A 71,546-nucleotide genomic window follows, 5' to 3' on the forward strand; every position below is an offset into this window, starting at 1 on the left:
GAATACGGCAGGTAGTAAAAGGGGTCCTATCACATGAACTCACTGTTGAAAAACACACCCTGTACATGCATGCATTCATTTTGTAGAATGTATATTGTGGTGGTGGTGTTCAGCCACTCAGTCGTGTCCGACTATTTGTGACCCCGTGGACTGCAGCACGTTCGGCTTCCCTGTCCTTCACTGTCTCCCGGAGTTTGCTCAAATTCATGTCCATCGAGTCAGTGATGCCATCCAACCATCTCATCCTCTGTCGTCCCCTTCTCCTCCTGCCCTCAGTCTCTCCCAGCATCAGGGTCTTTTCCAGTGAGTCAGTTCTTTGAATCAGGTGGCCAAAGTATTGGATCTTCAGCTTCAGCAGCCATCTATCCAATGAATATTCAGGACTGATTTCCTTTAGGAATGATTGGTTTGATCTTGCAGTCCAAGGGACTCTCGAGGGATTTCTCAGTATGTAGAATGATATATATGGTCCTTATCACATTACAGTGGGATTGGTCACTGCAAGGGGATTGCTCTTTTTTTTTTTACTCTTTTGTGTTTTTGTTTGTTTTAATGATAACCCATACATTATTTCTGTCAAATACATCTGAAAATAATGTTTAACCAAAAAACACAGTTAGGTGCTTGCTTCAGCACATACACTAAAATTAGAACTATACCGAGAAGAGTAACATGGCTCCTGCAGGAGGGTAACATGAAAATTCATGAAGCATTCCATATTTTTCAGACTTACAGTTATGGAAAACGAAATCATGGTTATCGGAGGGAAACATGGAGAGGGATAAGTCAGGAGCATGGGATGAACATACACACGCTACCACATGTAAGATAGATAACCGACAAGGACCTACTACATAGCACAGGGAGATCTACTCAACATTCTGTATAACCTGTATGAGAAAGAATGTGAAAAAAAATGTGCATGATAAGTCACTTCAGTCTTGGTGACCCCATGGACTGTAGCCTGCCAGTCCCCTCTGTCCATGGGATTCTCCCGGCAAGGATACTGGAGTGGGTTGCCATGCCCTGGTCCGGGGGGTCTTCCTGACCCAGGGATTGAACCCTAGCTTCCCTCGTCCCCTGCATCGGCAGGCAGACTCTTTACGAGGGAGCCACCGGGGAAGCCCCTACTGATGTGTCCTGCCAGGCATCTGTAAGCCTAAGAGATGGTTGCTTCATGGCGCTGAGTTTGGGGGGTACTTTGTGTTGCTGTCATGGCAACTGGAGCAGCCGGTAAGTGAGGGAGTCAGCGTCTGACCTTGGGAGTCCCACGCCTCCTCCTGTCTCCCTCCCCGCGTCTCCTGCTCCCGCTCTCGCTATCTACTGACCCGCCAGCCTTATCAGCAGCCAGCAGCCTCCTCTCTCCCAGCCTGGGGACCTCTGACTAATCTCAAGAGCAGTCCATCTTATTTGGAAAATAAAAATTAGAATTCAAAGACAATTGTTCACCGAATGTGTAAACACCTCTCCGGGTAACAGCTGTGGTTCTTTCCACAAAGGAGAGCCTCCAGCCCCCATCCCATGCAAGAAAACCACAGAGCCAGACATAAAGTAATGAGTCCGTCTGTTCACTCCTGCCGCCCAGGCTTTTGCTCAGATCACAAAAGCTCTTCCCCGTTCTCTTCTTTTTTTAAATAAAGTCTCCAAGGATCTGAGGGCCGGGCATTGTCTTTTCTGTGCCTACCTGCTTCCCTCCAAAACAGGGAGGCTCATGCTTTCCACATCATTTAGCATTAAAAAAAAAAAAAAATGTACTTAACTCCTTCTGGGCAGGTCTAGCAGCAAATCTATGAGCCCCCAGGCTGGAGAGCCAAGTTTGGCTGAATATGGTTCTGTGTTTTCTTCCTTCTGGGCATGGGGATCAATTAAGATTCACTACAAGGAGGCAAATGAAAAAACTCAAAAGCAAAAATCCAACAATCTCAACCTAAGTTGTTAAAAAATAAATAATCATTAAAATAATAATATTATATAATAGTAGTGGGCTCCTATGGTAGGTGGCTCCAACGGTAAAGAAGCTGCTTGCAATGCAGGAGATGTGGGTTCGATCCCTGGGTCTGGAAGATCCGCGCCGCCCCCCCCCCTACACCTGGAGAAAGGAATGGCACCTCACTCCAGTATTCTTGCCTGGAGGGTCCCATGGACAGAGGAGCCTTGTGGGCTACAATCCATGGGGTGGCAAAGAGTCAGACACGACTAAGTGACTTTGACTCCTACTACTAAGAAAAAGAAGGAGAAATTCATTCCCTTCCATCATGGGAAATTTCAGGCATGGCTTGACTTTGGATGAGGCTGGATCCAGAGACCCAGGTAATAATATCATCCAGACCCGGAATCTCTGCCATCCTTGGTTTTGCCTTCTTTGTGGTCTCCTCATTTTCTGGCTTGTCTTGGGGTTCCCTGGCAACTTCACATTCCCCATATTGCTGAACCAAATGCAGAGGGAGACAGAGTTTCTCTGTCCAAGTGCTGGAAAAGAAGTCAAGGAAGGTTGGAGCCTTGTTTTCTCTGGCTGGCCCTGCTGGGGACATGGACTCCGCCATGAACCAATCACCATGACCTGGGGATGGATCTGCTGGCTCCCCTCAGGTCAAAGGCTGTGAATTTGACCGTGCAGGAGATTGGTGAGAAGGGGACCACAGGGACTGTTAGCACAGGGGAAAGAGAGGATTTGGACGGCCAGGACATAAACGGCCACCGTAGGGCAGAGTTGAAGTGTGCCGAGAAAGCAGCGCGAAATATCCACAGCGAGATCAACTTTCTCAGGGCATTCACCGGAGGTAATACAGAGACGGTCATTACACACCTTTGAAGAGATGCTGAAAACATCTATAGATGTTCATACTATATAGCACAGGGAACTATATCCAATCTCCTGGGATAAACCATATGGAAAAGACTATAGATATGCTGCATGTGTACAAAGTCACTTCAGTCGTGTCTGACTCTTTGCGACCCTGTGGACTGAGGCACACCAGGCTCCTCTATCCATGGGATTCTCCAGGCCAGAAACTGGACTGGGTTGCCACTCCCTCCTCCAGGGGACTTTCCCAACCCAGGGATCCAACCTGTATCTCTTACGTCTCCTGCACTGGGAGGCGGGTCGTTTACCAGTAGCGCCACCTGGGAAGCCCACATATAGATCAAAAAAGAATGTATGTATGTGTGTAACTGAGTCACTTTTCTGTACAGCAGAAATTAGCACAACATTGTAAGTCAATTATACTTCGATCAAAAAAAAAAGAAGGGAAAGAAAGGACTTTCCCGGTGACTCAGTGGATAAGAGTCCACCTGCCAATGCAGGGGATGTGGATTCGAACCCTGGCCCAGAAAGACTCCACGTGCCTCGGCACAATGAAGCCCATGTGCCACAACTACTGAGTCCCTTCTCTGGAGCCCTTCACCTGCAACTACTGAAGCCTGGAGCCCGTGCTTCGCACCAAGAGAAGCCGCCGCAAGGAGAAGCCCGAGCACCGCAACGGGAGGGCAGCCCCCGCTCGCCCCAACTAGAGAAAGCCCCCTCGCACCAAGGAAAATCCAGCACACCAATAAATAAATAAGCAATTTCTTTTTCAAAGTCCTGTTCCATCCTCTTGCCCACACATGGAAACAGATAATGTTATTATCTCACTTTCCAGATGAGAAAATAGAAGAACTGAGTGGTCAAGTAAGGAACCCTAGGTCACACAGTTAATAAAAGGCAGATCTGGGCCTTCAGACCCATCTCTCTCTGAGGTTAAGGCTTTTTTTTCTCTTTTAAACATTAGACTAAAGGAGTGTTTTAGGTAAGTCAGGTATGGATGGGGTTATATAGCTGCTGTCCATTCAAGAAAACCTCAGAGCAGGAATGTCTTCAAGGTCTCACCACTGCCAGCATTCAGAGCTTGCCATAGGTGTGTGGTGGGCTTCCCAGGTGGTGTTAGTGGTAAAGAACCCGCCTGCCAATGCAGGAGACATGAGAGACACGGGTTTGATCCCTGAGTCGGGAAGATCCCCTGGAGGAGGGCATAGCAACCCACTCCAGTATTCTTGCCTGGAGAATCCCGTGGACAGAGGAGCCTGGCAGGCTGCAGTTGGTAGGACCACAAAGAGTTGGATATGACTTAGCACGGATGCATAGCTACATGGTCTGGGCCCACGCCTGTGGCTTCACCTGGGTCAGACAGTCCCGGCCGAGAAGGCAGAGGCAGGACGAGAATGGAGGCCCAAACTGCATGGAGCCCCTGGCCTCCTCCCCTCAAAGAGCTCAGGGAGGCCAAGAACTGGAGGTAGGAGCAAGGCAGCACCGAGGGGAGCGGAAATGGTGACTCAGCCCCCGGTCACGATTCCCGGCTCCTGGGCCTGAGAGGTGAGTCATCACCTTGATGCCTTCAATTTTCACACTTCTGACTCGCCCCAGCCTTGCCTGGGACGCTGACGACGGAAAGCTCCCTGCCCCCCGGGCCGTGCCCCCAGACGACCTTGGGTTCAAATTCAGTCTTTGCTACTTACCAGTCAAGGGACTTTGAAAGGACTTCCCTGGTGGGCCAGTGGTTCAGAATCCATCTGCCAATGCAGGGGACACGGTTTCAATCCCTGGTCGGGGAACTAAGGTTCCACATTGCTGTTGTCCAATCACCAAGTGGTGTCAGATTCTTCGCGACCCCATGGACTGCCGCATGCCGGGTTTCCCTGTCCATCACCAGCTCCCGGAGTTTGCCCAAGTTCATGTCCACAGACCTCGGGACAACTAAGCCTGAGTGCCACAACTACTGAATCCGAAAGCCCCAGAGCGCCTGCTCCACGAGAGAAACCTGCACACCGCAACTAGGGAAAGCCTGTGCTTAGAAACGAAGACCCAGAGCCGTCAAAACAAAAGCAAAACAAAACAAAATTCAGGCTCTGCTATTTGTCGGTTAAGTGTGGCTCAGTTGTGTCCCACTCTTTTCCACCCTATGGACCGTATCCTGCCAGGCTCCTCTGCCCATGGGATTCTCCAGGCAAGAATACTGGAGTCAGTTGCCACTTCCTCCTCCAGGGGAGCTTCCCAATCCAAGGCTCAAACCCAGGTCAAAGGAACGTTGACAAATCGCTGAGCACACATTTCCCATCTGTAAACTGGAGGTGATAATGTCTGTCTCGCTAGGCTCCTTTACTTGGTTGGTATTTATTGAGCACCTACTATGTGCCAGACACAGGAGATATGATAATAAACAAAACAGACAGATTTCCTGCCCTGGTGAAGCTTACATCGTTCTGGGATAAAAATAAGAAATTATGTATGTGTAATGTAAAATCAGTTGGTTATGAATACAACGAAGAAAAATCAAATGGATGAGGCAAGAGGGGGCAAGCGGGTTGAAGAAGACAGTTTCTAGTGTTCAGCACGGGGCTTCCACATAGTAGGGCCTCAGCGAAGAAATATGAATTCTCCCTCTTGTAGCTTCAGGAAGGAAGGACCAGATGGTTTCCAGCACGGAAGGGGCTTCCCCTCCCTGGAGGCAATGCCAGGTGACAATTCCCAAGCAGCGTCCCAGGACTGGGCTGAGGATTCCCAGTCCGTGCTCAGTGGATGCCTCTGTGTGTGTGTGTGTGTGTGTGTGTGCGCGTGCATTTAATGTATTTTTAAAAAATATTTATTTATTTGGCTGCATGGAGTCTTAGTTTCGGCCTGCGGGACTTTCAGTTGCGGCCTGTGGGATCTAGTTCCCTGACTAGGGGTTGAACCCCAGACCCCGGAACTGGGAGCACAGAGTCTTAGCCATTGGACCACAAGAGAAGCCCCTAGTGTGTTTTCTTTCAATTGAGGTGAAGTTCATACAACATAAAAGTAACATCAGTCATTTAAAAGTGAACGATTCAGTGACTTTTAATACATTCAGTGTGGTACAACCATCATCTCTACTTAGTTCCAAGACATTTTTCAGCACCCTGAAGAAACCTTGTATCCCCTAAGCACTCACCCTCCATTCCTCCTCCTCCCAAGCTCCAACAAACCACTAGATTTACCACTTCCGGACATTTCACGTAAATGGAAGCTTACCATGTCTGACCTTTCGTGTCTGGTTTCTCTCACTTGTGATGTTTCTGAGGTCCACCCACATTGTGGCATGCACCAGAACTTCATTGCTCTTTATGGCAGAATGTGGCTCAGACGGTAAAGAATCCGCCTGCAATGAGGGAGACCTGGATTCGCTCCCTGGGTTGGAACGATCCCCTGGAGGAGGAAATGGCAACCCACTCCAGTGTTCTTGCCTGGAGAATCCCACGGACAGAGGAGCCTGGTGGGCTGCAGTCCACGGGGTCACGAAGAGTCAGACATGACTGAGTGACTAAGCACAGCATAGCACATTACTCCATCACAGGGACAGACACACGTGTTTATCCCTTTATCAGTTTAAGTGCATCCTTACGTTTTACACTCTAGACACATCGTGTGCCCCATCCCAGCCCTGAGAGCTGATTCCAGGAAGCTCTAAGAGGGAGCGAAGTGAGACATGGAAGGGAGAAGAATGAGTCCAGGGTGCATTAATGGGCAGGGTACCATGTTGGACTATGGGGACTCTTTCCCTGGGGCTCCCTTGAGAGACTGCATGGGGTGGGCAACCAAGCGCGTTCACCACGACTACTGAGCCTGTGCCCCACAGAGGCTGCGCTCTGCAAAAGAAGCAGCCACCGAAATGAGAAGCCTGTGCTCCGCAATAAAGAGCGGCCCCTGCTCACTGCAGCAAGAGAAAGCCTTTGTGCAGCAACTAAGACCCAGAGCAGTCAAAAAATAAAATAAATACATAAATCTTAAAAAAAAAGTAGGTGCCTCCTGCTGCTATCCGTGGCAGAATTCTTTTAGCTTTCCTCATAGCACTTAACAGTTTGTGATGATTTTATTTATTGCTTCACTGATCTATCATCTGTCTCGATGAGACTCTCAGCTGCCTGAGGACAGGGGTTCATCCTTCTGGTTCACTACTGCACTCCTAGTTCCTACTTCAGGGCTTGGCTCAGAATAGGAGCTTAATAAATATTAAGTACCCCGGGAGCATAGCTGAGTAATTAAATAAATGAACCCACCATACAAAACATACTGATGTCATATTTCTACAGTCCCAACGTATACAAATTACCCTGTTTCCAAATATTAATTAACAAAGCCTTTGGAATTTCCCTGAGGGGTTGGCCGAGGGTGCTTCCAAGTGGATGATCCAAGACGCAAATAGAGCGAAATGATTTCTTCTGGGTCACTGATGACTCAATGTCTGGGAATAGAAACATACTCCAAAACCTTTGCTGTAATTAGTCAAGGTAATTATTAGGCACGATAATTAGGCCCGAGTGTCACCAGCCAGGCTGTTTTGTAACCTCCTGAATGTAAGACCAGCACTAATTTTGCTCTAACAAGAGGATCCGTTGTGGTTTGCCACCCCCAAACTAGTTTTGCTTTTGCTGGGTGATCAAAATGTTTCTTTCAAAATACAATCTTTTCAATAATAGATGCTTTGACTCACTCACTGTCACATTCTGGGATCGTCCCTCTATTTCCCTCTGATACAACTTTTGTTTTTCTGGGTTTCTTTTTACTTTTGGCTTGGGGGTTTAAATTTTTTTTTTCTAACGAATTTCTCAATATTTTTAATTTATTTATGGCTGTGCTAGATCTTTGTTGCTGAGGGCTTTCTCTAGTTGCGGGGTGAGAGCTTATTTCGGTGGCTTCTCTTGTTGCAGAGCATGGACTCAAGAGTGAGCGCTCAGTAGCTGTGGCTCTCGGACTTAGTTGCCCCAAGACAAATGGAATCTTCCCATACTAGGGATCGAACCTGTCTCCCCTGCATTGGAAGGCAGATTCTTAACCACTGGACCACCAGGGAAGTCCTAAAAAAAATTTTTTTTTAATTGAAATATAGTTTATTTGTCATGTTTCAGGTGTATAGCAAAGTGATTCAATTAAACACACACATATTTTTTTCAGATTATTCTTCATTAAAAGTTATTACAAGATATTAAATACAGTGCCATTCTGGGGGGGTTATTTTTAGAGGTCGGTTCTGATCTCTGTACAGACTCTTCTCCTGGCTCGTTTATTGACTGAATCAGTGGCGCTGGTGGTAGAAGGGCTGCCTCCCATTGCAGGAGACAGGAGACACAGGTTCCATCCCTGGCTGGGGAAGAGCCCCGGGAGGAGGGCATGCAACTCACTCCAGTGTTCCAGCCTGGAGAATCCCATGGACCGAGGCATCTGCTGGGCTACAGTCCATGGGCGTCGCAAAGAGTCGGACACGGCTGAAGCGACTTAGAGCTACCAGGAGCAGGGCTCTGTGACCACACCTGGGATGATTGGGAAAGGAAACACTGTTCCCACCCCAAAAGAAAAGCCTTCGTATTTCGGTCAGTGTGAGGAGGGATTGCAGCATTTAACTTATTACTTTATCTTCCTCTTGACCTGTTCTCATAGCCAACATTTCCTGAGGTCTTAACTCTCTGTGAAGTACAGCCTTGACATCGCTCAATTAATCCTCAAAACAGACTTCTGAGGAAAGTACTATTAGTAGGACTATTTTTTATCATCCCCATTTTACAGATGAGGAAACTGAGGCACAGGCCTTTAGTAATTGGTCCCATATCACAATGCTGGTGGGTAAGTGATGGTTGCCGGATCTGAACCCAGGGAGCTGATATCAGAATCTGTGCTCTTAACCCACCACCAGACTCAGTGTACTAGAATTTTCGATTGTCCAGAAAAACTTTCAAGTTCTCTGACATTGTATGTTCTACATATTCACTCGATAAACATTTCGCAGTGACTCTCTGTTGGCAAGGTCTGATGGAGATGATGAGCAGGGTGTCGAGATGAGCCAGAGCAGATTCTTGCCCTAGAAGCAGGATAGTCTGGGGGAAGGATCAGGATTTTGGAGCAAGATCCTGGACTCAAATCCTGGCTTGGTCAGTAGTTGAGGTTGCCAGATTTAGCAAATAAAAATATAGGTCACCCAGTTAAATTTCAGATAAACAGTGAATGATTTTTTTAGTGTCACTATGTTACATGCCAGGTTTTGTAGTATTTTATTTGACAACCTTACGGGTGATTGCTCTGTGACCATGGGTACATGACTCAACCTCTCTGATCTCAGATTGCCTGTGTTCAAAATGAAAATACTGATCCCCATTTCACACAGTGGCTTGGAGGAGTAAAAGCACATGTTTATATAAAGTACGCAGAATGCTTCTGCTTCTCATAACTGGTCCATTTTCACAGAAAGCCCACTCCAAACTGCTCCATGCAGTAGCTGGGGTCAAAGGACTTTTAAAATTGGCTCAGGCCAAGGTGTACTGAAGATCCTTTGAGGTTCCCATGGCTCCTAGACTAAAGCCCACAGGCATCTGGATGTTTCTAAAGTCCTTCAGGCTGTAGACGGTGTTCAGGGCAAAGACCCTTCTCAAGAACCCACCCCAGAGACTAACCCCATCCATATTGTTTTTCTCGAAACCCATCTTCCCTTCCCAAAGTCTAGGGCCCAGGACAGTAAGCTCTCGATGTGAAGGAGGAGGGAAAATGCATGGGATTTAGGGTGTGAGATGTTGCAGTAATCCAGTGCAATCCCACCAGATATGTTTTGAAAATCCAAATGCCTCTTCCCTCCTCTCCATAATGGCTCCCCTAGTCCAAGCACCACAACCTCTTCCCTGCATAATCTAAATAAACTTCTTTTTAAATTTTAATTTAATTAAAAAAATTTTTTTGGCTGCGCCACACAGCATATGGGATCTTAGTTCCCAGACCAGGGATCGAACCCATGCCTTCTGCAGTGGAAGCACCCAGTCTTAACTGCTGGACTGCCAGGGAAGTCTTTCCTCTTTTGCATTTTTAATTAATTGATTTTTTTTTTTGCCCTAAAAATTTTTACATTTATTTTGGTGTACAGTTGATTGAGAGTGTTGTGTCAGATTCAAGTGTTTCAGTAAACTTCTTACTGGTCTCCCTACTTCCACACTAAAAAGTCACAAGAACAAAATTTTTAATACAAAAAAATTTTTTTTAATAGGCAAAAGTAGAGGGGAAAAAAATGAACACAATTTCAACAACAATCGGCTCATCAGCTCATGACCAATCCAGTTTTATCCACTCCCTAGACCTCTGGGATTTTTAATTTCTCCTCCCCAGGATTTTTTTTTTTTTTTTTCAGCCTCAAGGACAGGAAAATGTGAGTTTTCATCAGTTCCCTTGCAAATGTATTGCTTATTATGGCACCAGCTTTATTCCAAAATTTCTTCAGGGATTTGCTTTTGAATCCAAAGTTTTGATACTCAACACCAAAGTTTAGAGATCTTTTTTTTAAAAAAAAGTCTCTCTTCTGCAAATCTTGCAAATCAAAATACTTGGCTTTCAAGTTTATTGTCTCCACCATGAATTTCAAAAGCCTACTTAGGAACTCATAAAAGCCAAGAATTTGGCTCTTTGGAGCTTTCTTTTTTAAAAAATTGGTTTGGGTCAAGCTTCTCCTCCAAGGAATGTATCCAGGATGATTCAGGACTCAGCCTCAATACTTGGTTTTGTGGAGAGTCACAGGATTGCTTTTAAAAAGGGAACAAACATAGCATTGCTGTCTGTGCAGAAAATGTTACCCAGGGCTATTTTTATTGTCGTTAAAATAATGATTTCAGTGAATTTAAATGATTTCTCAGAATACTCACAGATGTGAGGCCCATTACCCTGTTTTTCCAAATAGTTAAGCTCTTCGAGTACCATGTCTCCTACTAAAAACTTTCACAAGACCCTAACTTCCAAGCTTAGGGGTGGTCATTTTCTTTTTAATATGTCAATATCCTGGGTGTTTCTACAAGACAAGCTTGCTTCTCAGGACTTTGCACAGTGCCCCCTTGAAAACCAGTGTTCTGGGTATCGTCTAGCATCCCTTGTCTTTTGAAAATACTGTTTAGCTTTGCGTCATCTGATTTCCTTGGTCATAAGCATTGGCGTTAATGTTGAAGTTAGTCATATGTTTACACACACACAAAAAAAGTCAGAGTTTTCTTTTTAGGCAAATCTACTGAAGTCTCCCAATATTTTTCAAGCCAAAAATCGCCCAGAATCAGATCTTACCCCGAAAGGATAATTCAGGCCCGGACGTGATACAGGCAAACCAAAGGGGAAGGAAGGAGGGTTAGTGGTGAAAACCACTTACTGAGAATAGAATCACCGATGTTTATCCTGAGCTCAGCCAACAGCTTCCCTGGTGACCCGATATGCCAATGGTAGGTTCAGTTACCAAGTGGGCAGTTTTCCTAAAGACAAAATCAGAATGCACTGAGTCCTTAAAGCCAGAGGCAAGAACACTTGTGTTTTCTTAAAGTGGCCCAAATTATCACCATTGGGTATGCCTTGATCATTTTTTTCTTAGTAAAATTTTTGAAACTTTTTATTGTGTATTGGGGTATAGCTGATTAATGATGTTGTATAGTTTCAGGTGAACAATGAAGGGATTCAGCCATATATATATACATGTATCCATTCTCCCCTCTCATCCAGGCTGCCATATAACATTGAGCAGAGTCTCACGTGCTATACAGCAGGTCTTTGTGGTTATGAATTTTAAAAACAGCAGTGTGTACATGTCCATTCCCAAACTCCCCAACTTTTAATTTTGCAACTCTTAGATCTACAGCAAAGTTGCAAAGATAGTATAGATTCCCCATCTGCCCCCCACCCGCTTCCCCCTATGGTTTTCCTGTATTATAAACATCTCACAATGTTCCCATATATATGTTACAATGAATAAACCAACAGTGACATATTTTTCACTAACCGCGGTGTTCAGATTTCCTTGCTGCTGCTAAGTCACTTCAGTCGTGTCCGACTCTGTGTGACCCCATAGACGGCAGGCAGCCCACCAGGCTCCGCCGTCCCTGGGATTCTCCAGGCAAGAACACTGGAGTGGGTTGCCATTTATTTCTCCAATGCGTGAAAGTGAAGTTGCTCAGTTGTGTCCGACTCTTCGCGACCTCATGGACTGCAGCCCACCAGACTCCTCCATCCATAGGATTCTCCAGGCGAGAGTACTGGAGTGGGTTGCCATTGCCTTCTCCTAATTTTTACCAAATGCACTTTTCCTGGCCCAGAATCCCATCCAGGACACCACATGATCACATGGACTCACCATGACTTCCTAGACACCTCTTGGTTGTGACAGACTTTTTTGTTTTTGTTCTTTTCCAATTGAGTTGCAATTCACATACTACAATATCCATTCTTTCAAAGTGTACACTTCAGTTTTAACATTCAAAAATTGGGCAGTCATCCCTACTAATTACTGAATGTTTTCTTCACCTCTGTAAGAAACCACACACTCAGGGGACTTCCTTTATGGCCCAGTGGTTAAGACTTCGCATTTCTACCACAGAGGGTGCAGGTTGGATCCCTGGTCATGGAACTAAGATCCTACAAGCTGCACTGCGTGGCCAAAAAAAAAAAAAAGTAATGAGTAAATGAGGCTGTATTTGTGAAAAAAGAAATCATAAAGAAAAAAAGGTACTATATTTAAAAAAGAAACCACACACCCACGTAGCACTCATTCCCCACAACCACAACCCCCGGCTCCCAGCAACTGCTAATCTACTTTCTGTCTTTATGGTTTTGCCTATTCCGGAAATTTTGTATAAATAGAATCATACAACAGGTGGCCTTTTGTGTCTAACTTCTTTCACTGAGACAGTGTCTCCAAGGTTTATCCATGTTGCAGCAGGCATCAGCCCTTTGTTCATTTTTCATGACTGAATATTATTCCACTGAGTGGATATAGCTTATTTTGTTTGTCGATTTATCAGTGATGGACATACTCACTTACGGCTACTATGACTTCCCTTAATCATTTTAAGGAGTACTGCTTAGGTATTTTGTAGAATGTCCATGTGTTTCTCATGAGGATGCTACAGTTATGAGGAGGAAAATCATGAAGGAAAAGTACCTTCTCATGGCCCACATTGAAGGTATATGCTACCAGAAGGATTTTTCACTCATTTTTTAAAAAAATTTTTAAATTTTTTGGTTGCTCAGTTTGACATGTGGGGTGGTAGTTTCCTGACCAGGGATCAAACCCATGTCCCCTGCAGTGGAATCTGAGTCTTAACCACTGGACTGCCAGGGAAGTCCCTATGATTTTTCACTCTTGATGTGAATTTGCTCACCTGGTGGAGATAGTGACTGTCAGATTTCCACACTGTCAAGTGCTCTAATTTTAATAGACTGTTGCATTGCTTTCCTCTTCACTCTGGCTGTGTGGTTGTAATCCTAAGATTAATTTTTGCTGCATAGCTCTATTCAAAGAAAGGCTAGTTTTAATTTATTTGGTTTAAATTCATGCTTTAAAGACAGACCTTTTATTTTTTCACATCAAAGACATTGAATTACATTAAAACATCACACTGAAAAAATATAGATCACATTGAAGTGATTTGCAGAGATTTTCAAGCAAATATTTAATATCCAGTGTTGCAAGGGATGTAGAGAAGTAGACATTTCATAGGCTGTCCAGAGTAAGAGCAGAGATGGGGAAGAAATTTGGCATTTCATACCCACATAATTAAAATGTGCCTCCTGAATACATCAGTTCTATGTTTAGAAATTTACATGAAGAAAGTAAATATGTATGCAAAGATTTGACCAGCATAAGTGAAAAAATCTCAACTCAAGTATGGTGTTATTTGGAGGAACCAAAAATTGAAAATAACCTAAGTGCCCCAAATACGAAAGTGAAAGTTGCTCTTTGCGACCCCATGGACTATATAGTCCAGGGAATTCTCTAGGCCAGTATACTGGATTGGGTAACCTTTCCCTTCTCCAGGAGATCTTCCCAACCCAGGAATCAAACCCAGGTCTCCCGCATTGCAGGCGGATTCTTTACCAGCCGAGCCACCAGGGAAACCCAAGAATACTGGAGTGGGTAGCCTATCCCTTCTCCAGCGGATCTTCCTGACTCCGGAATCAAACTGGGGTCTCCTGCATTGCAGGTGGATTCTGGAAATTAGCTGTAAAACCAATGATGTAATGCCTCAATCCAACACCGACCAGGTGGTCCAGTGGTTAAAACTCTAAGCTTCCACTGCAGGGGACACAGGTTCAATCCCGGTCAGGAAACTAAGATCCCACACAGCAAATAGTGTGGCTAAAATAAATAAATACATATGTGCTTAAAATTTTTAAAAAGGACGTAAAAGTGTGAGAAGTTAATCACAATTTATTTTGAGTGGAAGAAGAGGTGAAAAACTGTGTGGATAAGAAAATTCTAATTTTGTAAAACCAATGTATATATGTATATGCCTAGAAAAAATACTGGAAGGATATATATGAAGATGTTACATTCGTTTTTTGAGTTGTGGGCCAAGAGTATGATTTTTCCCCATTTATTTGTATTTTTATATCTCCCACAATGAATATGTTTTATTTTTTAATAAGAAAAATTATAATTTTTAAAGTTATTTTTTATTTACTCCATTAAATGATGTAATTTCTGTGCATTTAGTCCTTGAAGCATGGCTTCCCTCATAGCTCAGTGGTAAAGAATCTGCCTGCAATGCAGGAGACACAGGGGACGTGGGTTCAATCCCTGGGTTGGGAAGATCCTCTGGAGAAGGAATTAGCGACCTGCTCCAGTATTCTTGCTTGAGACATCCTATGGACAGAAGGAGCCTGGCAGACTAGAATCTATAGGGTCGCAAAGAGGCAGACGAGACTGAGCAACTAAGCTCGACAGAGCCATTCAAGGGAATTTTAGAAAGACATCTGATACATAATCGTATCATCACACCAGACCAATCCCAGGCTGCTGCTTCTGTTCTGTATCAGCCAGGGTCCCTGCACCAGAGAGGTGACCTCTCAGATTGGATAGTTTGAGGAGACAGCAGCACCGGGAATCAGGTACTCTGGGGCCAAGGACAGCTAAGCTCTCCCTCCTGCGCTGGGAAGGCGAACAGAGGGAGTGGTTACCCGCAGTCAGACTGGGTAGCCTTAGGGAGAAAGCTGGGGTCCAGGCAGGCCAGGCTGCTGCAACCCCGCAGGTGAGGAGCTGGGAGACGAAGTACCGGGGTTCGTGTCCCACCCTCTGCTCTCTTCTTGGGCTCCCATTGGCTAAACTGTTGGAGATGCGCGGGCACCCATCAATGTGGGCATGAGCGCTCAACTTGTCCAACTTCCAGGAGCTGGGAGCTGAGAGACGCGGCAGAGTGGACCTGGAGGGGTGGCCAGAGGACAGCCACGTGAGCTTGGATGAGTTGTTTAACCTCTGCACAATGATACGAAAATATCTGGTCTTCATCCCTGCTTCCAAGCACAGAGCTTCTAAAACCCTTGGAATTTCCTCAGTGAAGGGGCGGAGGGGGCGGTCTTCTGCTCTTCACAAGAAAGTGTTAGCTGCTCAGCCGACTCCAGCTCTTTGTGATCCTATGCACTGTAGAGCCCTCCAGCCTCCTCTGTCCGTGGGATTTCCCAGGCAAGAATACTGGAGTGGGTTGTCATCCCCTCCCCCAGGGATCGAAGCTGCCTCTCCTGTATTGCAGGCCGATTCTTTACCGTCTGAGCCGGGGAATTCACAAGAAGCCCCTTTCAGTCATACCTGGGTTTATGTTCATGAGCAACATAAAGCGTTGCTTTAGTGAGGGGCCCCTTGGACAGCCTCGGTATGGGGCTGATCACCAGAAGATCACGTGACAGGAGGCTTAGCACTCAGCCTCAGCCACTGACCTCTAAAAAGGGTTGGGGGAAGGGACTGAAGACTTCAGCTCTATCAAAAGTCTTGAATGGTACCCTCTTTCCCTCCCTCCGCTGAAAGAAACCAGCTGCCAGTTTTTCAGCCACCCACGGAGAGTGGGGGGGGGGTGTTAATTAACATAATTATCACCCAAACTGCTTCCTTTCCCGAAGGGGATTACATTGGGATACTCTTTGTAATTCCTCCCTTCATATCCCTCCCCACCCTCCCCCACATTCCCAGCAACCTTTAATCTGTTTTCTGTGACTATAGATTAGCTGGCATTTTTTTTTAATAACTTTATGTCAAGGAAATGAATCATAAAACACGTACTCTCTGTGTCTGGTTTCTTTCACTCAGCACAATTATTCTGAGACTCATCTGCGTCATATTGTGCAACAATAGTCCACCCTTATCGCCGTGGACCACTGGGTCCACGGTATGAATGTATCCCAGTCCGTGTATCTTTCACCTGTTGATGGACATTCAGGTTGCCTCCAATTTTTGTCTGTTACACATAGACCTGGTATGAACTTTCGTGTATAAATGTGCACGCAGGCTTTCTTTTCTGATAAATATCTGGGAGTACCGTGGCTGAGTCTTAACCCTAAGCATATGCTGAATTTCAGAGGAAACTTTAAAAAATTGTTTTTTAAAAGGATTACACAGGTTTACATCCCCGTGCATGCCAAGTCACTTCAGTCGTGTCAGACTCTTTGTGACCCCATGGACTGTAGCCCTCCCTGCTCCTCTGTCCATGGGATTTCCCAGGCAAGAATACTGGACTGGGTCACCATGCCCTCCTCGGTTTATAGCCCCGTGAGCGCTCTAACAGAATGGTTAACAACCAGCGCACACGAATACACTCAATGCCAAAGGTCCCTATCGCTGTTAAAACGCAGCCACCAGCCCCCTTCACAAATGCCCCCTGGGATGGGGCAGTGCTGTCACCACGGAGACCCACTGGACCAGAGGCTCTTTGGTCCCAGGGGAAGGCAAGGATCTGCTGCCATTTAGGAGCCAGGAAAGGAAAGTCGTGAACCCCCATACTCCTGAGCTGAACTCGCGGTAGCTGAGGGCCAAGATGATAACAAGAGGGAGAGGTAATTGCCAGCAGCACATCTTGGCTTGGCCTCGCCTTCTGTGGTTCTTCAGTATCTGAAAAGACCGAGATGCTCTTTGTTTAAAGAACTAAGGTTGACACGCAGTGGAGAAGCCCAAGTGGTGATTAGAGCCTAGAGTCAGCTGACCCATTTGTTTTTTATTCTTAATTTTTGTCTTTGGCCCTGGAGCCTCTCAGAGCCTCCCTGGGGTAAAAATAAATGGTGTTTGGTAATCCTGAGCTGAAAGGTGGTATTTAAGTCAAAAGTATACCAGAACTCAGCTAATTTGCACTAATTGCCTACACCAGCCACGGATCAGCCAGAAGGGAAAAACATCAGATGATGCAACCACAAACACGCATTGCTCCCACCCCAAACACTATTTTCATTTCTGAAACCTTCACCCCTAGCCCCCCTACCACACTGGAGAGGGCCTCAGAATCCCCTGAAGGCTCATTAAGAGGTAGAACTGGCCTGGTCCCACCCCCTTGCAATTCTGATTTTTTATGTTGAAGAGGTGCCTGAGAGTTTTCATTTCTGACAAGTTCTCGGGTAGTGATGCTTCTGCTTCTGCTGCAGGGGTCACCCTCTGAGACCCACCTCCCGACTGAAACTCTTTTTTGTCAACAGGAAGTCCAACCATGGCAGTGATTTTCAACCAGAGTGATTCCCCACTCCCCCGCCCTCAGGAGACAAAACCCAGAGAGATTTTTGGTTGTCATAACTAACGGGTGCGGGGGGTGGGGTAGGGGTGGCACTGCTTGACATCTAGTGGCTAGAAGCCAGGGAAACTCAATTTCCTATAATGCATAGCACCGCCCTAAATTATTAGAAATCAATTACAAATAATGATTTGACCCCCGATGTTAATAGTGCCAAGGCTCAGAAACCCTGAACTGTATAGGAGAATGCTCAAATAAATTAGAAAATACCGACAAGGGATAAATATTATGCAGCCATTAAGAATCCTTCTACTAAGCCCCCATGCACCGCAACCATGGAATGGAATGTACTTGCGCGGTTGGTCGCTCAATCGTGTCCAACTCTTTGCAACCCCATGGACTCCTCTGTCCAGGCAAGAATACTGGAGTGAGTTGTCATGCCCTCCTCCAGGGGAACTTACCAACCCAGCCATCGAACTTACTTAGAATTGCTAAAAAAAAGTCATCTGAGGACACCCCCAGCAGTCCAGTGGTTAAGACTCCATGCTTCCACTTCAGGGGGCGTGGGTCCAATCCCTAGTCAGGGAACTAAGATCCCACATGCCACGTGGTGGCCACACAGGCACACCCCCCCCCCAAATAATTTAACATGAGACACTCAATAGAATTGAGACACTCAATGGAATTGAAATCATATGTTCACACAAAAACTTGTACGCAAATATTCATAGCAGCAGCATTATTCATAATAACCCCAAAGTGGAAACAATCCAAATATCCACCAATGGACGAAGGAATAAATAAAATGTGGTCTCTCCAGACAATGGAATATTATTCAGTCATAAAAATGTGAAGTAGTGATACATGTTATAACACGGATGAACCTTGGAAACATTGTGTGCTAAGTCGATTCAGTCATGTCTGACTCTTTGTGACCCCATGTACTATAGCCCGCCAGGCTCCTCTGTCCATGGGATTCTTCAGGCAAGAATACTGGAGTGGGTTGCCATGCCCTCCTCCGGGGCATCTTTCCGACCCAGGGATCGAACCCCAGTCTCCCGTGTCTCCTGCATTGGCAGGTGGGTTCTTTACCATAAGCGCTACCTGGGGAGCCACTGAAAACATTAAGGTAAAGAAAGAAACCAGGCACAAAAGGTCACATATTGTATGATGATCCTTCTTCTAGGAAATGTCCAGAATAGGCAAATCGAGAGACAGAAAGTAGATTGGTGGTTGCCAGGGGCTCGGGGGGAGGGAGTGAATTGGAAGTGAGTGCTCATGAGCACGTGGTTTCTTCTAAGGGTCATGAAAATGTTCTGGAATTAGATGGTGGTGACGGTTGTACAATATAGTGAATATACTAGAACCACTGAACTGTACACATTGGTGGAGTTAATGGTCTGTGAATTAGATCTCAATAAAAAGTTAATTTTCAGAAGGTGCCCTTTGTCCTAGTGTGCCAATAGGCTGGAAATGTTTGGGCTGGCTGAGGTCTGCAAAACAAGGCTTGTAGGGTTTCATCTTGGTGACCTGGAGTTGGGATGGGGGACAGGTGGTGCCTGGAAAAGACCAGAAGTTTCTATACAGGATACACACTCAGAGTGGCAGACCCCACTGCCACCTGCCTGTATCTCCTTGACTTACACTTTGCCCGTGACATCATCTCTCTGCTAGGACCCGTGATTCTCTGGTGAGCCCCTGTTCTCGTGCAAATGGGTTTGACCCAGTGGATGATATGACTGCTACCCACTCAACCTCAACCAACGTCAGGGACTCCAGCTTCCTCACTCCTGGAGGTCCCCAAGGGACTCACAGCAGTAACCCATTCATTAATGCACCCCAAATTGGCTCCTCCGTATCTCTTCCTTCCTTTCCTGTTGTGGGTTCACCTCCCAGATCAACTGCTTGCTCTCTCATTCTCATGTCAGTTTCTGCTTCTGGGAGAACGCAAAGGAGTAATTCTCTTCTCTTTTATTTTAAAAAATATTTTTCTAGAAGACAATATTTTCCTCATCAGAAAAAAAATAAGCATTTTAAAATTAATGTTTAATAAGTAAAGCATATTTTAAAATCAGCAGCAGCATCACCTGGGAGCATGTTAGAAATGCAGACTTGGACTTCCCTTGTGGTACAGTGGATAAGAATCCGCCTGCCAGCGTAGAGGACACAGGTTCATTCCCTGGTCCAGTAAGACCCCACTTGCCGCGGAGCAATTAAGCCTGGCACCACAACTACTGTAGCCCTTGCACCCTAGAGTCTGTGTTCCACGAGAAGAGAAGCCTCGGCAATGAGAAGCTCATCCACCGAAATGAAGAGTAGCCCCTGCTCACTACAACTAGAGAAGGCCCGAGGGCAGCAACAAAGACCCAGCACAACCAAAAATATAAATACATTAAAAAAAGAGAAAAGAAAGAAATGATGCAGGTTCTCAGTGCCCCCAGCCCCGCCCCAGCCCAGCTGCTCAAAACCGAACTCTGCATTTGAATGCGATTGCCAGGTGATGTGTGTGGAGTGCTGGATTGCATAAGAGGACGTTTCAGGATGCAAACTGTGGTCAGACAGTGCTCCTGATGCGTAAACATCTTGTCTCAGTGAGAAGCTGGTTTTCTGGTGAGACCCACATTGGCAAAGGGACCTAAGTTTTTGTTTCTGTTTTTAGAGAACAGTGTCACAGTTTTTGGGACAATCAAGGAATCCTTTAGTAGTCAGAAGCAAGAGACACCTGATCTGAGAAACACAGTCTATTAGGAGGCACGTTATAAGATATCACCATTGTGCTGAAGCGCGCCTCCAATGCAGGCCTGGCTACTGCCTGCAAAGTTGTGGCTAGTTGGGAAGGCCACAGGCTGGCTTTCTGAAAATTTGTTTAATTTCCTGTGATTCTCCCCTCAGATAGCAGTCAGAATGAGGATCACATTCTTAATCTGACTACTTACTATGTCATAACTGGCAGCAACTTGCAGCTACACATCTAGGCTGAAAAGTGTCCGACTCTTTGCAACCCCATGGACTGTAGCCCACCAGGCTCCTCCATCCATGGAATTTTCTAGGCAAGAGTACTGAAGTGGGTTGCCATTTCCTTCTCCAGGGGATCTTCCCAACCCAGGGATCGAATCCTGGTCTCCCGCACTTTGGGCAGATGATTTACCATCTGAGCCACCAGGGAATCTGAGCACTAGCCATGTTAGGGGAAGCATGCTGATTGAAACCGCCCACCCTGGCCAGGCACCATAGTAACTATTTGCATGATTTGTTTTAGACAGGAGGTCCTGGTAAGGAACACGGAACTAATAAGCCACCACCAACCTGAAGAGTTCAGCAAAGGTCAAAAGGAGACATCACATGTCTGACCACCTCCCAGAATCCTCCTCTCTGGCATCCATCTTGGCTGAACAAGGCGTGCACCACCAGGAAGGACTCTGAGTCAGAATGATTGGCTAAAGACAACCCGGAAACTAATCCCATCACCATAAAACCCGAGACTGTGAGCCATGTGGCAGAGGAGTCTTCCTGGGTTCCCTGACCCTCCTGCTCTCCGCCTGGGGTGCCCCTTCCCAGTAAAGTCTCTTGCTTTGTCAGCACATGTGTCTCCTCAGACAATTCATTTCTGAGTGTTTGACAAGAGCCCAGTTTTGGGCCCTGAAAGGGGTCCTCCTTCCTGAAACAGCTATAGAAGGAACACGACCCTGTAATGGGGAAAAGTGGTATAAACAGTGGCTAAAAGGAAAGCAAAGCAAAAACATCCTCAAATATCACTTATTTAGCACTATGCAAATTGCCATGAGCTTCACATACTGTAATGAGCTATGGAGTCTGTTTAACTGTTAGTACAGAGACCTGACTACAGTTGCTTATACCAACTACAGTGTTTTTTTTTGTTTGTTTGTTTTTTACTTAGATAAAAAGTCTAGTGGTAGCCCAGGGATGTCCACAAATTAATCAGTGACTTCCTCCTTTCTGCTCTACCATCCTTGGCATATAGCTTCCTTCCTTAAGATTACCTCATGGTCAAAGATGGCTGCTGCTACTCTTGCAATCTTGTTTGTGTTCCAGATAGAAGGAAGGAGGAAGTGGCAAGAGGGCAAGCTAAGTCAGTTCCCTCTAAATAGCTTTCCTGGAAGCCCCACCCAATGACTTCCTCTTATTTCATCATCCTCTTAGTTGCAAGGGATGCTGGGAAATGTAGTTCTTAAGATGGGCACATTGAGTTCCCAAAGCTGCCAACCTTTCTTTTCCTCAAGGCCAAGTGGGCACCTTCTGTTTCCCACTGGTATGATCATTTGGCTTCCATCTTTTTTCCCTCCATTGGCCTGGAGGACATGATAGTCCTTGCTATATTCACCCAAAAAGGCTTCAGTGATGGCCAATAAAGCCTGTTCTTCTTGAACACGATATGTCTCCAGTAAAAAAGCTCTCCTCTAAGATAAAATGGCCTTCAACATTGTTGTGCCTCAAAAGAAGCCATTTGAACCATTATCCCAATAAAACGTGTGTTCATATCTAAGGGGAAAAAAGGGGCACCTTGCCCACTTGAATAAAATTTAGGCTCTGTTAGCAAAGAATAACTGTGAAATGGTAATTGGGAAGAAAGCTAGCAGACTGTGTTATGTATGCATTATCCCATTTCATATTCAGTTTTGAGAGATCCTTAGTAAAACCCATCAGTTCCCCCATGAGGTCTGACAATGGTCCTAAACTTTATTCTGTATTAAAAGACAGAAAATCATTGCTTTTATTTAAATGTGCTTGCTGATTTGTATGCTGTTAAATGTTAAATAAAAGATAATTTATCTTGCTATTAGTATTCCCTTTTGTGCTTAGAATATTATTTGACTTTTCTTATGTCTTTTGACTCATGTCCTCGAGTCTAACTTTGACCTTTCTGGCAGTAATTGATCCATGAGACCACTTTTGCGGCTCACTGTGATGAATGCAGGCATTATATAGTGTAAGAAGCTATTAGTATCCTTTATTCTCTTGACATATCTGATTGTTCGGTAGTCAAAACAGGTGAGGAAAAAGATGGACTGCTATTGCAGTTTTAATTCAACCATGTTAACAATCTTGGAATGTAGAAAGCCTTATGCAAAGTACAGACGCTTTATTCTATTTTTAATTTTTTTGGCCATGCAGTGAGGCTTTGGGATCTTAGTTTCCCAACCAGGGATTGAACCCAAGTCCTTAGAGGCGAAAGCACAGAGTCCTAAACACTGGATTGCCAGGGAATTCCCAAAACTCAGAAGATTTAAAAGATTTGCCTATTTAAAAATATTTGCAACACATGAAAAGTAGAAAAGCATAGACAAAAAAAAAAAAAAAAGCCACTAACAAACTGGGAAACTGGGCTAAACAAAGTAGAACTACAAAGGGACACCTTTTTTCACTTATTTGATGAGCAAAGTGAAACTTTTTTTATAATACTATAGATAGTACTATCTATAATACTATAGATAGAAACAGCACAGATAAACTATGGAAGGCAGTGCCAACTACTCTGCTTTTTTAAAGGGCATTTTTGAAAAAAAAAAAAAAAAAGGCATTTTTGAAGTTTCTTATAAAGCTTTTAATTCATACACCTTTGACCCCAAAATGTTATTTCTGAAGATGCATATTTACACAGACATACATATACACACATGGAAGGATGTTTGCTGCAACATTGTTTACAATAGCTAAAGACTGTCACAATCTCAATCTCCAACATTAGGAAACCTGTTAAAAATCATAACTGTAATAACAAAACCAGTGAATACAGAAAAACACACTTGCTTTCACCAAGTGATTCTATTTTAGGAAATTTACACAAAGAAAGTAATTGAATGAGTGTGCTGAGTAAATGTTATTGTATGAAAACACCGAAAACTTAGATGTCCTTTACAGAGAACTGTTCTATGTATTACCATGTGATGCTATGTGAATGTCAATAAGAGGAATGAGGTGACTGTATTGATAGAAGAGGTCCAAGATACAAAATAGGAAACAAAGGATAGGTTTCACAAGTTGCAAAATATAACTTTGATATAAAAAAGTTTCTAAGCACATACTTCAAAGTTTGGATGTTAAAACTGAAAGTATACATTAATCCACATTTTCTTGAGCCATCCAGTTCTAAATACTTTTTTTGGTCCTCGCCATGTGCCTTGGGTGGGTCTTAGTTCCCCAAGGAGGGATGGAACCCAGGGCGCTGGCAGTGAAAGCGCCAAGTCTTAACTACTGAACCACCAGGGAATTCCTTGTAGGTATTAATACATTAAATGTATGTGAAGTTACCGGATCTTAGTTGAAAGATGTCACATTCTTTGTGGCTATACAGCCTCCTAATACCAAGGATTGAGGCTAATCCAGGAGCTTTCTCCCAGGCAGGCCCCTTGAGTGCTAGTTTTTGTTTAGTAATTTCGTGTGTTGGGATCATGAACTCAGTACTTTCTTCAATTATCCTTTAATCCTGAGATTTTACCTAACTCTTTTTTCTGAACCCTACGACTTTCTGAGATCATCGCCATTTATCATGCTCTGAGAGACTTAATTTGCCCAAGGATACTCAGCTAGGAAGTGTCTGTACAATTATTTAGAAATCCAAATGAGATGGCACCGTCTCACCATCATCAGACAGAGAAAGCGGTTCACGTTAAACCAGATCATTCCTGGTTCCTGGAGCCTTTTCCACCTCTGTGCCTCTGAAGCTGTGGGTCTCCTCCCCCTCCCCCCCCCCCCCCCCCCCACCAGGGGCCTCTCCCTTCCGAGCCTTGCCTGTGCTACATGGCTTAGATCAAAGTGTTCCACCCCTCAACCCCCGGAAGCCCTCCGATTCTCATCGTTGGCAAACAGCATTTGGCACATGCTGTTTTTCACAGTGGTGACTTCTGAGCTTCGCCCCACAGCTTTTGCAGATTGACTAGGAGCACCCACCAAATAGTGTGAGAATGCTCGGTTGGGTCTGACTCTTCAACTCCATGGAGCGTGTAGCCTGCCAGACTCCTCTGTCCATGTGATTATCCGGGCAAGAATACTGGAAAAGTTAGTGACACAGTCGTGTCCAACTCTTTGGGATCCTATGGACTGTAGCCCGACAGGCTCCTCTGTCCAAGGAAGTCTCCAGGCAAGAGTACTGGAGTGAGTTGCCATTTCCTTCTCCAGCATACTTCCCGACCCAGGGATCGAACCCTCCTCTCCTGCATTGCAGGCAGATTCTTGCCCAACCGAGCTACTCTGAAGTACAAGAATACCGGAATGAACTGCCATTTCCTACTCCAGGGGATCTTCCCTACCCAGGGATCTTACCAAGTCTCCTGCATCCGCAGGCAGATTCTTTACCATTGAACCACCTGGGAAGCCTGTACCCCAGGTGTTGATGCATAATTATGTTGCTTAGGTTTTTAAAAAGACAGTTTAGACTGAAAAGAATCATTTGCCAGTAGCCTGGTCTCCAGTGTTAGAGAGATACACCTAAGATCTTGGTAGGTCCCAGAAAAATCTCAATTATCACAAAAAACACTACAGTGCGTTCAGATGATAAAGACTATGATGATTTGCTGTAAAAATAACTGAAAGTTCTTCCTATTGCATTAAAAAAATTTTTTTAATACTATAGAATCAATAAATTGTTTTTGTAGTGCTTGTACAAAACAGACCCTAGGCTGTGTGCCTCTAATACTAAGGGGACAAAGTGCCCTAGCTGCTGCTCCCTCCCATTCTGGTTGGCCTAAAGAAACCTGGGATTTCTCTAGAATCCTTACTTTTGCCGGGCTTGTCCTTTCCGCCCTGACCTGCACCCCTCCCTCTTTCTGAATTCTACTTATCTTTTAAGATTCAATCAGGAACAAGACTGCCAAGATGCCTGCCCTCTAAGAACTTCACTTTTCGGTGAAAAGACACATACGTAAGTCATTTCAGATACTGATACAGGCTATGAAAAAACAAAACCAGGCCACAGGGGAGTGAAAGGGATGGTACTTTAACGAGGCCGGTCTGTCGAGGGTTCTCTGCTTCCAGGCCATCTGCGAGGAGTCTTGCGGAATGACGACAAGGAGGAAGAGATCCCAGAAAGACAGGGAACTGTGAGGGCAAAGGCAGTTTCCGAGGAAACGGAAAGAAGGTCAGTGTGGCTGGGCGGCCCAGGCCAAGCGGAGAGGAGGGCGGAGATGAACACAGGAGGCGGGGCCCGATCCTTCAGGGACTTGTGGCCCACAGTGAGGAGATTCCTCACTGATTTTATTCCCAAGGTGATGGCTTTACAGCCAAATATGCCTGTAGAAGGGCGTTCTGGCAGCTCGTGAGACTTCTCCAAGCCCCAGTGGCTCATGCTCCTGCGCCGCCAAGCGTGTGACGGCCAGCTTTGCCTCTGTGCCGTCATCGCCCCTTGATAGGGTTGCTTCTCCCCTAAGTCCTGAGCCCCCTGGGGACGCACCCGCCCCCACACCCCGGCTTGGTGACCGCAGCGCGCAGCCTCGCCGGTGGCGCGCGCAGCCCGGCTCGGCGGAGGGTGCCTGGGGCGATGGCGCACGGCTGAACCAGAAGTCTGCGCAGAACTTTCCCCCTGGAAGCGGGGCCTCCCACTCGGCGCGGGATGTGGATTCCGGCCGGAGGCGGCGGGGGGACTGGCGCGTGACGCAGGCGGCCGCACGTGGCCCAGGAGTGTGCCGCTCGGGACAGGTGCGGGGGCCGCCAGCTCGGCACCAAGGCTCCCGCCCGGGCTTCTTCTCGGCTTCGCGGCCGCTGCGGTCTGGTCTTGGGACAGTGGCCCCGGGGGTGGGGTGGGGGCTGGCGCCTTCGGGGAGGGGGGCGCGCTTTGGTTGGGGGCGGCCCGGAGGGTCCCCGAGGCGCTACGCAGAGCGAGCCGCAGGCCTCCTGGGCGCCCGGCAGGCCGGTGGGAGGGCCCGCGGGCCTCGCGACTCGAGAAGTTTCTCTTTTTTCTTTATTTGAACGCTGAGGCTCAGTTTGTCTATCTAAGAAATGGGTGTTTGAAATAAACAGCTGGCAAAGCACTCTGCAAATCTGGCCTCGAGCTGGGCGTCTAATTCACTTTCATTTACCTCCTCCGTCTGGAAGCCGAAGGGGCTGGAATAGCGGGCCACCACCTCACCACACCCCTCCATCCCAGCGGCGCGATCGCTAGACTTGATTTTGCGTCCCCCGGGGCGTGGAAGTGCCGGAAAAGCCCCCGCGGGGTGCGGTCGCGGAGCCGGGTCACGTGACTCCTGTCGGCTGGCTTTGGCAGCAGGCCTCTGCGCATGCGCACTTCTCCCCTCTTTTTTTTTTTTTTTTTTTTTGGTAGGCTCGGACGCAACCACTGTCAGCTCCTCCCCCTCCTTCATCCTTCCTGACATTCACTCCCTTCCTCCCGCCCTTTGGTTACGTCAGCGGACAGGCCGACTAACCAATCACGGCGCTGCATTCATAGGCTGGCACGCGGAACCGGTCGGATCGGACCAATGGGGGCCCTTGGAGCGGGCGCGCCCCAACCGGGCAGGGGAGCCGGGGGCCGAGGGGGCGGTGCTTCCCCCAGTCAGCATGTGGGCGGGGGAGGGCGGGGACCAGCAGCCGCAGAGGCGTCGACGGCGGCGACGACGACGACGTTCCTCAGTCTTCGGGGTGGGCTCGGCGGCGCAAGCCGGTCTGCGCGCAGGGCTAGGCGGTTTGCGGCGGCAGCGGCCCTAGGGAGGCCGCGGCGCCATGGCTGGGCGGTAGACGGGCTCGGGTCGGCGAGGCAAGGGGAAGCGGCGTTGATCGGTCCGCGGCGACCTTCGGCAGGGCCCGGGGGTGGGGAAGCCCGGGGAGGGGGTCGTCTCGGGCAGCGCGGGGCCACGGGGCGGGGCTCGTAGGCCGTCGGGGTGCAGGAGGCCTGGGCCGCCGCGAGGAGCCGCCGCCGCCGGTCGCTGGGTCCCGCCGCCGGGCCGCTCGACGACGACGCTCCCGCGGGGGCCCCGCCTGAGGAGGACGCGGCCGCGGCGGCGGCGAGGCCGCGGGAGGCCGCGGAGGATGGAGGAGCGGAAGGAGGAGGGCGAGGCCGAAATCCAGGAGCACGGGCCCGAGCACTGGTTCTCCAAGTGGGAGCGGCAGTGCCTGGCCGAGGCCGAGCAGGACGAGCAGCTGCCCCCCGAGCTGCAGGAGGAGGCGGCGGCCGCCGCGCAGCCCGAGCACAAGCAACAGAAGCTGTGGCACCTCTTCCAGAACTCGGCCACCGCCGTGGCCCAGCTCTACAAAGGTGAGGGCCGCCGCCGCCGCCATCTTGCGCCCCCGCCCCCGCGGGGCTGGCCGGCCGTCGGCTGGGAGACCGCCCCGGGGTCTGGGGCTCCGGCCGTCGCGCCGCGTCCCCGCCGCCCCCGCCCCGCAAGATGGCGCCGCGGGAGGCGGGCCTTCGGGAGGGGCTCGGGGCGGTGGGGGGGCAGCTGGGGCCGGGCTCGGGGCGGGGTTGGGGGGCGCCCCGGCTTGGGGGCCGCTTCCCCGGCGGGGCTCGGGAAAGCGGGTCCTCTGCCCGCTTCTGAGGCCGGGTCGCCGGCGCCCCCCGTCCCCGGGGCCGGGGAGGGCGAGGGAGGAGCCCCCGGTCACAAAATGGCGAAGGGAGGAGGCCCCGGGGCCCTATTGTGCCGCAGCCGGCCTCGGGGCGGGGACTGCGAGGGGCCGCCTCCCTCCGCCGCGCCTCGGCCCCGGGCTGCGCCCCCCTCGCCCTACGCCCCGAGCTCCGGCTGCTACCGCGGCCACCCCGCCGCCGAGCCCACCTTCTCGTCGGGCCCACCACCCCGCGCGGGATCCCGAAACTTGAACAAAATGGCGAAACCTAATATGGCCGTTCCCGAGTGATTGACGCCCAAGTTTCATCGTTTGTTCTCTTTCTCTCTCTGTCTTTGTGTGTTTTTTTGTGTGTCTTTTTTTTTTCCTCTTCCCTCTTCCTTTCGTCCTTTTTCAGACCGGGTGTGTCAGCAGCCAGGACTTTCTCTGTGGGTTCCCTTCCAAAACGCAGCTACCGCCGTCACGAACCTCTACAAAGGTAAAGAGAACCTGCGGCCTTGTCGCTGGCTGGGAAGGGGGCGGGGGGGAGGAGGGCAGCCTGCGTCCGGGTTTCAGTCGGGTGTTCTGAGTGCAAGGGCCGCCTTGATTTCTATCGCCGGAGTATTTCTTGCCCCTGAATCCAGCCACTTAAGTCTCAGCTTGCAACTGGAGGATTTCGCTGGTGTTATGTCATCTTCAGATAACGGGGTCTCATCTGGGGTCGTTTGGCTCCCTCGCCCGCATTTGGCGGTGTCTGGGATACTCTAGGTGGCTTCCCCGATGGCTCAGTGGTCAGATGAAGGAGACGTAGGAGACTCGGCTTCAATCCCTGGGTCAGGAAGATTTGGAGAAGGAAATGACAAGCCACTCCAGTATTCTTGCTTGGAAAATCCTCATGCACAGAAGACCCTGGCAGGAGCCATAGAGCCGCAGAGAGTCGGACACGACGAGCACGCCTGCAAGGGGCACGCTAATGTCATCACTGACAGGAGGCTTGCTGCGGCGTGAGACCGCCTACCAATCCCTACCCCAGATTCCAAATGGCAGTAGTGCCCAAGTTGAGAGGCCCAGCACTCCAGCTGTCCAGACGTGCTGTTTGGGCATCCGGGGAAGAAGAGTTTGTCTCAAGGACAGAGGTGGGAGGGACACTTGTTTCTGGAAAAGGATCTCGTGAAAGGCAGTTTCCTGCAGGCCTTGCATTTAGGTGCATTGGAAACTAGCTAGTTGGAATAATCTGTGCTCACGTGAACATGCTGTTATACCCTAGCAACTGCATCAAATATTTGCTTTCAGAGCTAACCTTCTATTTGACATCTCATTGTAGGTAGGAAATCTGATCAGTTTGAGTTGATTTGTGTTTTTTGGTAGTCCCTTTATGCAGTTAATCCCGCCCCCCCGTACGTGCCTGAATATTCTTGGCCATTGCACTCTCAGTAACAATGGGTTTAGATTTTGTGTGTTACTCGATTTTTGAAGATTTGGAAATTTGGGTTTGATTTTTGGAAAGGATTCTGTGGGAAAAGGAATTTGAGTGTTAATCTTAGTAAAAATGTAGTTAAGTGCTTTTAAACGGCTAGAAACAGCTGATAATTGGAATAGAGCTTTGTGCATTTCAGAATTCTCAAACTAGGTTGAAGCAGGCTGTGGAGCAGGCTTGATTCTCAGATTTTCATTCTTGTGTAAGAATGAGCAAATTAAGATAGTATTCTTTAGGGGAAAAAGTCCTTTATTTTGGATTTCCTGGGTAGATCTTGCAGTTTTTTGGGATGGTAATATGAGAATGTAAGATTAAACTGGTGAATGGAATGTTAATTTCAGGGAATGAGGAACTAATAGTCCAGGCTTACTGAGAAAAAAGGGAAACGATTAAATGGTGTCCTAGTGGTCAACTTTGATTTTATGTAGCTCATTTGCTTAAATTTTGACTTTTAGCATCCTTTACTATTGGAGAGTTTTGAACATTCTCTGGAATTGCACTAGGTTTCACCCAAACAGGAAATTTTGAAATATTACTTGAAGCTCATTTCTTGGAAAATTCCAGTTTCTGGGAGTATACTTTACATACAGTAAAGATCATTTAAGGTGTATAAGTTGAATTTGACACTTTGTTAGTAAATAAGATATATATATCCCCTCACCCTTGCCCCTGGCAAGTACTGATTTGATTTTTGTATGTATGGTTTTTTGTTTCTTTAATTTAGCAAATAGAGCCGTATAAGGTGGAGCCTTCTGTGACTGGCTTCTTCCACTTTCCCTGTTTTTGAGATGCTCCATTGAGTTCACGTTGCTGGTATTAACAAACAGTTCAGTGCTTTTTCCTCTTCCTGACTGGTGTTCTGTTGTGTGGGGGTGTCACAGTGTATCCACTCAGTTTTAGTGGTTATTTTTTAGTTTAAGTCCTTTTTATGTGCCAGGCTCTTTGACTAGGCCATACGCAGGTATGAATGTTCTATGATTTTGGTGCTGTTGGTGTGCTCCTGGAATGTATTTCCTTAGGACTATAGCTGGCAGTTTTCTTTAGTGTTAATTCTTTATATAAAATGGACTCAGAAACTGAACTCTGAATCCATAATTTACTTGATTTGAAAATGCCTCTTAGAGTGTACTAGTTTTTCTTTGTTGAGAAAACTTGATGAAAGACATTGAATTCCTTTTTAAACAGACATGAAATTCTTGCATTATTGCAAATACTAGATTGTCAGTGCAGCCTTAGTTTTATTTTTTATCCTATTTCTGTAAAATGAAACACATCCCCTGTTACCTGAGGAGTGGTTAATTGTGGTTTGTGGAATTTGGTTGTGTAGCAGCAATATTGTTTGTTTAGCTGATTCAAGGAAAGTGGATGAGCTCTGCAGATCCTCACATTCTTCCTCCTTTTTAGGGTGTGGTCTTCAGAGAACAGGAATGCAGCTGATTTAATAATTGAGCACTTTAAATAGAATCAATAAAATTAGCAAGGTAGTGTCACAGTACATGCAGCTGTAAGTAGTGGTAAATTTAGGCACAGTTCTGATTCAATATCTAAATGTAATTCCCAGGAGAGAGGTGGGTGGGGAGACGGTTTTGAGGGATCCCTGTAAATGGACAGTGCTCTTGTACTTTGTATGATTAAGCACTTATCTTACAAGCTAAAAATGGCTCATTTTGCCTCCCCCAGCCTAGGGAGAGGTTGGCACTTTTACTAGTTTCTTGGTAACAGCTACAGTGAGTGCTTAGGAAAGTCAGAATGAGGTAAAAGTCTAGCAGAGGGCCCCTTTTGATTGCCAGTGGGGTTTATGGAACGTTCAGTTGGTTTGGTTACATGTGGCTGGAGACTTGGAGGAGAGTGAGTTGCGGTGTCCTCGGTGTGGACAGAACTCAGCGAAATGGAGTGCATGCTTCCTCCCACTTCACATACTAAGTTGGGTCAGACATGGGCATCCTTGGAAGGATGAAAAGGGAAGAACATTCTGATGACTGGTGGTGGTTTTTACTTTGACTTGGTAAATTTAAAGGAAGTGCTGTTTGTTAAATATTCAGTGGGGTTGTGTCCCTGGCTTAGTACATTTTTTTGATACCTACAACTAAAAGGGAGTGAAGTTACTAACGTTTTTAACTTAGTCCAGGTTGATGCTTACCTGAGAACTGTTTGCCTCTTAAATCCACCTCCTGTTTCCTTGGCTGACTGGTTTCTCTCTCTCTCCTGACTCATTGCTTCTACTGTCAGCAGAGGCTGACACTGGTGGCTCTCTTCTCCAGAACAGCTGTGCTGTGGAGCCTCCTGGTCTTTGGAGGTGGGCGCTGGGCTCTGCTGGCTCTGCAGCAGCTGCCTGGGAGCTAGTGCTCGCCTGCACCGCTTCTCACCGCTTCTTTGTTACTGCTCTTAGATTTATCATGTCTTTTCTGATTTTTGTCTTACATTAAGCTCCTCCACATTTTAAAACTGTGTCTGAAACTTGAGTTGCATACTGACTTCTACCATATATATTGAGATATTATGATACATATATTAAAGACGTTTGTGGTTTTCTCCTTGCACAGCTTTTGTCCTCAAGGTGTGAATCTAGCAGTACTTGAAGAAGGCCAGGAGCATTATCATGGAGTCCTCTCCATGATGATTCTAGTTCAGATTTTAGACTGTTCTTTCTACTTAGTTGTATGACCGTGGGGGCAGATAATGGAACAAAAACTACTTCACTATAATTGCCTTCATTTTCTCAACTGTAAATAGGTTTAAGTACCCACAACTTAGCAACTAAGCTGTTAGTATAGCACATAGTGAGTGTTCAAGCGAGGACTGTGTCGGTGGTCACAGACTATGTGTTGGTCCTGTTTTTCAGATGATGTTTCTGGCTGTGGGCTGTGTTTACATGAAGGGAAGAAATTTTCTTCTGTTGGAATAACTTTTGTGGTGTGTCTTCATCTTTCCCTAAAAGGGTGAAATGTTAATAGAATTGACAGGGGGAAAAAACAGTAGGATGCCCTTTAAAGTCCTTGGTTTTGAGACATCTTGATGCCAGATCCTCTATAATATGTTGTTCTCACTTCAGTGTGATCCTCTTGGGTTTGTATGTGAACTAAAGTGAACAGAACATAGAAAATTTGTGGACGAAGGGTGTTTAAATAACTGGTCAGAGAAAGTATCATCTACCTGCAGGCAGATACTGAAGTTTGAGCTTATGTTTTGACTTTGGAGTTGGTTTGTAACTCTCCTGCTACAAAAAACCATTGAGTTTTGAGACTGTTGGGGATTCCCTTGGTGGCTCAGACGGTAAAGAGTGCCTGCAATGTGGGAGACCTGGGTTCGATTCCTAGGTCAGGAAGATCCCCTGGAGAAGGAAATGGCAACCCACTCCAGTATTCCGGCCTGAAAAAGCACACGTAGAATAGCCACAGTTTTGGGGTTGTACAGAGTTGAGATTAAACCAAACGTTTCATCATTTGAGCCAACGTGGAGGAAACTTTCCCCAGAGCTAGCCAAACAGACTTGGAATACCTTTAGGAGAGGGAGGACACAGACTGGATGGCAGGCAGTCAGGCCACTCTCATCCTCCTGGAGTCCTGTCATTCTTGCTAGGTGAGGATTTAAGTCAGTATGTAAGTTACCTAGAAGTTGGTGTTTATTTTGGATACTATGTTACTGAATATATAGAATTAATTCCTTAAAAAAGTTGAAAAACAGGTTTTTTTTTTTTGACATGATTCATAATTTATTTCTAATGAAACAGGCAGTATATATATATATTTTCCTAGAGCAAAGTAGTTGGTTAGTGCAGATTTAATTCTAAGTTCAAATGTTATGTAGTTGTTAGTGGAAATGTGCTTTGGTCTATCTGCTATTTTCTGGTTTGTAGGTCCTCTAAGGAAATGGAAGATGGCTTCTCTGTTGTTGAGGAAGAAATCTATTGTAGAAAGAACTTTTGCTGTCTCACTTTGGGTGAGGCCCTTTGAGCCTCAGTTCCAATTCCTTGTTTATGAAATTTGGCTATCTGCTTTGGTTAACTCATATGAAGTCTCATTATGTCTGTTTAATGTAACAAAGTTTTGTATTGGGTCTTCATCTCAGAAATCATTGATCCTTTGACTGCTATCCCTTGCTAGTGGTGGAAAAATGAGACTAATAAAAAGCACTTGAGTTCAATCAATGTCAGCTACTTTGTTGTTCAGTTGGTAAATCGTGTCCGACTCTATTCGACCCCATGGATGGTAGCATGGCAGGCTTCCTTGTCTTCCACTATCACTTTAGTTATTACTTCAGCTACTTAATATAAAAACTTTTTTTAATACGAAGCAAATATGTCTACTGTTTCTTGTATGAATCAGTTTGTTTCTTGAATATGGAAATGAATGTGTTGTGATTAAAGGTTAGATTGACATTCTGATGCCCTTGGGCTTTTCCTAACCTTCACACTATGGCTGTTTTCTACAGTGGCTTTGGCATTAGTGAAATAGTGTTGGACACAAGACTGTCCCACAGCTTTCTGTGCCCAGCACTTCTAGAATTTGGTGGTCTAGTTGACAAAGTTCAGATGTATTCAAAGCAGTCTTTGGCCGAGAGCTTTCTGAAGGCCATCTTTTGAGTGTTTATTATCCTACTAGACCCTAAAGTAACCTGTGATTAAAAATCTAGTTATTCGTAAGATTCTCCAGTAAGCATTTTATCTCTTCTGCTTAGTTCAGAATGTGATAAGGTTTCATTTTCAACCAAGTAACTCTTCAAAATTCTTCAGCATTTGTTCAGTTGCTAGGTCATGTCTAAATGTTCCATCCCATGGACTGCAACACTCCCGGCTCCTCTCTCCTCCTCCCACTATTCCTGGCATTTGTGCAGATTCATGTCCATTGAGTCAGTGATGCCATCCAACCATCTCATCTCTGCTGTCCTCTTCTCACCTTTTGCCTTCAGTCTTTCCCAGCATCAGGGTCTTTTCCAGTGAGTTGGCTCTTTGCATTAGGTGACCAAAGTACTGGAGCTTCAACATCAGTCCTTCCAATGAATATTCAGGGTTGATTTCCTTTAGTATTGACTGGTTTGATCTTGCAGTCCACGGGAGTCTCAAGTGTCTTCCCCGGCACCACAGTTGGAATTCTTTACCGCTCAGCCTTCTTTATGGTGTTAAAGAACTATAGTGTCAACATGATATTCTTGGTTTAAGAAAATGACTGCGATTGGATTAATTTATGTGGCAGTGTTTGGCTTTGCCTTTCAGGATATGCTGTAATGGTGTAAGACCAAATTTATGCTCAGACAGTGCAAAAGCATGTGCCTGAAGACATTAGTGTTCAGTCTGCTTTTCTCCTCCTGCACCTCTCAGTCTGTAAGAGTCTGTTTACAAAGTGCCCAGTGTGTTCTTGGGTGGTTCTGATGTTGAGACTTGTGCAGAACTTTTGGAGATGAAATGATTGGTCAGTATTTTAAGAGGTTCACAGCTTGTTACATAACTGCTTTTAAAACTATGAATATTGAGTTTTCCAACTTTGTTGAGCCCTGTGGTTAAAGCATCAGCCCTTTGCAGACCTGACTTTGGGATTTCCTCCTGTGTTCAATCAGAACAAATCACAGCCCTTTATTCCCAGGATTGTCAGGTGTGTGTTTTGTTTAAAGCCACCTCACGTGGTTCCTTCCTCTGGCTCTTGAGTTTTGTATCAAGTTCAGCCTTTCTTATTTGCTGTTCTGTCAGGTGTACGTTTACATGCCTGGTTCATCTTACTTTGTGTTGTCCGTGCTTGCTTCAGACTTGTTTCTTGTACCCCTTTCATGTTTTCAGCTTTTTCCCTTCGAGTTCTGGGCTTACCCCCATTTGGTTCTTGAAAAATAAAATTTCTTGGGTCATTCTTTGTGGAAACAAACTTCTCTGGTTAAGAGCTTGATTACAACGATGCTCTTAGGGCAGGTTTGTAGAAACCTGGTTCTTGTAGATGCATCACACTGGACAGCTGCCCTCGTTTTTGTGGTCGCATGGAGTGGGTTTAGTTTACTCCGTAACTTAATTTCTCTTAAAAGTGCTTCCAGCTCTTTCACAATCACTTAGCGTCTACATGCAGCCTTACAAGATCATCTTAGAGATTATCCATCCTTTATCTAAGGTTGGCTTCATCTGAGTCGTTAAGATTAAGAGAAGGGAAGGCACTTATCCTTGTAAATGGACTTTTAAATGGGGTTCACGCTTTGTTGATGATAAAATGAGAAAACAAGGCATTGATTCACACTGTAACTTGGGCATACTAGTAGTGAGACACTGCAGAAATCATTCAGGAGTAGCATCTATATCTGTAAAATTAGAAAGTTGTGATGGAATCTATTATTTTCTAGAGTACTCCCATGACCAACTTGTGCCATTTTTCTTTTTAGCAACAAGAACTGATCATCTGCTAAAGAATAGGCCTTATTATAAAGTTCTGTTTGTGCTACCCTGTTGCTTTTTTTTTTTAAAAATTATTTGACTGTGCAGGGTCTTAGTTGTGGCATGTGGGATCGATCTAGTTCTCCAACCAGGAAATGAACCCCAGGCCCCTTGCATTGGGAACCCAGAGGATTTACTCCCTGGACCACCAGGGAAGTCCCCATCTTTTTTAATAATGCAAATTCACACAGCTTGGGAGCCCCTGTGATGTTTGGATTGTTATCTTTCTGGGACACAGCTCTTTATTCACTGGTTTGCTTATCCTTTCAGCATCTACTTTAGATACAGCAGATAGAATTAAAATCAAAGCTAGGAAAAGTAATAGAGGAATGATTCTGTGTGTTAAGTGAGAATTCGTACTTGGGGAAAGGAACCATCTTCTCTAATGTTGTTAAAGATGTATTAGTGATTTTCCTGCTAATGTAACAGCTCAACTAAAAATAAATTACAGTAACTTAAATTACCAGGTATTTTTCTTTCAACTGTAAAGCCACTAAAGGGCAGGCATCATGATTTTTTTTCTTTTTTTTGTCTAGGGACAGGCCTCATTTTACTGAAAATTTGGGTTTAGTGTGTACACGGGGCAGTGTCTACAGGGAGGTGAGGAGACTAGTCTGAGAGGTTTTGGGACAGGGTCTTTTGGGCATGGTTAGAAGTTACAGAAAACTGTTGGGAACTGGAAGCAGAATGAACACATTCCTATGAAAATGAGCGTGGCTTGTTGTTTCCACAGTGCTATTGGGTTTTGGTGACTAGTCAGTCAGTATTATTTTTCTCTTAAATTCTTAAGATATTTGCTACGGCTTTTGTGTGTGTGTGTATTTGTGTGTGCAGTCATGTCCGGCTCTTTGTGACCCCTGTCCTATGTCACGTGGGATTTCCTCTGGCTCTATCCGTGGGATTTCCCAGGCAGGAATGCTGGAGTGGGTTGCCATTTCCTCCTCTAGGGGACCGTCTAACTCAGGGATTGAACCCACGTGGTTTGCGTCTCCTGCATTGGCGGGTGGGTTCTTGACCACTGCGCCACCCGGAAGCCCTGCTCCTGCTTCAGTGTTCCCAGTTCATGGTGCTGAACCTGTCACTAGGAGTGCACATCTGAAGTGACACACGACTCGCAAGAAGAGCACAAGCTGAGCGACGTGTGGCAGGGTTTAGTCATCTGTTGAAGGACGTGAACGCGCCTGTGTAGAATTTCTGAGAGTTGGTCTTTCTGAGAGATGACAGTGTGACTTGATGGTTAAGACACGCAGACCCTGGACAGAACATTTCAGCTCTTGAGTTCTGCGGTGGTCAGCCGGTGCCTGTTGCCGCGGTTGCAGTGAGGGCACAGTAGTGCGAGGTATTTGTGTACCTTTTTTCTCAGGTGAAGCTGGGCAGAGTACCAGTAACCGTTTAGTGAGTTACCCATTGTTAGCATCGTTAAATACGCTAGGTTGCTTAGATTAAGTAAGCTTTTTAAGGGAACACTGAAATGGTAATAATTTGGCTAATAATTAGTCCCGCTTTTTATCTGATTTTTTTTTTTTTTTTATTTTTTAAAGAACAAGACAGAAGTTCCAGGAATGTGTGATGTGTTTACTGAATTTAGGCCATTGTGATTAGGTGTCATGTATAACATTTTAAACATGAATGAAGTTCAATGGAATAGATCACTGATAGACTTAAAGAGCCTCCTACTTAATGATACTCATTTTGGTGAATTTGTAAAATGGTTTTCTGTAGGAGGGAAGGCACCTTGGCTCTACTGATGATCATGTATCTTTTTCTTCTTTTTTTCTAACAGAAAGCGTGGATACTCATCAGCGAAGTTTTGATATTGGAATTCAGATTGGCTATCAGCGACGCAATAAGGATGTGTTGGCTTGGGTTAAAAAGCGCAGAAGAACTATTCGTAGAGAAGATTTGATCAGCTTCCTGTGTGGAAAGGTTCCTCCACCACGAAACTCTAGAGCTCCCCCAAGACTGACTGTAGTGTCCCCTAACCGAGCTACTTCAACGGAAACTAGCTCATCTGTAGAGACTGATTTGCAACCCTTCCGGGAAGCCATAGCTCTGCATGGTAAAGCCGTTTAAACATATTTCTTTGGAAAAATGGTTAAGAGTGTGTCTGTGGACCCAATTTCACATTTAGGTTTAGATCCAGATATACCGTCTGTTTTTTGTCTATCTATAATAGTAACTACTTGCTCTAGAAATGTTTAAATAGAATGTAAGCTAAGAACTTACATGGGCAGTTTTTGAATGTTAGCCAGCCTATCCTAAAAACTGTTTTTAGAAAGTTAGTTTGAGCTGATTGGTGTTATAACTACTGCATCTTTTGCAACATTAATTAGAATTTATTGCTTTATACTTCTGTTGTACATACTCTCTTACTCTTGTGAGTCAGAGGAAGTTCTTGTGTCTTAAGAATTCTGTCGCATTTATAATGGCCTGGAGAGCCTAGTCAGTGACAGGCAAGTAAGGCAGGTAACTGTCGGGGAAGTTCTCACGGGAACTCCCTTTGTTAGCTTAGGTTATTGAGTGTGCCTGCAGAGGGTGAGTGTTGATGGACCCGAGAAGGAGAGGACAGATGTGAGAATAGTTGGGTTGACTTTCCTTACGTCTGTTGTCCTGAGGACCTTGCTTGATAGTCAGGACCGTCAGAGGACAAGTCCATCTCCATCTCCCCAGGCCAGACCTGCTGTCAGATGGCCTTCTTGGCTGAAGGGTTTAAGTCCTACTGGAGAAGCCTGGGGAATGTACTCAGTAAGTCTGTTGTTGCTTGTTCTCTAATACAAGCTTCCAGATAGAAGTGGGAGAGGTATTCTATAGGTCATTCAATACTGTTGTAAAAGTACAATCACAGAATAACAAGACTTGGTGTTGAAGCCAAGATGAAAACATGGATTGTGCAAGGGATACGCAGATAGCAGTCATTAGTGAGTTAGGTCATGAGCCTTGTTAAAAGTTAACATTTCTGGGCCACGGGGTAGGTCATCTAAAATAAAGTAACCTGGTAATAAGAAGTGGGATATATACAAAGAGCTTCTGTATCATCGAAGTTTTAATGCTTACAGAGATTCGTTTTCTCTTTGGCAAGCATTGCTTCTTTATACCTAAAACCCCATTCAGAACATGGACTTGGGAAAAGTGTTGTTATTCTTCCCTGTCCTGATTGTGAGTTTATGATGAGTTAAAAACACAAAAACATTTTATTGCAAAAAAGTCCATGATGTATGGATGCAGTACTTAAGACAGCTTGCTGTTTCTAACATAGTGGAGTTTTTGAAACTCAGGCAAAATAGAGATTGATCTGTTCTATTGAATTAAGAGTTTCACATCTTTTACCATTAAGTTTGGAAAAAATTACTAGACGTGTACAATTTGTCAGATTAATTGTAGTGCATGTTAGTATTTGATGTAGTTGGGTTTCCTTAAGCATTTTGATTTTCTTTGTCATCCAGTGGATTTATGATTCATTCCATACTTCTAAGAGTCTTTTTTTTTTTCCTGTATTATACTGTTATAGAAGACAGTTCTGAGAAACATAAATGCCACTCTTGCTATAAAATCTTTACTGCAGTTGTCCACATTGTAAAAAGGACAAGCCAGCAGCCCACCTCCCACAACTACTATGTTCTCCAACTCCCAGTACGTTTTCTTAAATTGAGTTTGTTAAACTTTGTGATTTATTATTTTACTGAACTTTGGGAGTTTTAGTGTAAATTTAGGAAGGTACTATTTATAATTTTGATATGTGCTTAAATTGTGATGGTTTTAAAAAGTTTAATTTTAAAGCTATCTAAAAAATAACCTTCCACTTTGATAGATTTATGAAGTAGTGCCAATACAGAATACATTGGATTCCCAGCGTTCATGCACTGAATTCACATAGTTAAAAGGTGAAGTTGCAGTGCAGTAATAGAGCAACTTGTAAAGAGTATACAGAAACAAGTTAGGGAGTTTTGTGCTCTTTTGGTTTTAAAGGACATCCATGAATTGAGAATGCTAGCCTGAATTGAGTATTTTGAGTAAATGATTTCTAATAATAGGGCATTGTTAACTAAATTGTAATTTGGATTAATGGCTAACTTTGTAACCTGGTGTCCTAATCTAATTTATTGAATAGTTTGTAAATTGAAGTCAAAATTATTCAGATATTTTGAAATATATTTGGAAAAATCCTAATTAGGGTGCATGCTTGTCAAAATTTGGTTTTGCATATAATTTTCATCGCCAGATCTACAAAATGTGAGGTCAGATTGAAGTTCTTGGGGTTCTTTGGAGGGAGAGGCTACGTTTATGAAGTTTTGGGGCCTCAGGGGGAAGTAGGAAAAGAATTGTCTGACTTTTAAGTTTCTAATCAAAGCAAACATTCGTGTAGGAGGTCATGTTTGTTTATCTTTATCCACAGAGGACCTCATGTCCTCACAAGAGAGTATTTTTTTTTTAATCAGCTTCTAAATTCTCATTTCCACCAATGCTTCCATAGATGCTTAAAATACGTTCTTTATTTGAAGAAAAATGGCCAAGACATAATTGTAGAGTATTTCATGTTAAGACAGTGAGGGTCTAATGATAAGGTCCTTTGATAAATACCCCTCATGACCTTAGACTCAAATATGCAATTGCAATTAAAAGTATTGGGTTGGCCACAGGTTCTTTAAATGAAACTTTTGGCCAACCCAGTACATCAGTTAATAGTTATCAAACAATTTCAATCAAAACTGTCAGCTAATGGTTACTGAGGTTTAAGGAATATAATCTAGTGCTTTATTTTGGCACTTGTTTGCAGCATATGTTGTTCATTTTCTGTGTACATGATATGTCCTCATTTGGATACTAAACTCACAAAAATCAGAGAAATGCATTTGCTATGTTGATTTCTCCTCTTCTTAATTATCCTTGTCTTAAAGAATATTATCTAAAATTTACTGGGAACTGGATTCATAGCTGGCACTTTGTTTTTATGTAAACAGATCACAGATAGATCAAAGATCATCTGGACCATTTTGTGGTTCCCGCCTGTCTTCTGATTAGCTCTCCCTTAGCCATCCTTTCTCTTCTAGAAATTTTCCTTTTCTGGTCTTCTCATCAGGCTACTCTGATCTCTGACCTTTCAGTGACTTAGGGGAAGAGGTTACATTCCCCTGGATTTAGCTGTTAGCTACCTCCTGCAGTACCTTTAAGGGATTTTTGAGTCTTAATTTCTAAAATCTGTCCTTACAGTTCAGATCCTCCCTCCAGACTGCTTCAGACCCTGTTGTGCCCTGGCCTGCATCTCCACCAGGGTGTCCCCAACTACAGCAGAAACATGTTTTTCCCTCATTTCTGCACTCAGCAGATGTGTATGTGGCAGATACTGTGCAGTCTGTAGGGAATATGCGATTGACTTAGGGTGCTTCCTTTTCTGTTGAGGCCGGTGCACACTTGGATAATTCATTTTAATGTCATATGTAAGGTGTTCTGGGGTCAGAAAAGAATGTTCCACAGTGTGCCGTAGCGATAAGTTCAGAGAAGGCTTTTCTGGAGAAGGGGAGCCCTGGGCTCTTGGAATCATCTCCTGCCTGTTCTTGCCTCCCAGTCCTGAGTTGACCTATTCTCCAGTCCACCTGTCCTGTGACCACTGGAGTGATCTCTCTGCTCTTGTTGCTTCACTGAAAAGTAATGTTCACTCCCCTGTAGTGTGTAGGGTAAAGTTAGAACTCAGCCTGACATTGTAAGGCCCTTGTCAGTTGATCTGACCTTGGGTCAGGTTTCTTGGCAGTATTGTGTGTCATCATCTGAATACCTTCATAAGCTTTCTCTTCTACCTGTTGATCCCTTCAGACTCATGGAATGTCTCCTCTGGGACGAAGCTTGCCTTCGGTCTCCCTGTGTTCTGGTCTTTCCTGAGCGGGGCATCTGCTTTCCTTGCCCATAGACTGGGGGTGTGGTGGGGCAGGGCTGTCTCTGAGCTGCTGGCTGTGACAGAACCTGAACTAGGTATGTTCTGAGCCTAACACAGGGTTCAGAGGTCTGTTAAGTCAACAGAGCAGAGAACTTTCACAGAGAGTTGAGGCTTACAGATGCCCTGGGTGAGTGCAGTATGAGGGTGAGGAGAAGGGAGGACAGAGCAGGTGTATCTTAGGACTGTTGCACAGTGAGCTCTCTTCACCCCGAGCAGCTGAGACGTGGAGCCGGGCCTGAGGAGGGTGAGGTACCATTAGAGCGGCCCTTCAGGGTTGGGTCAGTACGGCGTCCTTTTTTTTTTTTTTTTTTTTTGGGCCCCGCCTGCGGCTGCTGTTGCTGCTGCTGCTGCTAAGTCGCTTCAGGCCGAGTCCGACTCTCTGCGACCCCATAGACGGCAGCCCACCAGGCTCCTCCGTCCCTGGGGTTCTCCAGGCAAGAATACTGGAGTGGATTGCCATTTCCTTCTCCAACGCATGCATGCATGCTAAATTGCTTCAGTCCTGTCCGACTCTATGCAACCCTATGGACAGCAGCCCACCAGGCTCCTTTGTCCACAGGATTCTCTAGGCAAGAATACTGGAGTGGGTTGCCATTTCCTTCTCCAAGTACGGCGTCCTTCTGTGGGGTCGGGGCGGGGGGAGCTGTCCACATTTACCCAGGGTTATTGCCATCTTATTGATGAAGAAAGGCTTATTTGACTAAAATAGACCAGGTCAGTAAATGTTTGAATAGATAATCCAGATCTGTCTGGCTCCCAAATTCAGTTACCTCTATTTGTACATTTAGGGTTCCTCATACCTCGCCCCCACCCCCCCACACACCCCCAGCAGGTCTCTAAGCTTATTTTTCTTTGCTAAAGGCATTAGAATATACATGAGTTTGGCATTTCTTCCTGGGGGTTTTCCCCGTAAGTCAATCTGGGTACATAGGCTTGATGATGAATGGCTGGTGACCTGTATTTCTGGTTTGTTACAGCAGGAGGAGTACTCAGGCTTTGTACCTAGGTTGCCTTCCCAGTATGACCTTGGACAGGGTGGCCAGCCTCTCCAGGGCACTCACCTCTGAGAAGGTGTGACGTGTGTTGTTTGTAAGGCGATACGTAGAGTGAGAAGCCAAGCCCAGCACCTAGCCTTTACACAGGTAAAGTGTTCTTTCCCTTGAGAGGAGAGGACTTCTGGTTAGTTCCAAGTCCTGTGAGCCCCTGATGGTGATACTCCAAAAACAGGCCTGGAGCTCAGGTGGCCTTTGAGGGTACTTTGCCTTTCCTTTTAGTAAGGGTGGCCTTTTAAATGTGCAGTTACTCAAAAGGAAGGGATAATTTAAAGTTAGTGTTAAATATCTATTTATATTATTACTTACTACTAAGATCTTGAGGTTGTTTCATGTTGGTATAAACTGGGGAGGTTGGTGGTGGAAAGATTCTAAGCTGATTTGACTTGCCCAAGCTTCTGTTGTGTCTAGAAAGCCTTAGATTGAAGTATAGTCTCCTCAGAGGAGTTCTGTTTGTCATCATGGGGATTGGATGAAAAAGATCCAGAGTTAGAATGGGGCCAGGAGTGGAAGAGACCTGGATGGGAGACCCGGATGGGAGAGGGTGCTGCAAGTCAGACCTCACTCATTTGCTAACTGCGTTAAAACCTTGCTCTCGCTCAGATCATCTCAGAGGGTCTTCGCACGTTTCTAGCCCTGGTTCAGACTGTTCCATAGAAATCGAAGACACTTGGGTTTAGTTCCAAAAATCATTTTGGTGGCATTCTTAACTGCAGTACAGGGAGCTAACCCCATTGGGCCTGGATTTGACTCTGTAAAAAGTTCCTCAGTTCACACTGGGTGTGGTGTTAAAGAGGAGGTGCTGGTGGGGGAACCATTGCTGTCACTGGCATTTGGCTTTAAGATGCCTCCTTGCTCAGGTTCCTTCATGTTGTTTAAACAACATCAGTTTAAAAAAGACAGCGGGCTACTACCCTTTGTAAGTACTGAAAGGGTCTTAGGCAAGTGCAGGCTCTCTGGCCTTTGATATGATACTGGAGAATTCCCCCCCTTGCCAAAAGGGAAAGGTGTTTTTTAATTTGATGGTTTGTTTGTTTGTTTGTTTTGTTCTGAGATAATGAGTTGTGCGTTTAAGAAGACACAGTATTTTAGTGAGGGTTGAAGTCAAGCAGTTTTAGTCTGGAAACCCTTGTGTGCGTGTGCATGTGTCTGTGTGTGTGTGGCTGGCTGACTGGTGTTATGCAATTAAAATCCTTCTGTGAAAGGTGTGGTCGTTTAAAAATGTGTATTGTCATTCTGTAGTCTTTCCTATTGCTCAGCATTTACTGAGCACAGTAAACAGCCAGGCATTCTGATTTTCAGACTAGTGAGAGGAGCAGATGATACAAAGATGAATCACATAATCTCTCAAGGAGTTTTTAGCCTAATAGAATTGTATTATTAGTCAGTTTGAGGCATGTAATCCCAGGCAATCAGATTGAGGCACAGTTCCGTCACTTTTAGGAGTTAATAGGCTCCATATCTGGCTTCTCTCTTACGTCTGACAAAGTCTTTCTTTTGTATGTGGTGATCCTTAGTCTTTAAATCATTAAGGTGCTTGACAAGATTCTTGGATCTGGAGAGACTGAGTGTAGGGCCTTAGAAGAAAAAGGCATTCATTTGAGATCATTCAGGGATATAAGGTTAGGTCTATATCTTTACCTAGAAAAAAAAATGTAAGGCAGATTCCTAGTTTGTCATAAAATGGCTCCCTGCTTCCTCTGGTGTTTTTGGAAAGCTGTGCTTTTAGTCAGCATGGACCAGTAGGATTTTCTCTCTCCTCTGAGCACAGGTTCTGTTGCTTTTGTTATGTTTGTCACAACATTTGGCCTGTGTCTTCCTGGTAGCGTTGAGATCTCCACATTTAAGAAGAAATTTGAGTATTGATGCTTGGTTTGTGTCTCTTCTATCACTTTTTATTTCTTCCATTGATAAATACATAGAAACAAATGTTGACAGTCACACAAATACTTAGGTTAAGTTCTTTTAAATTGATGGTACAGTATGAAAGAAGCTTCCTGGCAGGTTTCAGTTGCAGAGAATAGATTAGAGCTGGCTTGTGGGGGATTTACATCTCGTCTTTGAGAATCCCTTCTCCACCTCTTGCCCACACTCCTAGCTCAATGTGTGGAACACAGTAGGTTCTTAATAAATGCTTGTTGAATGTTACATTCTGCATCTTCCTGAAATAACAGAGCTGTCAAGTTATTTCACAGTAAATGTTTGCAAAACTTATTTGGGAATTAAGATGTAAGAGATTAATGCACCAAAAGCAAATCTCATCTCTTAATTGCTTTAAATTGATTATTTAAAATAATCATTGAAACTCTTCTGAAGGCTGGAATTTTTTAATTATTGCCTTTGTTCAGACCAGCCTCTGAGAGGAAAAACAATCAAGGCAATTAAGATAGCATTAAATTTTTGATGAAAAGTTGGCATTTTCTGTTTATTAAGATTTAGATATTAGCTACTGAAGTTTCTTGGAGATAGGGCTTAACTAAAGCTTCCAGCATTAATGATACAAAACTTAAGAATTTGCAGTAAAATTTTCTTGGACACTTTTTTCATTGAGGTGAAAAAGGAGTCCATGTAGCCATGCCTTAAAGCCATTTTACTCACCTAGTATTTCCTTAATAATCCATTGGTAGTTGTGAAATAGTTTTATCTTTTTTTTCCACTAGTTTTCTGATTTAATACTGATTTCTTGGAAGATTTGAAAATTTCCAAAAAGTGAAAAATTCAGTATCTTGCTGTCCCAGTTTACAGAGATAACTGCAGTTAAATGTTTGGTGCATTTTCTTCCAGTCTTTTTTTTTCAATGTATAAATATTAAAATTATTTCATAGCTGAGATCATACTGCATATATGGTACTGTATCTTGCTTTTTTCATTTTAACGTCGTGAGCATTTTTCCCGTGGCATTAAAACTGTCTGAAAAATTGAAAGCATTTTGGGCTGTCAGCATAACTGAAAATGTTTTCTTGGTGTGACACATGTATCTTTGTAATTGGTTTGATTTAGTGTGCTTTACTTCAATAAAAGTTCAGAATTACAATTCACAGATTGGGGTGGGGAGTGGTATCTACTTCAAATTACCTCAGTCTTCCTAGTAGAATGCACTTTTCCTTGCTTGAACTTCTCCCCCCTGTGCACTTGAAACACGACATTTACACACATTGCTTACCTAAAACCTCAGAATACCACTTTGTGCAAAGGGAGTGTTTCCATTTGAATAGTGCAAGTCCTTCCAAATGCAAGGATGCCAGCTTCTTAGGGCCCCCAGGCAGGATGCTAATCAGTTGGTCCAAGTCGTGGGGATTTCACATCCCCCTTCTGCCCGAGATGAGAGCACTGGTGGCGCGCTGACCTGCCCGAGGGTCCTGGAGCTGCGCTGAGTGGATCCGCGGTAAACCGTGAACGGTCGGCCTTGTCTCCTCCGGGGCGGGGCGCGCAGGTGCTGCAGGAGGCTGGGCGGCCAGCGGAAGGGTAGAGGCGCCTCGAGGCCACTTCCAGGGCTGCGGGGTGGAGGAAGGGAAGCTGGCTGGGTTCTGCGTTTGCTCTTTGTGCCTCTGTGTGACCTAACTATGTGCTGATAAACTGGAATTACATGTAATTAATTCTGAAAACAGGATTTTCTTACGACCCTGAGCATGACGTTGGTATGAAAATTATAGTTATGTGCTTTTAACAATTTGCCATGTAACCTAGATTCCTATAACCTGGACTGTAACTTTTGTTTTCCCTCCCATGGGAGCTTTCAGAGTATGATTAAATCCTCCTAATTGTTTTTTTTTTTTTTACCCCCACTCCTGCACTAATCATTTAAAAGGAATGCAGACAAACTTTTTAAAACGATGAAGTTTATCTTGTATTAAGCAATGGAGACTTTTCTGTCTAATCATACTGCTTGTTCTACTGCTTTTTGTCAATTGATATTCCCATAGCCCTTTTGAAAAAGTGTGTTTTGGTAGAAATTAAGTCGTATGCCCTTGGGCCATACAACTTAGTTTTTAGTTCTGAAGCATGTTTAGATTCTCTGTACTTGTATAGGCCTGTGATTGTTTATGTGGCTTAGCTAAGGTTTCCTAAAGCATCTCCTAGTAGCTGTCATTGGTTTATAAAATAAAATTTGGGTTGTTTAAAATACATATATTTTTGGTTGTTAATCTTAATTTTTTTGTTTGACCCTTGTGATGAAATGTCTTCTTTTGGGGAAGATTAGTTAAACCGTGAAAAGAATTTTCACTGCTGAGAGTAGAAAATGAAATAGCTAATGTTGCACATTGTGACTTACGCTTTAGCTGTCAAACTAAGCCCAGGGTCATACACCCAACAGAAAAAGATTGTGGTTTTCTGGAAGTTACTGGGGGAATTTTCAAAAGGACCAAATTGATGTTTTAAAATCTCTCTTCTTTTTTCATGGAGGATAGCAGTTGAAGCATTTGCTTGAGGTGACTCTTCACTTCTGATGGAGCGTTTTTTGAGCCTTGAATGTTAAACATACAGCCACGTGGCTCCTACATTAACAGGAAGGTCATTGGAGCGGAGTTTGTTCTTTCTGGGGTCTCAAATGCTCAGGGGATTCCGAGTTTAATTACTGAAATAGCCCAGTTTATTGCTGAGGGCCTATGTTTTGCAGCATAATTACCTTAGAACCTCCTGTATTATGAAACAGGTATGAAAAGGTGATCTCAATATGTGGACACTTTTCAGTAATAATACGTTATAGGCTGCGAGATTAGGAAAAAAGAAGGCACAGCTGTCCCCCTCAAGGGGTTTAGTCTTGATGGAGAACTTAAAAACAGAAAGACAAAAGACCAAACCCAGCAAGTTGGAAATAATTGAGTGTTATCTTCATGACAAAAACATATAAGAGCCACGTGGGTGTGTTTCCTGACATTGGAGAGGTGAATAAACATCTACAGCTTTGGATTTCAGAGTGAGGGGTAAGGCCTTGAAGCATTCTGTAATGTGCCAGACACTGTTCCGTTCATGAGATACAGATGCAAAGACACTGTCTATGGGAAGAGCTGAGCAGTGGTGCTGTGCTGGGACACCAGCCCAGGGTGTTCCTTTCCTGTCTGTCTTTATTTTAATAAAGTTGTGTGAGCTAGGGAAGAAGCAGTGTGGGTTTTTTCCCCAAAGGTGTTATGTTTGAGAGGGCCAACAGTTAGAAATACAGATGGGCCCTTGAGTTCAGGAAAAAGGTCTGTTCCTGTGGCACTGATGTGGGAAATGACTCCTGTAGGTAAGCTTCAGGGGCTAAGGCTCTTCGCTGGCCGACGTCAGCCAGACGGACCGAAGAGAAGGCCACTGAGGAAGGAGCGGGCAGGCTGAGAACAGGAAAGAGTGTTTCAGAGGAGAGGTAGGAGAACCTGGCAAGTTGCCCAGGATGGGAGGCGGAGGTGGGAGGGACCTGGGCTGCAGGCAGTGGGGAGCAGACTTTGGAAGGCAGGTGCAGACCAGGCCGTTTTTAGGAACTGCAGATGAGTTGATGCTGGGAGTGAAGGATTGAGGGTTAGGATGGGATTGAAGAGCGCAGAAGGGAGTGGAGCCACAGAGACGGACTACGAGGTAGGCTGGGACCCTGAGTTCCTGAGGCTACTTCCGTGCTGAAAGAATTGAGACTTGAAGAGGTGGATAGAGTTAGGAATTTAGATTCTGCTTGCGTCTTGGGTCCCGGCTCTTGCTTGCTAGCTGTGTGACCGCCAGTGGCTTACTTATTAACCTTGGTTTTTCATCTGCAACAGGGAGAGGATACAGATCTTACAGGGTTATTCCAAGGATGAAGCGAAAAAGTGTTCACTCAATACAGTGCCTGACCCAGGAAGTACTCCAGTATTAGTGCATTTATTTATTTTTAACAGGCACTGGCCTTGGAAAGGCTTAGAGCCGATGAGAGATGAGGTCAGATTTCCCCCCTGGCCACCAGCGGAAGGGCGACAGGGTGCCGCTTCTGCCCAGAGGGCAGTGAGAGGACTGGTTGATTCCTGCAGGAGGGAGTTAAGAGCAGTTTAGAAAAGGAGGTGTGGGCTGCAAAGGGCACCTGGGAGGTGTTGGGGCCTACCAAAGATTGGAGGATGTTCACGGGCTATCTGTAGAGTGAGAACGGTGTCAAAGGGAATTTAAACGCTTTGGTATGGTAAGTGGAAAAAGGATTCTCTGCTCCCTAATGATCAAATTTAAAGTACATTTACAGAGTAAATTAGAATGGGTCCCTAGGAAGTCAACCTTTAAGCTGACTTGTTAAGATAGGAGCCCTGTTCTTCTTCGCAGGAGTGTTGATTATACTAGATTGTATCAGTTCAGTCAAGCAAGGAAGAAATTAATTATGAGACTCAGATAGCCTGAGAGGGAGTTCATAAGAAGGAAAATCCAGTGAAGTCAGGTTATTGAATTCAATGCTGTGGCATGTCTTCTGGCCCCTCATGCCTTTCACAGGTGTATCCCGAACATTTAGAAACAGAACATACAGTTTGCCTCCTTTAACTGTTCAGGGGTCTAAGGAATGAGTGACCATGCATGCTGGAATGCTCTGGATTTAGTAACTTTTAACCTTGTAAGCAAGGCAGCAGGAATTTTTATACCACCCTTGCTCTCCGCCCTTCTGTGAAGATTAGAGACGATGTTGAGTTAGGCTGTCCTGAGTACAGTCCAGACCTTGGGGTGAGCATGTAGGTTGATTTGTCCAGGGCAGAATCACTTTGTATCTGATGTCTAAGGATCATTTTTAATAGGGACCACCTTTAAGGTTCAATGGTGTATTGTTGTAGATGCTAAATTACAAAGTCACTTTATAGAGATGTCAGGGTTGAGTTCACTCAGGCCTGGAAATGACTGCATGCTCTCCTGTGCGCGCACACAGTGCGGGGATCTGTTGGCACAGAGAGAGGACAGCGAAAATGTTCTGTTTAAAGCCAGCTCCTCCTCCCTCAGCTCTTAAGTTACCGATGGCGATTACCTTGTAGAGGAGCTGGCGGGATTTCCTGATGGATTTGTACACCCAGCAGGCTGCCTGCCATATATCATAAGCTTCCAATAGTTGGTAGTTACCTGGATTGTAAATACTGGTTAGTATTACCAATGAACATTTCCTGTGTCAGAGCCAGACGATTCGTTCCTTCAGGAAAAAAAAACTGCTCCCCTGTTGAACCCCTTTGCAAGGAAAATAGGCAGACTTCCTTTGACGCGATGACGACGTTGAAAGTAAAAGTGGGTTGCTTTCAAGAGGGTGGAATAATCGAGCAACTCTTAAAACCTTTTTTCTTCTTCCTAGGTCTTAGTGGTGCAATGGCTAGTATAAGCGTGCGTTCGAGTACCCCAGGCTCTCCTACACATGTAAGCAGTGGATCGAATGCTAGTCGAAGGAGAAATGGACTCCATGATGTCGATTTGAACACTTTCATATCAGAAGAAATGGCACTCCACTTGGACAATGGTGGAACTAGAAAGCGTACCTCAGCCCAGTGTGGGGATGTCATTACAGACTCACCAACCCATAAACGCAACAGAATGATCTAAACTGCAGACATTTTCCACACCCACCATGCTGCTTGAAAGCCACTTGATCCTCAACATATTACTATTATTGCAAAGGAAACATATGAGGCCATCTTCCATTGTTCACTGTTTAAGACAAGTGAATCCTATAGTGGTTGCCATAAAAAGAAAGTTCTAGGTATTTATATTAGATGCCTCTTGTAACTATGGCTTTCTTAAAACTATAATCCTAGCAGAGGACATCAGATACCGTGTTGTAGGGTCCTCATAGGCAAACATATATCCGTTTCAAGGCTAAAAGTGACCTTAACTGTATTTATTCTCAAAGGGAAAGGAAATATCAGATGTTTATTTGGTTATAGAATGGTTTTTTGGGGGTGGGGGGGAGGGTCCGTTTCCTGCTGTGTTGAGTATTTTGCTTCAACAGTATTGCCAGGTTCCTAAAATTGTCTAAAACACACGATTTGGCTTCCTCGTCAAATCTCCAGGCTTCCATTTTTGCAGCAGCACTGTACCACGCACCTGGTTTCTCTCTAGTAACAGCGTGCAACTTTGAATTATTATTGAACTGTGCCCTATTTTTTAGTTTTTGAAGCAGTCTATAATTCTGGTGATTGTGTGATGTAAAGAGGTGCTATGATGGTCATGCAATTAATACTTAATACTGAATCAATACACAACTTTATTGGATTCACTTTGTGTGTGTTAGTGCTCTAAAAGTAGCAATATTAAATTGCCCCACTCCCCCAATTAACCCTATAGGCTTAAAATAATTCATTTTTAAGACAAGTACTACTTCCCAAGCAGGGTACTATCCTTACGGTAAATGTAAACATGGTGACTGCATTCATGGTGACCTGAAGTAGAGAGGTCACGAACTCTTGAGAACGGGCTTCCTTTTTGGTTCAGTATTAGTGAGAGGGAGATGGGTGGTGGGGGAGGCTCGGCATTGTAGTCTTTCATATTCTGTTTTATGTTTTTCATGAATGTTCTGCTTTGTGCAGTTTCCGTTGGAATGGGTGAAAGAGAAAGGTCTTTTGTCTGCTAATAATGTGATCCCAATTTAAATAGCAAAACCCAACTCTCCAAATCCCTCTCCTAGAAAGTGCAGTTTCGAATCTCATTCTGGGAAAAGATGGAATCGCATGGAAGTCCTCTAGATGTTAGGTTAGACCTAAGTAAAAGTTCTCAATAGATTCCTCTTTTGAGTAAATATAAGACCTCTTGTAGCTACAGAGTTTTAGAGCATGCTTCATCTTCATTTTTAATATCTTGAACTGAGTGGTAGTCTTTTTATAGATGAAGAACTGATGTCAGCCTGCCAGGTACTGTAATTTATTCTATCATACTATTTTATATATATATATATATATATATATATATCTCAAGTAGGACAGTGAAAATGTTTCCTTGCAAACTTACAGTTCAGTATCAGTTACTTCCTGTTTTTTATCCTTTAAAGACTATTGCAAATCAGTGTAAGGGTTTTTCCAGTAATTACTCACAGCACTTTGTTAACGTTTGCAATTTTCTCCAGCCATTTAATAATCTTTGAAGAAATTTTGCTAAGTTCACCATAATATTCATTGATGGGTGGGATGTGAATGGAAATGTGTGAACTGGAGTTCTGTATTCACTATAGATACAGCCCTTATTTAAAGAAAGTCAATTCCATGCTAAACTTAGGAATGAAAGTGAGGCATTTCCAAATTTTTGCAAAAGTGGGTTTTTTTTAATATGATGGGAAGAATTGTAACAGTTTATCATTATACCGGAAATGGGCAAGCCTATGTATTCTCAATACTTTACACTTCCCTTTGGAATATACCAAGAAATGCATTTGGAGTTATCTTTGTTTTTCTATCTTTGTAAATTTAGATTCTGGAATTGGGTTTGATGGTGTGAAGCGTTGCTCACAAGAGGTCAGAACTCCTTCCTAAAGGTTTTTGAGGCTGAGGAACACATATTTAATCTCCCCTTTATGCCTTGGTTGTAGTTCCTCTCTCCAGGTTAGTGACAAAAATTTTTTTTGGTGGTTTTTGTTTTAGTTGGTGCTCTGAATCTCAGTACCCTTTACTCTGGATTGTCAAATTTTGATAAAATATGTGCCATTTTCTTTGGTAAGAGAAAGCAGGTCTTCACGTCTGCCAGAACACAATTTATATATTGGCTCCATTAAACTTTTGAAAAACTTCAAAATTTGTTACTTTTTTCCATTGCATTCAATTCTAAATGCGCTTTGTCACCGACTGGTTAACTCCTTCCCCATCTCCACCCCATTGCCAAAGACCCAGGAGGTTGAAAGGGAGGTGATTTCTCTTAGGAAAACTTAGTTCTGACTGCTAGATTTTTTTGCAGCGTTTCTTTGTGCCATTTCAGATGCAGAACAAATCATGGAAGATTGCATATTTGTGTGATACTTTTTAAATAACGTTGAATTTCTTTTTTTCTCCTCCAGTCTCTTTGAGAACAGTGTAGGCAGAATTTTAAAACTTTACGTTGGGGGAACAGAACCTCTTTTCATCTTAAGCTAGATTCTCGGATTCTTTTAGACGTCACAGCTCATGAGTTGTGTTCCCGTCACCTTAACTTGGCATGAGTGGGTTGAGTTATCCTTCTGCAGTGTTTGAGCATGGCTGAAGCATTAAAAACTTATATATAATGTTTAGTATTTTATAGAGCAAAGTTAATGGAAAGCATTTGGCTGAACCTAAAGACCTGCAGTCAAATTCTTCAATGTGGTTTACCCTACTGGATTAGTGGTACACACCTTAAATCATTCAATGAATAAATAATTTAAAAAAACAAAAAAACCACGGGGCTTGTCTGCAGTTTTGTTTTTGGTCATCACACCTGAGTAACTTTGACATAAAATGGAAGTTCAGGCTTACAAAATAACTAGCTGAAATATTTTTCCCAGGGGCTCTCAGAACTCATTAAACTTGGGTCCCTTTGGCTTTTGGTCTTAAAGATTGCCATGCAACATTGAAACTGGGCTAAGTTTCCGATCTTGTTGAATATTAAGGGGGTCACCAAGACCCAGCCGAGAGGGTGAGCCAGCCTCAATGCGGTGAAGGTGCAAGACGCCAAAGAGGTGGTTTGGAAATGGGCCTTCATCTGGGGGCACAGCCAGCACAGTTAATTTCAGAAAAGTATTGTGAGTGAATCATTAAGTTTTGGGCACCTTTACTTACTACCGGAATGTTCTGAGAAGTGTAGTGACTATTAGCAGATGAGTCTTATTGCACTTTATTTTGTATAGCCTGCCGCTTCATCCACTAGATTATCTGGGTGTATTTCAAAGTGAAAAGAAACTTAAGATTTCATATGTTTAGTTAAATTTAGGAGGTTATTCTGAGCAGATGTTTTCGTGGTCCCTGCACCCTTCTCGGAAGCCATTACAACTTTGATCAGTTCAGGTGACCTTACATTGCTTTTGTCTAGCTTACAAACCCCACACTGGAGTGTGGGTGAGGTATGTGATGTTTTAGTGGGGGTTGCTCTGTGTGTTACATTAATTCATCTGACAGGGTTTTACTTCCTGTGACGGGACCTGCATGTTCTCTGTGGAGTCCAGCACACACCAGCCCATGATGCAGGAGGGTTTTGAAAGTCAAACAAGTTTTGTGACCCTCAGTAAGACTGGCTTTTCACTGATTTTACTCCAAATTTCTGATGGCCTCTCATTTTATTTGTATTGTGTAATTTTTTTAAAAAGCTGCAAAAATCCAGCCATACAATAGCAGGTCTTTCTGCATAAGATTACATGTGGTGATATTTTATGACTAAACAATTTCTTACACATCTGGGACGTTACGGGGATCCCATGTTTTATTGTAGTTAACAGTGGTTCCTCTGGGATACATTTCTGCAGGTAAAATTGCTGGTTCAAAGGAATTTGTACATAAAATGTTGATAGGTTCTACCAAAGTAGGAACGGTTAATAACTTCCATCAACAGGGTCGTAGGAGTGCCTTTTTCCTTGTATCTTAGCTGCTGGATATTTGTACAACTCGCAGACGGAAATGATCTCACAATTTTCATTTGCCTTTTGCCCCTTTGTGTGAAGGAAGAATCTTTGCTTGAAATCGCGTGGATTTGAAAGCCGGCTTCGCCACTTAGGTGTGGGAGCCTGGGTAAGTTCGCCAGCCTGGGCTTTGTTTCACCGTTTGTGACGTGGGATGAAAAAAAAGGATGCGAAACTTAGTGACTTGAATTCCGTGGATAACCATTTACATCTACACTTAGAATCTGCCTCCTATCCCTGGAGTCCTTAACTCTGGAATGTGGCTGTTTGGTTTTTTTTTTAAATGTGCATTTTTGTAAAGAAAATTAAAATGTCAGACAGCATAAAGGCCCTTTCAACTTACCTTCTCCTTCACGCTTCAAAGGTAAAAGCTGAACTGTTCTGGAGAGTAACCTGCCACATGATTTTCTGTAGGTTTCTGAGTCCCTTCATGTGTGTGGCCTCTTAACTATGCTGCTTGACTTTTGGCGGTATAGCAGTAAGTACTGAGCCACGCACGAGTCAGACACTTGAGGGATGTGGGAGATGAACTTGGAAGCTCCAGGCTTGAACATGGGTCTCACTGTATCCTGGGATAGTCTGAAACCAGAGGCATAGGTACCCAGAACAGGGTGAAGCCTGCGGTCTGTGAAGTAAGAGTTTTAGGGCAAAAGCTAATCCACATGTTTGTGAGGGGCTTATTTTCCAGACTGAAGTAGAATGCCTGCTGGGATGCCACAGTCCAGCAAGTCCAAGTGACCTTCCTTTATGAGTTCTTAATCCTCGCGTTGGGGAGCCAGGCCTTCAGAACCCGGGGGAGGGGTGCTGGTAGGCGTGAGGTCTGCATCCAGGTGCCGCCCTGGTGCCCGCGCCGCACTCGGGAGAACTGAGACAGCCCCTGCTGCCGGTGTGGTGCGTGTGTGCTCAGAGCTGCCATGGAAAACTCGAGAGCCCTGGGCTTCCTGCAGCCACGAGGTGGGCTACACAGATGTGCAGCCTGACTGAGGGGTTTGGGGGCGCTGGGGCCGCTTGCCACCACTGCCTTCTCTGGGCTGCTCTCATCCCCTTTTGGGGCCTGGTGGACTCAGGATCCAGACATTCTCCGTAAGTCCACCAAGGTAGGTGCCTCCATATCTTTGGCATTTGAGGAACCACTGGCGTCTCGGGCCATTGGTATTTATGTAGGGGTGGCAGTGGTGCTGGGCTGAAGTTTCTGGGGGTGTGGGGGGTGGGCAGGGGAGAACGTGTACCAAACCATGGGGGAGGCTGATGGCTTTTCTCACCTGTCTCCTTTGGTGAGCCTCACGGCCACAAAAGCAGTGTTGGTTTCCGGGTGTATCTGTAGACATTTGTAACTACCGTGAAGTTCTGAGGGGCAGTTTGGGGCTTCTTAAGTGTTTCTCAGGCATTTTAGACCATGATCAATGGTAAGAAATGACCTTCCCATGGAGACTTAGTGTGGACACACACACGTGTATTTCCCTGAACAGGATCCTGTATGTGAACTACCACGTTGATTTCACAGCCAGTTTGAAAACCCGGGCTGTCTGGATGTCAGTGCCTGGCACAAAGTGTAGGAACTTGAACACGTTCTTGAATGAACGAGTAAATAAAAGGTGACTTGAAGGTTTCCATGTTTTCATGAAAAGTCCCTCTCTTTCTTGCTGGGCCTTCACAGTCCGACAGGAACCAGTGTGTGGTGGTGGTGAGGGCGGCTTGGTCAGGGAGCTGAGCCCTATCTCAAAGGCTGGGTGAGGTGGAGAGGCCCGGGCCACAGCTGGCATGCGGGAAGCGACCCAGGTGCTGTTTGCGTGAGGCGACGTGGCTGGATAAAAATCCGTCTGCAGCGTGGGAGAAGGATCTCCTGGGTTCTGCCGTGGTTCCAGCTGCTCTCCCTGTTTCTTCTCTCTCCAGCCCCGTGGTTCTCACCCAGCCTGCACATTAGAAGCAGCGTGTTCAGGCGGACCCCAGACAGACCAGATGGGACTCCTTACGGTGGGACCCAGGCACTGGAAATTTTGAAGCTCCTCAAGTGAGAAGCACCGCCCTGGGACCTCCGGTGTGTGCTGAGGAGAATGCAGAGAGGTGTTGCTTGGCCCCTTTCCAGATTTGTTAATTGAACCGGTGGCTCCGGGCTTCTCAGCCCCAAGGCTGAGGTCAGCTGGTGCCGTCAGAGGAGCCTGCCCCTCCCCTTGGCTGCTTGCCCAGCCGCCTTTGGTCCCTGTGCTTTCAGGAAGTCTGGACATGACGAGTGCCTTCCTCTGGGGCAGGCTGTTTCACTGGGCTTGACAGGAGGAAGTTTGCACCCACAACATCCCAGGGCCCTGTGAATCAGAGCTCACCAGAAGCTCTGCCCTGGGAGACAGCCTCCTGGCAGGGCTGTGTCACCTTGGGAGAGGTTTAAAAATACAGATTCCTGGACTCCCCACCCATATACATTGATTCCAAAGGTCTGGGGGGGAGGACAGGGTTTCTGCCTTTAAAAGGCAAAATAAAAAAAATCCCAAGTCCTACTACCTATTATCCCTGTTTACTTTAAAAGTTTTTCATTGATGATACATGCATGTGAGAAAATGGTACAGAAAGGCTCAGATGACAAGTCCTCCTGAGCTGTCTCCTCTTGGATGTCGTCTTGTGTGGAGTTGAGCCTGGTGGTCTCTGGCTTCTTGCAACTGTGAGGGAAGATGGGCCAAGACAGGGGCCGATGGACACGGCAGGAACTGAAGGACCTTGGTCCTGGGACACGCCAGCCATTGAATTCACTCAGCTTGGAATCCTGTTACAAGGAGCAGAAGATAAGGCTGGCGTGGTACATTTGTTGTTAAATTGCTAAGTCGTGTCCAGCTCTGTGACCCCTTGGACTGCAGCACACCAGGCTTCCCTGTCTATCACCGTCTTCTGGAGTTTGCCCAAAACTCATGTCCATTGAGTCCGTGATGCCACCCAACCATCTCATCCTCTGTCACCCCCTTTTCCTCCTGTCTTCAGTCTTGGCCAGCATCAGGGTCTTTTCCAGTGAGTCGACTCTGCAATCAGGTGGCCAAAGGATCGGAGCTTCCGCATCAGTCCTTGCAATAAATACTCAGGTTTGATTTCCTTGAGAACTGAACTGGTTTGATCTCCTTGATAAATGTATTCCTGAAAAACTATACAAAAAGGGTTACATACACTCTCAACTGCTCTATTTGTTTTCAGATGAAATAATGGGGCTCTTCCCTTGCTAGCTTGTCCAGATGTGTACCTTGTATTTAGTAATGAACATTGTCATGAAAAGGGTGAGAATACCTGGCGAGCTGGTGGGGCAGGTCCGTCAACTCCATTTTCCGGATGAGGAGAGTGAGGCTTGGGTGTCTGACTTTGTGACTGCCCGCTGCTGTGCTGAGAGGGCATGGAGCCCCGTGTGGACAGTCATCCCCCCACAGGGCAAGTGTTGACCACCCTGCCTCCCTCTCACCATCTGTAAAGAAGTGTTCGCAAGGATGAGAGAGGTGATGTCTCCCACCGAAGGGTACCCGCTCTGGGTGAGCACCGAGTTCTTCATCCTAGCCCTGGGGCCTCAAGAAAGACTGGCTCCGTTTCTCCAGAGGAGCGGAGGCCTGTTAAGTCCTGAGGGTGTTAAGGGATTAAAGGGGAGCACTGAGACTCCCCAGGCCGCAGGGGGGCTCTCTGGGGGAGCTGGTGGTCTCAGGTCGGCGGCGAGCGGTCCCGGTGCCCGCCGCGAAGGGGAAGGGCCGGCTGTGCCCGGGGGCTCGTGCCCTCGGCTTCAGCCCACAAGGAGCACAGAGCGCGGCTGGTGGGCCCAGCGGGGCCGCCGGAGATGCCTCTCGTCATGGGACCCCGACGTCGGAAGACAAAGCCGCTGAATGAAACCCGGGTTAAATTGGCTCGCCTGGTGGCTGCCAGTGACCCCACACCGTGGGCTTCCTCCCAGATGTCCCGGCTCTGGTAGGCGGTCAGCGCGGGCACAGGCTCCCGGCCGGAAGGGGGTCGGGGGGCTTGGGGGCCGTGAGGGTTACTTCCAGGTCCTGTGTGCGGGGCTGGTCCTAAGAGGCTGGGGAGGACCAGGGCCTGGGGCTGGTCTGCTGTCCACCCCCGCACCACTCTGGGTTCTCAGCAGGTGCTGGTGCTGAGGGGATCGCCCCCTCTTTGAGAAGGCTCTCCTGTTATTCTTTGGTTCGTCTTCCATGTCCTCTCATGGACCTCCCCCTTCCCCAGTCATGCTCTCTGTCCCTTGTCCCTCAGCCTACCGTGATTTTGTTTACGGCCTTACTTTTGCGTGGAAACTCCTGCGTTTCCTAGAGGCCACTTGTAGTCATACCCCTTGTGCCTGTCACTGAGTGGACATTGGGTAAACACATCCTGATGGGCTGAAGGGATGCCCATTTTACAGATGAGAAGACAGAGGCACTGTAGGTTAAAGGGGGTGCCCAAACCAGGATCCGAACACGTTATCTACTGCCCTGTCTAGAAGATAATACTTGTGAGCATTCCCCGTTGAGCTAGAGCTTTGGTTCAAATTCAAGAGAATTGGGAGCTTGGACAGGTTTCTTTGACTTGAGCCAGTAGGGGTGACACTGGTTAACTACCTCCTGGGGTCGGGGGCCTGCCCCGGGACTGAAAGATGCAGGTGTGACCTGAACGACCTGGTCAGCTGGCTGAACTTGGGTTTGAGAACTGCCCTCAGGCGCTCAGCACTCAGATGCAAGCAGATGTCGAAGCCGTGTTCCTGCCTCCGCAGAGCCAGGCACCCTGAAAAGGCCTGACCCGCATGAGGTGGGGTGGAACCTCGGCTCTGCTTTGACTATCCCGCTAAGGCTGGGCGCCGGTCCTTCTGCGGGGTCTCACTTCCTGTCTGGCCCTGGAGTGGGGAAGGCTTGAGAAACAGCCTAGACTCAGCTCCATGGAAACGGCTGGGCCCACCCACCAGAGCCTTAAAGGGACAGTCCTCCTGGGGCGGGGCTTGTCCAGGTGATTCCCAGCGCTGAGTGAGTGATGGACCGGCCCGGCGACCCTGGCATCAGGGTTTGAGTCCGCGGAGTCTGTCACCAGATGCCACAGTCCTTTTCCATTCCCCTAAGGGCCTCCCTATGCCCTCCCACCCTGCACCACCTCCCAGTGCCCAATCCCATTGCTGGACCATTCAGGACCTCACTCCCTAATTCTTTTGAACTTGCTGCTTGGTCTACGCCTTTGTTGTCAAACTGGGTAACAGGAGCCTAGACTGACTGTGAAAGTTCCATGAAGTCCTGTTGGTTGGGGGTGGTCCATTCAGATCAGATCCGTGAGTGATGCCGACATCCCCAGGGTGAAGGTGAATTGTAGAGGGCACAGCTGGTTAAGTTCAACACACGCTGTTGGCCCAACTGAGCAGCTTCTGTGGGTGGGGCTGGCTTTGGCCTCCCTGGAGTCGGGGCCTCTGGGAGAACAAGTGGATGCCTTTCCAGGCTCCTTCAGGAAGGGCTGTCCAGCCTACTGGGCCTCACCTTGTGTGTGGAAGTCGCTCAGTCGTGTCTGACTCTTTGTGACCCCATGGACTATACAGTCCATGGAATTCTCCAGGCCAGAATACTGGAGTGAGTAGCCTTTCCCTTCTCCAGGGGATCTTCCCAACCCAGGGATTGAACCCAGGTCTCCCACATTGCAGGCAGATTGTTTACCCGCTGAGCCACAAGGGAAGTCCAAGAATACTGGAGTGGGTAGCCTATCTCTTCACCAGTGGATATTCCCAACCCAGGAATCGAACCGGGGTCTCCAGCATTGCAGGCAGCTTCTTTACCAACTGAGCTATCAGGGAAGCCTGGGCCTCACCTTGCTCACCTCTAAAGTGGGCCCTCTCACTGGTCCAGGATTTGAGGTCCCGGCTTGGGATACTCAGGAATCTATGAACCGTAACTTGCAGTTACTCATTCTCAGGGTTTAGTTCCTGTTCCCTGCCCACCCCCCAAACCCCGACCCCCGCAAAAGCCCTCCCATCCCCAAGCTGCACCAGGGCACTGAAGGTGCCTCGGGTCTGCCTTCTAGGGCTTTGCCTCTGAAGTCCTTCCTGGGCTCCAGCTGGGGCTGTAATCCTTCCATTAGCCTTTGGCAGGAGACAGACCCGCGGCTGTGGGCAGAGCAGGCTTGGGCTTCTCGGCCTGCGGGAGGATGGGCCAAGACAAACAGGAAGTCCGCCAATCCTGCAGGAATTTGTGCTATGCCCTCAGGGAGATGGACGGCCAGCGGGGCTGATAACCCTGTTTCTCCTCTGTCTCTTGGGTACTCCCAGTTCAGTTCAGTAGCTCAGTTGTGTCCGACTCTTTGTGACCCCATGGACTGCAGCACGCCAGGCGTCCCTGTCCATCACTAACTCCCGGAGCTTGCTCAAACTCATGTCCATCGAGTTGGTGATGCCATCTTGGGTACTTTACATGCACATATTCCATTGTAAGTTTACTGCAACCCCTGAGGCATGCCTATGTGCCTGTTGACCGGTGGAGAAGCTGCTGCTCAGAAAGGTGGGGTGACTTGTCTGAGGATCCCCAGCTGGGACTAAAACTTGGAATTTCATCTCTCTAAAATCCAGACTGTCTGTGTGACTTTACTGGATCAAATCCTCGTTTCGCTGAAACTTGTGATCCAATTGGGAGTGTGTCATTTGGTATCATTTTAAGTGTTTAATTTTGCTTTTTATTCACTCCAGTTAAATGATGGTGTTTCATGGTCTCAGCATAAAGAGAGAATAGCTTCTTTCCCCCTCAATCATGCCTTTTCTTTAGCATAAAAATGGAATTCTTTATTAGAATGGCTGGCACGCTATTTAAAGAAACAGAACAACACAGCAGGACTAAAAAAAAGAAATGCTGATGTGCAATCTCTGGACACAGGCTGCCTGGATTCAAATAACCTGGTTCCACCACTGATGAGCTGTGTGTCCTTGAGCAAACCCACTTAACTGTTCTGTGCCTCAGTTTCCTCATCTACTACGTGGATGAGTTGCTGTTACTAAGCTTAAGTAAATTTAATGACTTAACATGTTATTGACCAGAGGCGTGTGAATATGTCTTTTGTTGTGTGTGTGTGTGTGTGCTCAGTCACTAAATTGTGTCTGACTCTTTGCAGCCTCATGGACTGCAGCCCGCCAGGCTCCTCTATCCATGGGATTCTCCAGGCAAGAATACTGGAGTGGGTTGCCATTTCCTACTCCAGGGGATATTCCCTCCTCCAGGGGATCTTCCAGGAATGGAACCCACGTCTTCTGCGTTGGCAGGCGGATAATTTATCGCTGAGCCACCTGTCCTTTGCTACCTGAACGTTATTATCAATATCGTTTACATAACAAATAGCCAGCCGCAGGCATTAGTTTCTGCAAAAATTAATGCAGATATTAGTAAGTTAATATCATAAAGTTCTTATAATAGCATTTGCCATTTAGTTTATTTAATATGGTAGAGTGGATAAATATAATGTGGAATGGTCCTCGTCCATAATATCGGTAGTAGCCTCCTTGGTCCCTCAAACCCCCAGGGCAGGATTTGTTCTGGGGATTCCTGATGCGGAGTTAGGCGCTGATGAATGGGCCCAGCAACCTTGGAGTCAGGATTTGGGCCTGAGGAGTCTGCTGTCAGATCTCACAATCCTCTTCTTTCCCCCTAAGAATTCCCCTCCACCTCCTCCCACTTTTACCACAGAGGCAACAATTTTAACATCATTTTGGTACCTATCTTTCTGAACCACAAGTCGGCAAACCACAGCCTAGAATCTGAGGGCCAAATTCTGTCCCCTGCCTGGTTTTGTGAATAAAGTTTTATTTGTTTACATACATGCATCCAGTCTAGGGCTCATTTCCAGAGTTGAATAGTTGTGACCTTGTGGTTCACAGAGCCCAAAATGTTTACTGTCTAGTGCTTGACAGAAGGCTGACCTCTGCTCTAGACTATTTCCTATCATTATGTATTTTTATATATTTATATTATTATAAAAAATAATAAATGGAATTATACTGTAGGCATTTGTTTAGCAGTTTGCTTTTCTTCTCTTCACGTTAAATCAAGAACCTCCTTCTCTGTACATGCAGACCAGCTTGCTGCTAGTAGTATTTCAGAGTTTGGCCATCCCATAATTTATTAACCAATCTCTATGATATCATTTAGTTTATCTCCTGTAGTCTATTGCAAGAAGTGCTGCAGTGAATGTTTTGTGCTTATGTGTGAAATTCCTAGATACCAAGACATAGAATATCTGGGTCAAAGCGCAGATACAGTTAAGAGTTTGATGGAGACACTCAAATCCTCTTTCTGAAAGACCAGTTTATACTGCCTCCAGCATTTCCTGCAAGCACTCATTTCCCCATATTGTCTCCACAGTTGAGTGTTGAATCTTTCCAAGTTAACTTTTTTTTTTTTACTTTCAAGATCCCAGTTCCCAGACGAGGGATTGAACCTGGGCCAGAGCAGTGAAAGCCCCAAGTCCTAATCATTAGGCCACCAGGGAACTCCTTCCAAATTAATTTTGAATTTACCATTCAAAGTTGAATTTATAGTTCTATTAAAAGTCCAGAGGGATTTTTGGAAACGGATCAGAAGTACTTTAGTTTAGCTGAAAGAATTCCCAGCTGAGATTAGCTAAGGAAATTTTGAAATAAAAGACTTTAATTAAAAGTTAGGTGTTGGCACATACAATGAAACAGGATAGATATTCCATAAAATATACATGATATTCTATCAGAAAATAGCACAAATGATGGAAGGGATGGGTTAGTCAATAAGTGGTGTGGGGAAAGTTGAATATTTGGGGAGAAAATTGTTAGAGCATCATTTCATGCTCCGAGATATATTGAGACCTTAAAAAGTTAAATGTAGACACTTCCCTGGTGGTCCAGTGACTAAGACTCTGAGCTCCCAATAAAGGGGCCTGGGTTTGATCCCTGGTCAGGGTCCAGTAGTTCAGTGGTCATGTATGGATGTGAGAAAAGTGAAAGTGAAAGTCGCTCAGTCGTGTCCGACCCTTTTGACCCCATGGACTATACAGTCCATGGAAATCTCTAGGCAGAATCCTGGAGTGGGTAGCCTTTCCCTTCTCCAGGGGATCTTCCCAACCCAAGGATCAAACCCAGGCCTCCTGCATTCCAGGCAGATTTCTACCAGCTGAGCCATAAGGGAAGCCAATGGATGTGAGAGTTGGACCATAAAGAAAGCTCAGCGCTGAAGAATTGATGCTTTTGAACTGTGGTGTTGGAGAAGACTCTTGAGAATTCCTTGGGCTGCAAGGAGATCCAACCAGTCCATCCTAAAGGAAATCAGTCCTGAGTATTCATTGGATGGACTGATGCTGAAGCTGAAGCTCCAAAACTTTGGCCACCTGATGTGAAGAACTGACTCATTGGAAAAGACCACAATGCTGGGAAAGATTGAAGGCAGGAGGAGAAGGGGGCAACAGAGGATGAGATGGTTGGATGGCATCACCGACTCAATGGATTTGAGTTTGAGCAAGCTCCGGGGATTGGTGAAGGACAGGGAAGCCTGGCGTGCTGCAGTCCATGGGGTCACAAAATGTCACACACAACTGAGTGACTGAACAATCACAACAGGGAACTAGATCCACATGCCACAACTAAAGGTCCTACCTGCTGCAGCTAAGACCCAGTGCAGCCAAATGAGTAAAAATAAGAGTAACAATAAATATTAGAACCATTTGAAAAAAAAAAAATTAGAAACATTTGAGGCACTTCCTTGGTGCTCCAGTGGCTAAGACTGCATGTTCCCAATGTAGAGGGCCCACGTTCATTCCCTGGTCAGGAACTAGATCCCACATGCTGCAGCTAAGACCTGGTACAGTCAAATAAATATTAAAAAATGAAAATATTTGAATAAGTAGTTAATATTTAATAATTTTAGAAAGTTAAATGTAAAACATAAACAAGGAAAACATTCATGAATATTTAACCTTATAAGCATAAAAATGGGCAATATTTTTATTACAAATAAAAGATTGATTATAGCATAAATTTAAACTTTTGTTCATCACCAATATAAACAAATCGAAAAGAAAATGGGACTGTGACAAGTAATACACCAAAAAGGAAAAATAAAGAGATACGAACAGAGAATTCAGAGGCAGAAATACAAATGACCAATCAATATATGAATAGGAAGTTCAACCTTTGTGAAATTCACATTTTAAAAAGAAATACTGTGCTTTGGGTACAATTTTTTTCCCCTTGCCCCTGGCTGTGCTGTTTGCCTTGTAGAATTTTAGCTCCCTAACCCAGGATCGAACCCAGACTCTTAGCAGTGAGACCATGGAGTCCTAACCTCTGGACTGCCAGGGAATTCCCTTGGATACAGTTTTGGAAACATAAGTGGATACAACTCAGTGCTGGGAAATCCAGGCTGATGTACATTCATACATGCTGCTCCTGAGGGCAAACTTCCAATATTCCAAAAAATAAGTTTGCCATCTATATCAAGATCTTTAAAAATGGCCCTAGCTTTTGATTCTGTGGGCTTCCCTTGAGGCTCAGATGGTAAAGCGTCTGCCTGCAATGTGGGAGACCCAGGTTCAATCCCCGGGTCGGGAAGATCCTCTGGAGAAGGAAATGGCCACCAACTCCAGTACTCTTGCCTGGAAAATTCCATAGATGGAGGAACCTGGTAGGCTACAGTCCGTGGGGTCGCAAAGAGTCGGACACGACTGAGTCGCTTCACTTTCACTTTGATCCTGTAATTCCACTTCTAAACATTTACCCCAAGAGGGAAAAAAAATCAGAATTGTGGCAACTCCTTCTTAGGCAATAGTATCAAGTCTAGTGTTACTTGGAACAGAAGGCACAAAGAAATAACATAAAAACCTAGTCTAGATAGGGGACTGATTAAATGCATCTTATTAGTTAAATCAGGTAGAAAATTTTGAAGCCTTTGTAAAGTATGCTCTTGAAGACTATTTCAAGAAATGAGGAAATGCGCATAATATAATGGGAAATACACACAGCATGATCTTAATTTGGCTAGAACAGTGCCTGGCAGCTGATGTGAGCTACTATCATTATTAATGATAATGTCAAACCCCCAAATGAGCATTCATTCCTGCCTCAGCTGCACACGCGTGTGTTCCCAAGGCTCCTTGCCTGGCCCACCCTCTGTGAGCCGGTTGGGGAAGGCTGTGGGGGTAGCCCCGGCTCCTCCGCCCTGGGCCGGTCCCCCCAGACCAAGCGGGGGCTCTGTTTCCGGCTGAGCACTGCCATCTAGCGGCTCCTGGCCCACAGTGCAGCTGTCCTTGCAGCTCTCCCACCCAACAACGGGGCTCCGGAGTCTTCCTTGTCTGCTGGGGGCGCTGCTCGTTCAGCGCTGGAACAGACCCTGCAAGACGCCTTATGTCAAGATCTTTACAGAGATCCTTTGGGCCCATGTTTCTTAAACTGTGGTCCTTGAACCTGCATTGCTGGCCGCTGCTGGGAGACTTAATAGTAAAGATTCAGGGTACATCCCAACTTCCCTGAATCAGAACTTTGCTGGCGGTGGGGAGGGCAAGGTTGCTGAAAATCTCGAATTTTAACTTGCTCCCTGGGTGATTCTGATATACATTGGTGTTTGAGAGCCATTGATCCAGACCTCTAATATTTTATAATTTAATGGGAGTGGGAGGCTTGGCATAGAGCCTTAAGCCTTTTCCCTAGTAACCTATATCTAGATCTGTTTTAGGAGGTGCCTTGACTCCAATGTAAGATTTTTTTTTTTTAAAGAGCAGTTTTAGGGACTTCCCTGGTGGTCCAGTGGGTAAGACTTCACGTTCCCAATGCAGCGGGCCTGGGTTCGATGCCTGGTCAGGGAATCTGATCCTGAATGAGCGACTATGAGTTCAGATGCCATAAGTAAACCTCCTGCGTGCGACAGCTAAGACCTGTGCAACAAAATAAATTAATAAGTAAGCTAAATAGGACAAAAAAAGAAAGCAGTTTTAAGTTCAAAGCAAAATTGAGAGGAGGTACAGGGGTTTCTCATATACCTTGCACCCCCATCCCCTACCAGAGCCTTTCCTATTATCAGCATCCCCCCCAGAAGGGCACATGTGATGAGCTTATCCTGACACATCCTAAATCACCTGAAGTCTATATCAAGGCTCATCTGGTGGTGTGCATGCTGTGGGTTTGGACATAGTATTAATATAATCCCTTGGATCCATCATTATGGTATCACACACAATGTTTTGCTGCCCCCTTCCCCAAACCCCCCATGCTCCACTATTCATTCTTTTCCCCTGACCCCAACCCCAACCCCAACCCCTGGGAACCACTGATCTTACTGTGACTCTTCTGTTGATTTTTCTAAAATGTCATACCCTTAGACTCATCTCACTACATACTCATTTTATGTAGTGTGTAAACTACATAGCTTTTTCACACTGGCTCCTTTCACCTAATAATGTGCATTTAAGATGTCTCCATTCTTTTCATGGTTTGATAGCTCATTTCTTTTTAGCGCTGAATAATATTCTGTTGTCTGAATGTACCACGGCTTATGAATAAAGCTACTATAAACATCCACATACAGGTTTTTTGTGGGGACTAAAGTGTTCAACTCCTTTGGGTATACACCAAGGAGCGAGCTTGCTGGATCCTATGGTAAGAATGTGTTTAGTTTTGTAAGAAACCAGCAGACTGGGACTTCCCTGGTGGTCCAGTGGCTAAGACTCCACGCTCCCGATGCAGGGGCCTGGGTTCCATCCTTGGTCAGGGAACTAGATCCCACAGGCTGCAGCTAAGACCTGGTGCAGCCAAATAAGTAAATAAATAAGTAAAATATTAAAGAAAACCACCAGACTGTCTTCCAAAGTAGCTGGACCATTTTGCATTCCCACCAACAATGCCTGAGAGTTCCTGTTGCTCCATGTCCTCCCTAGCACTTGATGATGCTGTTTCAGATCTTGGCCTTTTGAATAAGCACGTAATGCTATTCACTGTTGTTGTAATTTGCATTTCCCTGAAAACATATGATGCAGAGCATGTTTTCATATGCTTATTTACCATCTGTGTATCTTCTTGGGTGAGGTGTCTTTTAAGGTCTTTGACCCATTTTTAAATCAGGTTGTTTATTCCCTTATTGTTGAGTTTTAAGAGTTCTTGGTATATTTCAGGTGATGGACCTATATCAGATGTGTCATTTGCCAATATCTTCTTCCAGTCTGTAGCTTGTCTTCATATTCTCTTGACATTGTCTTTCATAGAGCAGAATTAAAAAAAAAATTTTTAGTGAAGTCTAGCTCATCAAGTATTTCTTAAATGGATTGTGCCTTTGGTGTTATATTTAAAAAGTCATCACTATGTCCAGTGTCATGTACTTAGGTTTTCTCCTGTGTTATTTTCTAGGAGTTTTATAGTTTCATATTTTACATTTAGGGGTGTAATCCATTTTGGGTTAATTTCTGTGAAGGGTGTAAGATGCTACAGACATAGCCATGGTGAGCCCTGGAGAGGGAGAAGGCTGATCTGCTGCTCAAAGCCATCTGGGACATGAGTGGGGCTGGCTCATTTGCCCACATCCCCTGGAGAAGGGGAAAACCTATTTTTTTTTTTTTTTTTTTTTTTTTTTTTTTTAATTTTTTTATTAGTTGGAGGCTAATTACTTCACAGGGAAAACCTATTTTCTGTTTGTCTACTCAGTATTCTGTCACAGGTACAGTGGCACTCTGAAATATTTCTGGTTGATAAAATAGTGATTTGAGTATAATAGAGTAAAATTCTAAAAACACTGTTTTTGTATAATTTTTCTCTTCTGAGCAACATAATAAAGTTAGTAACTAATACCATACCATTGCCAAGTACATGAGAAAAAGTGTCACAAAATAGCATTTTGCAAATTCTAGCTCATCACCTATTAAGGCTGTGACCTTGGTCAAGTTACTAACTTCTGAGCTTTTTCCTCTGTGAAAGAGGATTAACAATAGTATCTTAGCTGTGGTAAAGACTGCTCATTTTCCCCCAAGATGCTATCTCCCCTGCATTTTAGCTAGGGCTGTGCCAAATGAGGGGCTCCCTTGGCAGCTCAGTGATAAAGAATCCACCTGCCACTGCAGGAGACAAAGGTTTGATCCCTGGGTTGGGAAGATCCCCAGGAGAAGGGAATGGCTACCCACTCCAGTATTCTTGCCTGGGAAATCCCAAGGACAGAATCTGATGGGCTACAGTCCGTGGGGTTGAAAAGAGTCAGACACTTATTGACTAAACAAACAACAGTGATGCCAAATGAAGACTACTTTCCCCAGCTTCCTTTGCTGCTATGTGTAGTCATGTGACTGACTTCTGGCCAATAGGGCGTAGATAAAAATGATGTGGGGAATTCTGGGCGGGGCTGTTGCCCCTCTCCACCCCTTTTCTCCTTACCCTGAGCTGGAGTGCAGGTGTAATGGCTGGAGATGGAGCAGCCATCTGGAACGTGAGATCGTTTTAGGAATGGAGAATGACGGTCATGCCCAGTAGATGGACAAGACAGAAGAAAGTTGTCTTTCTGACAGTGTGGAATTGCCACGTCAGCCCTGGACTACTTCATCACAGATTTGTACATCACAGAAAAGTAAGTGTTAGTGATAGTTGCTTAGTTATAGTGTCAGACTCTTTGTGATCCCATGAACTGTAGCCCGCCAGGCTCCTCTGTCCATGGGATTTTTCAGGCAAGAATACTGGAGTGGGTTGCCATTTCCTTCTCTAGGGGATCTTCCTGACTCACGGATCAAACCTGGGTCTCCTGCATTGCAGGCAGATTCTAACTTCTATCTTATTTAGGTCATTGACATTTTGGATCTCTGTTACTTGTAACTGAACTTAGCCTTAACAAATGCATGACCATGTAGAGTTCTTGGAGAGATTAAATGAGTTATTATGTACAACTTGCCTATTGCAAGAGCTAGCACATTACCAACACTCAGTAACTGTTAGCTTCTTATTGTAGATTCTCTAACTTCTAACTGTAATAGCAGTCCCTTAGGCCCAGCAAGAGCTCTCGAGGGGAAAATCCTTCTGGAAAGAAACATGATCAAGACTGTGTTAGTTCCAAACAATAAACAGTATCTGGGAATTCCCTGACAGTCCAGGGGTTAGGACACCATACTTTCACTATTGTTCTTGATCCTGGGTCAGGGATCTAAGATCCACCAAAAAACCCCAAAACCAAACAACAGTATCATCATAAACAACGGATTCAACTAGAAATGATTTCAGTTGAGCTCTTCTATTTACCTGTTCTAGCTGACAAAGCTCAGCTTTACCATTTTGCATGGCACTTTAGTTGGAAGAGAAGTCATACATTCTTTGAAATAGCTGTGTTTACAAGCACATAGCTCAATTGTTCCCACATTTGAAACCCAGCCTTTCAAAACAATTTAGATGCATTCTTCTGCTTGGCTTTCTCTGTTTTAGACAACATGTTGGAATGCTTTCCCGGAGTCAGTGACCCCGTGTCAACTTTGTCCTTTGTAACCTATGGATGGCCTATGTATCAAATATTCAGTGTTAGCTACTCCTGTGTCCAATGAGAATTTGTTTGACTTAGTTGTTTCTGAGATTCCCGTTTGGCTCTCGCATTCTTTGATTCTGCAAAATAGTGATAAGAGAGTTCCAGAAAAACATCTGTTTCTGCTTTATTGACTATGCCAAAGCCTTTGACTGTGTGGATCATAATAAACTGTGGAAAATTCTGAAAGAGATGGGAATATCAGACCACCTGACCTGCCTCTTGAGAAACCTGTATGCAGGTCAGGAAGCAACAGTTAGAACTGGCATGGAACAACAGATTGGTTCCAAATAGGAAAAGGAGTTACGTCAAGGCTGTATTTAGTCACCCTGCTTATTTAACTTATATGCAGACTACATCGTGAGAAACACTGGGCTGGAGGAAGCACAAGCTGGAATCAAGATTTCGGGGAAAAATATCAATAACCTCAGATGTGCAGATGACACCACCCTTATGGCAAAAAGTGAAGAACTAAAGAGTTTCTTGATGAAAGAGGACAGTGAAAAAGTTGACTTAAAGCTCAACATTCAGAAAACTAAGATCATGGCATTCGGTCCCATCACTTCATGGCAAATAGATGGGGAAACTGTGGAAACAGTGGCTGATTTTCTTTTTCTGGGCTCCAAAATCGCTGCAGATGATGACTGCAGCCATGAAATTAAAAGATGCTTACTCCTTGGAAGGAAAGTTATGACCAACCTAGACAGCATATTAAAAAGCAGAGATATTACTTTGCTGACAAAGGTCCATCTAGTCAAGGCTATGGTTTTTCCAGTAGTCATGTATGGATGTGAGAGTTGGACTGTGAAGAAAGCTGAGCGCCGAAAAATTGATGCTTTTGAACTGTGGTGTTGGAGAAGACTCTTGAGAGTCCCTTGGACTGCAAGGAGATCCAGCCAGTCCATCCTAAAGGAGATCAGTCCTGGGTGTTCATTGGAAGGACTGATGCTGAAGCTGAAACTCCAATACTTTGGCCACGTCATGCAAAGAGTTGACTCATTGGAAAAGACCCTGATGCTGGGAGGGATTGGGGGCAGGAGGAGAAGGGGACAACAGAGGATGAGATGGTTCGATGGCATCACCGACTCGATGGACATGAATTTGAGTAAACTTCGGGAGTTTGTGATGGACAGGGAGGCCTGGCGTGCTGCGATTCATGGGATCGCAGAGTCAGACATGACTGAGCAACTGAACTGAACTGAACTGAAGGAATCCCAAGGGAAAAAGCACAAGGACAGGAAAATTTTACTTATTTATTTAACTGCACTGTGTCTTTCTTGTAGTGAGCGGGCTTTCTCTGGTTGTGGTGAGTGGGGGCTTTCTCTGGTTGCAGTGAGCAGGCTTTCTCTGGTTGCAGTTAGCGGGCTTTCTCTGGTTGCAATGAGCGGGGGCTTGCTCTGGTTGTGATGCCTGGGCTTCTCATCGCGGTGGCCTCTTGTTGCAGAGCATGGGCTCTAGAGCACGTGGACTCAGTAGTAATAGCCCAGAGGCTTAGTTGCCCCAAGGCATATGGAATCTTCTCAGATCGGGGACTGAACCCATGTTCCCTATATTGGCAGGTGCATTTTAAAAAACTTTTCAATTTTTCATTTATTTTTATTAGTTGGAGGCTAATTACTTTACAATATTGTAGTGGTATTTGTCATACATTGACATGAATCAGCCATGGATTTACATGTGTTCCCCATCCCGATCCCCCCTCCCACCTCCCTCTCTACCCGATCCCCGGTGGATTCTTAACCACTGGGTCACGGA

General features: G+C 45.3%; 1 protein-coding gene and 1 non-coding gene across 2 annotated transcripts; both read left to right on the plus strand.

Moving 5' to 3' along the window:
- Positions 1–620: 620 nt before the first annotated feature.
- Positions 621–724, plus strand: LOC122702337. Its single transcript, XR_006343212.1, has one exon. It is a non-coding gene; the product is annotated as a U6 spliceosomal RNA (small nuclear RNA).
- A 25,410-nt stretch (positions 725–26,134) lies between these two features.
- On the plus strand, positions 26,135–52,505 carry C10H16orf72 (chromosome 10 C16orf72 homolog). Its single transcript, XM_043914294.1, has 4 exons — positions 26,135–27,679; positions 28,382–28,462; positions 37,630–37,905; positions 50,083–52,505. Exons 1-4 carry the CDS (start codon positions 27,454–27,456, stop codon positions 50,325–50,327), a joined length of 828 nt encoding a protein of 275 aa, XP_043770229.1. The 5' UTR covers positions 26,135–27,453; the 3' UTR covers positions 50,328–52,505.
- Positions 52,506–71,546: the final 19,041 nt, after the last annotated feature.

Source organism: Cervus elaphus, chromosome 10, assembly GCF_910594005.1.
Source record: "Cervus elaphus chromosome 10, mCerEla1.1, whole genome shotgun sequence".
NCBI classification, from domain to species: domain Eukaryota; kingdom Metazoa; phylum Chordata; class Mammalia; order Artiodactyla; family Cervidae; genus Cervus; species Cervus elaphus.

Bases quoted from the DNA above. Each gene is read 5' to 3' on its own strand.
- C10H16orf72 (XM_043914294.1), top strand. From the start codon at position 27,454: ATGGAGGAGCGGAAGGAGGAGGGCGAGGCCGAAATCCAGGAGCACGGG. The intron at 28,463-37,629 runs GTAAAGAGAACC...TTTTTCTAACAG, and splicing joins CGTCACGAACCTCTACAAAG to AAAGCGTGGATACTCATCAG. The intron at 37,906-50,082 runs GTAAAGCCGTTT...TCTTCTTCCTAG, and splicing joins GGAAGCCATAGCTCTGCATG to GTCTTAGTGGTGCAATGGCT.